This window comes from Bos indicus, chromosome X, assembly GCF_029378745.1.
Source record: "Bos indicus isolate NIAB-ARS_2022 breed Sahiwal x Tharparkar chromosome X, NIAB-ARS_B.indTharparkar_mat_pri_1.0, whole genome shotgun sequence".
NCBI lineage: Eukaryota > Metazoa > Chordata > Mammalia > Artiodactyla > Bovidae > Bos > Bos indicus.
The window spans coordinates 39,359,082-39,420,029 of NC_091789.1; the positions used below are offsets into that span (position 1 = coordinate 39,359,082).

Here is a 60,948-nt window from a genome sequence, read left to right on the forward strand (position 1 = left end):
CTCTCTCCTGGGATGCCCTCCTCAGATCTCCACATGGCCCCCTCCCTCCTTTGAGACTTTGCTCACATGTCCCTTTCCCAAGAGAGTCCCACCATGATGCCCTATGAAAATGGACATCCATTCTCTCCCCACTCTCTACATTCCATTTGTTCTCTTTTTTATTTTAATTTTAATTTTTTTCCATTTGTTCTCTTGTTCCCGTCCTCCATCCTGCTTGACACAGCTTATTTCTTGCATCTAATGTTCATGTTGTATTGTTCCTGCCCTCAACGAGCAGGGCAGCTGCAAGAGGACTCTGTTTGTTCACCCAGAGCTGAGAACAGGGCCTGGCCACAAAACGCGCTTGCTGGGTAGCTGTGGAATGAACGGCTAGAACTTTTCAAGAGGATGACCTCATTCAGGCGTTACACCAAGTAAATGTTCTCCCTATGTTTCCAACGAGGACATGCACTCTAGAGATGGTGGCTGACTTGCTCAAGGTCCTGGAGGGTAGCCACAGAAAACAGATGCATTAGGAATGTGGGCCCGAGGTAAGCGTTTGCAGACTAGACTGATGAGGAACTTTTAGCTGGTTTGGGGTGAGGAAAATCTGATGGTTATCAGTTCTGAGATCTGCTGGAGAAGGGATAGGCTACCCACTGCAGTGTTCTTGGGCTTCCCTGGTGGCTCAAATGGTAAAGAATCTGCCTGCAATGCGGGAGACCTGGGTTCGATCCCTGGGTTGGGAAGATCCCCTGGAGAAGGGAAAGGCTACCCACTCCAGTATTCTGGCCTGGAAAATTCCATGGACTGTATAGTCCATGGGGTCGCAAAGAATCAGACACGACTGAGTGACTTTGACTTCACTCCACTATCAGGTCTGAGTGGAGCCATCGGGACTTGGTGGAATGGTCACAGAAATGGGGAAACAGCCCGCCCTTGTCTTTAGACTTCATATCCAAGGTCCCTGTTTACAGATATCTAAAGAGCTTAAGTTGGAAGAACTTTTCAACAGAAACAAAAATGGAAATGGAGTTATATTTCATCACATAAAAATCAAAATTCAATGTATATAAATCTTTGCCAAACACAAAGGCAATGGATGATCCTTGAAAATACTGTGCTAAGTGAGAGAAGGCAGACACAAGGACAGACCCCATATGACTCCACTTGTATGAGGTGCCTAGAGTTGTCAGACCCTAGACAGAGAGAGGGGGACGGGGGAGGGGGTGTTGGTGTCTAATGGGGACAGAGTTTCCACTGGGGAACATGGACAGTTCTGGGAATGGCCGTGGGGATGGCCACACAGCCACATGAACGTACTTAATGCCATCAAACTGGACACTTAGAAATGGTCAAGATGCTAAATTTGATGTCATGTATATTTTATCACAGTTTTTTTAAAAAAAAAAAAAAAGGCCAAAGGCAAACGGCCAAAGGATTCCTTGCCATGTTGTGGTGGTGGCCACGGACTCTTCATGACTAAGCCCCTGGTCTACTGGCCAGAGCCAAGAGCGGAATCAAGGTGACAGCTCCCGAGGCTGCTAATCAGCACCCTGCATCGAGTCACTTCTCCATAGTCGGATTAGAGACAAGTCTGGCATCTCCTCTTCTAGCCTGGCCAGAGGGGCCCCAAGTGGGGCAAGGGCGGGAGGCCCAGGGCCCCGTGGAGGGCCTCGCCTTGGCCCAGGAGCCCCAATTTCCCCAAGCACTCAAGCCTCCTGCCTTGGCCCCTTCTCCTTCCTCCCAGGCCTCCTTCTCCAGCTGCTGCTCATTCACATTTTGGCCCCACCCTCCTGGTCTCCAGCTCTCTCCCAAGAACCCCGCCCCTTCTTTCCAGCTTGGGTCTCATGCAGGACCCCAGTGAGCTTTCGCCAGGCCTCGGGGAGCACACGTGTGCACCCAAGTGCTAGAGGACTTTCCAGGGCAGTAATCTGCTTTTGGCTAAAACGGGACTTGATCTTCTGTTAGCCCTAATCATCAATTAGCACCCCCACTCTGCAGACGGTCGGTGAGGGGTTGTACAGGACTCACTGCTATCACCTCTGCTCCCTCTCCCCCTTCCCCAGGGTCTGGGGGCAGCAGGTGGGATGGATCAGCTCTGAGGCTCTGGCTGGAGGCTCCCCAGGCATGTCTGGATGTCCGGCTGAGATGGCACTTCACATTCACAAAGGGCTTCCCAATGGCATAGCAGCCCTGGGAGCACCCTCTCCCCCATCCAACTGGCAGCCCCCTGAGAGGGTGGGATGGGTGGGGGCAGGCAGGATGGGTCTTCTTCCTTTAGACAGAAGGTGAACCTGGCCTGAGATGGTGGGATCATCCCACCCAAGACCACCCAGCCTGTCCATGGCCTTGCTAGCAACAGGCAGTACTGCAGCCAGCACTCAGAGGGAGCACAGCTCTCACATTCTCTGATGTGCTGATTCTTTGACACGGGTGGGGACAGGCAGATTGAGCCCCCTGCAATCTAGGCCCGAGAGAAAAGCATGGCCTTGGAAGTTGGAAGAACCTGGGGTGGCGTTCTTGGGATCTGAGCTCGTTACATCAAGTGCCGTCGAACACACTCTGTTCATGCCGTGAACAAAAGCCCTGTCAGTTCTTTTGGGCATGTACTCAGGACAATTGCTGAGTCACATGGTAATTCTATTTTTCAATCTTTGGAATTGCCCAACTGTTTTCCACAGTCACTGTACCATCACCATCTAATTTTAGAATTATTTCATCACTGCCCAAGGCATCTCTTTCTCTAAGGAATCCCTCTCCATGCCCCTCCTCCCAGCCCCTGGCACCCACCAATCTGCTGTTTCTGTGGGCTTGTCTATTCTGGGCCTTCCACCATCTGAGATCGTTTGTGTCTGCTCCTTTCAGTTCACATCATCTTTTCGAGGTTCCTTCATGTTGTAACATGTGTCACGATTTCATCCCTTGTTATGACTTTATAATATTCCAGTACGTGGATATACCACATTTGGTTGGGTGTCTATTCACCTGTTGATTTGACTTTGGGTCAGTTTGACCTCTTGTGAATGATGCTGCCCTGAGCGTGTGTATATGCCTTCTTGTGTGGAGACAGGCAAGGCTGGAGAATTGAGCGATTTCTAGGTAACTGGTGCCCCTGCCAAGTGCTCAGCCAGTGGCAGCCATACAGCAGTGGGTGCAATGGGACAGCGGAGGCAGCCTGTCTGGAACATTCTGCAGAGAGGTTCGCTTTTGAAGGCACGTCTAGAGGAAGTCCTAGTCAAGGGTAGTCCAAGGAAAGTTGTGAGTTCAGGGAAGGAGAGTTGGACAGGTGGGGCCTGTGGGCACCTTTGGGGGCTTCAGGATGGCTTCTAGGGGTCCTGGATGAGCTCCCTGGTGACCAGGGGAGCTGCAGCTCTTGGGGAGCAAGGTAGGAGGGGCAGGGAGAGCCGGATGGATGGTGGGATGTCCATCCCTTCCTGGGGAAGGAGTCCCAGTGGTCCAACTCGTATCCATCTGGGCCCCCAATGTGGCCTGACCCTCCAGAAGGCTCCAGGTCCTGGCCCAAGGCCCCCAAAGTTGCTTGGAGAGGAGCCGCTGTGAAAAGCAGGGCTGGGCTCTGGACTGAAAAGCCTGCTGCTTGGGCCTGCCTGGCCTAGAGCAGGTGCTGGACGGTAGAAAGGAAGAGAGGACAGGGAAACAGAAGCGAGGGCCTGCAGCAGCCCCCGCAGCACCCTGGCTTGGAGTTTGGCTCCCAGCAAATCCCTCTGAGCCACCCCCGTGGGCTCACCCAGGAGCCAGCAGGCCCAGCACTGGGGGAGGAGGAAGTCTAAGTCCCAGGCCCAATTAAGAGATCAGATGGTGAAGGGTTTGGGGGCTTTTAAGGTGAGGAGGCCTGGGCTGATCCCACAGGCTGGTATAAAGTGCTGTGGCCCCCCGGGCAGTGCCAGGGCTGGCGGGCATCAGGGACAGGGCTTTGCAGAGCCATGGCCCACGCGTGGGGCCCCCAAAGGCTTGCAGGTGGGCAGCCGCAGGCCAACTTTGAGGAGAGCACCCAGGGGAGCATCTTTACCTACACCAACAGCAACTCCACCAGAGGTGAGCAAGCAGGCTGGGTTGGACTGGCTGGAACAGCCCTCAGGGGACACAGGCCCAAGTGGCTGCGAACGAGGTGCTGGCTGGCCACCCATCCACCCCAGAGAGCCTCTGTACCCCTTTGCTCCCCTTAGCTTTTATGATGCCATGAATGGGGGGGGGTACTTTCTGAATACAGAAAGAAAGAAAGTGAAGTCACTCAGTCATGTCCAACTCTTTGTGACCCCATGGACTGTAGCCCACACCAGGCTCCTCTGTCCATGGGATTCTCCAGGCAAGACTTACAGGAGTGGGTTGCCATTTCCTCCTTCAGGGGATCTTCCTGACCCAGGGATCGAACCCAGGTCTCCTGCATTGCAGGCAGACACTTTATCATCTGAGCCACCAGGGAAGCCCCTAAGGACACCATCATATCGAATGTGCATTTTTAAACCACATTGGCTTCACAGAGCCTCTGAGAATCCCCGTCCTAGACTGCTAGTGCGCGCTCATTGCCCTCAACCCCATTGCGTCTATGCAGGGGCTCTCTTCCTGGGGAGGGAACCCGGGCCTAACTCATCTTTGCGTCTCCCAAAGCCAAACGGAAATGGCCAGCAGGAGCAGGAGGCTCGGGTGGCCCAGAGCGGGGTGAGTGCCTTCGAGAGCCTAAGGATAGAAGAGACCACGGCGGTCGTCTTGTCCAAGCTCACCCTGGAGCCCTTGGCCCCTGGCGGCATGTGCTAGGGAAGAAGTTAGCTCGGCTCCTGAGGAAAGGTGCTTCAGCCGCACCAGACAGTAGAAAACTCTGTTGAGGCAGCTGGCATTCAGCCCTGGGCATGGCCCAGTCACAAGGTTTTGTCTGTCAGCCCGTCAGAGAGCTGAAGATGCCAATGACCCCCGGCCCCTAACTCCGCAGGTCCCTCCTTCCAACTGAAGACCTTCAGTTCCTTCAAATATGTCTCAGTTCAGTGCAGTTCAGTTGCTCAGTCCTGTCCGACTCTTTGCGACCCCATGGACTGCAGCACACCAGGCCTCCCTGTCCATCACCAACTCCCGGAGTTCACTCAGACTCATGTCCATTGAGTTGGTGATGCCATCCAGCCATCTCACCCTCTGTCATCCCCTTCTCCTCCCACCTTCAATCTTTCCCAGAATCAGGGTCTTTTCCAATGAGTCCATTCTTCCCATCAGGTGGCCAAAGGATTGGAGCTTCAGCTTCAGCATCAGTCCTACCAATGAATATTCAGGACTGATTTCCTTTAGGATGGACTGGTTGGATCTCCTTGCAGTCCAAGGGAAAAATGTCTCACTTGCCACAATTTCCAGAAGTCACACTGGCTCCTTGACACCCAGAGCAGGACCAGCAATAGGGTTCCCAAGCCAAACTGGTGGAGAACCGTGAAGTTCACATTGACCTGATGGTTTCCACCCCAGAATGTCCCTGATGGAGATCCAACAACGCTCTTCCTGGAGGCACCTGGGGCTTTGTCAATGCCCCAGATTTCCTTATTGTAAATTTTTTTTTTTTTTTTACAAAAATTCATGTGTCTAGCAAAATAGAAGGAGAGGATAATGGCACTGGGTACCCATCACTTGTCCCCTCCACTAGGGTGTCCGTCACTTCTCTTATTTCCTCTCTATCCTGCCCACTAACCACTCCTGCCAATTTCTGGAAGCAGATCCAAAACATCACATCGTTTCCTCTGTAAGTCTTCAGAAGGTAGCTCTAAGAAGAAAGGACTCTTTAAAAACATAAATGCAAAGTCATACTTTTAGAAGTTTTCCCTCAATGTCCTTGAAATTTATTTGTTGAAGAAAATGAGTTGATTGTTCCTGGACTGACCCATGCCCTTCTGCCCAACCCCCCTCCCCATCATCCTGTTTCCATCACTTAGTGGTTGAGTAATCTGCTAAAATGGTGGTGGCAGAAAGGTCCTTCCAACAAAGAAAGGTGTAGACCCACTGTCATAATAAAGGGGAGTTACTCCTCATTCTGTGTGTGTTGCTCCAGCTGCCATGACAAAGCACCACAGACTGGGTGGCTTAAGCAAAAGAAATTGATCATCTCCCAGTTCAGGAGGCCAGTGATCACGGGCTCGACAGGGTTGGCTCCTCCCGGTGGCTCTGAGGGACACTCTGTTCCAGGTCCCTCCCCTGGGTTATGGTGAGTGAGTGAAGTCGCTCAGTCATGTTTGACTCTTTGCAACTCCATGGACGGTGGCTACCAGGCTTCTCCATCCATGGGATTTTCCAGGCAAGAGTACCACAGTGGACTGCCATTTCCTTCTCCAGGGGATCTTCCCAACCCAGGGATCGAACCCAGGTCTCCTGCATTGCAGGCATGTTCTTTACCAGCTGAGCCACCAGGGAAGCCCAAGAACACTGGCGTGGGTAGCCTATCCCTTCTACAGCAGAGGTCAGAGCTGATAACCATCAGATTTTCCTCACCCATCCAGGTGGCTAATCCCCCAAACCAGCCACCAGGGAACACCACCAGGGTTATGGTAGTCTCTGGTAATCCGTAGTATCCCTCCCCCAGTTTATGGTAGTCTCCAGCGATCCGTGGTATCCCTTCCCTGGGTTATAGTAGTCTCTGGTAATCCACGGTATCCCTCCCCCAGGTTATAATAATCTCTGGTAATCCATGGTATCCCTTGGCTATTGAAACACCACCCCGATCCTTACTTTCATTTTCACACGGCCATCTTCTCCTGAATGCATCTGTGTCCAAATTTTGCTTTTTTGTAAGGACACAAGTCCTATTGGACTAGGCCCAGCCTAGGGACGTCATCAAAACTTGATCATCTCTGTACAAACCCTTTCTCTAAATAAGGTCACATTCTGAGGGAGTGGGGGTTATGATTCCCACATGCCTTTTTTGGAAGGGACACAATCCAATCCATAGCAAAGGCCTTCAATCATTCATTCTTGGGGTACTAACTGTACATGCATGAGACACAGTCCAGTGAGGAAGACAGGACACGCACGTGCACAGCTCCGATATGGAGTTAAATCTCAGCTGGGGAATCTGGAAAGGGTCCTGGAAGGTAAGGGCACAGAGCCAGACTGGATGGTATGAACCAGCTGAGGACCCGGGTATGAGGGAGACCATGAGCAAAGATCTGATGACAGAATGATGTGCAGGGCACACAGGCAACAGCACCAGGGTGCCAAGGGGCTTTCAGCGGAGCAGGAGCCAGCCAACCACACTCCAGGAGTGGGTGGGCAACTCAGACCAGGGAGCAATACCTGGCATGGATGATGCTTTGTTAAGTTCAAGGATGCCCATGCAGGTGTTTCCAGCAGGTCGTGGCCTTGGGTCTGAGAGACAGAATTGAGGGAAGGTTGCCTGCAGATGAACAAAGCTAAGGGGAAAGACCAGTTGCAAAGGCGAGGGCAGGTGTGGCCGTACAGGTGATGAAGCAGCTGCCCGAGTCCTCTGCTCACTCTGTACCTCCTGCCTCAAGATCCCTTTGAAGGCCCCAATTACCACATCGCTCCCAGATGGGTGTACCACCTCACCAGCGCCTGGATGGTCTTCGTGGTCATCGCGTCTGTCTTCACTAATGGGCTCGTGCTGGCAGCCACCATGAGGTTCAAGAAGCTCCGCCACCCTCTCAACTGGATCCTGGTCAACTTGGCCATTGCTGACCTGGCAGAGACCATCATCGCCAGCACCATCAGCGTTGTGAACCAGATGTATGGCTACTTTGTGCTGGGCCACCCCTTGTGTGTTGTGGAGGGCTACACTGTCTCCTTGTGTGGTAAGTCACCTGGGGGCCTGGGTTTGGGGGAGACCCAGCCTGCTGCACGTAAAGGAGACCGTCATGTGGGCAAAATCACCAGAGGCAGCTGTGGGACGCAGGCTCAGCACATCTTTGAAGGGGGATGGACCTGCTGGGGAAGTTGGGCTGGGACCATTAGAGGTGTCTGCTCTGAAATAGACCTGACCTGGTGACATTCAGTTTGAGACCATATAGCTGGCATGGGCGGAGACAGACAGATCCACATAATCCCAGAACAGGGTGGCACAGGAGGCCTCTGGGCACCCCAAACGAGACTCCCACTCAAATCTGGGACACGTGCCCTTTCAGCTCACCTGTGTCAGTTTTTCCCTGGCAAGGAAGCAATTCCCAGGAGAGCTCCTGAGATATTGAAACTAGATCCTATGTCCCTTTCCCCAGCCCAATCGCTCACTTCTACATGGCTCGTGGCTCTGCTGAGATCTCCATTGGCTGCCAAGCCCCTGTGTTCGTTGCTCTGTGCTGTCGGGCATCTGGATAGTGAGAATATGGTGCCGTCAGTCCTTAGAGGACCGGGACCTGGAGGAGGCCGTGAGGGAGCTGGATGTTGGGTCAGAAGGACGCGAGGGCACTCACGCCAAGTGGGCGAGGAGGGTGGGGTGCCAACAGCTAGGCTGGTTGGGTGGCCGGAGGCTGGGTGGGCAGACAAGGGACGGAGGAGGCCCAGGATGGCAGGCTGAGATGGGGATGAGGGGATCGGAGGGGGAGACCGAGAGGAGGCTCGCCAATAGCTGGGAGGATGTGAGGAAACCAGGGCTGGCTGGCATCCACCACACGCTGAGCACTAGGCAAGGCTGGGGCATGCTGGGAGGCCAGGTCTGCTTGCCAGGGGCCTATGAAGAAGAGGACATGGACCCCTCGGGGGCACACACCCCCAGGAGAGAAGCAAGGGCTGCAGGGTTGCAGCTTGGCATCCACCGAAGATGACAAGGAGTCCAAGGGCCCCAGTGCTCAGCACGTGCACCCTGTCTCCAGGCCTCCAGCCATCAAAGCAGCAAAGGCTCGCAGCTGCCTCCTCCCAGTTTTAAGTCCCATGGCCACCTGCTCACATGCCTGGGTCCTTGGCACCCACATCTATGTTGGGTTTGTCTCACTGCCCTACAGTGATCTCCAATTTGGATTCTCAAGAGATGAGCCATAGAAAGACAATAGGATTAGCGGGGCAGGTGAGAGGGGACCTGGTCAGTGACCTGAGCCACTGGCGGTGTCACCTCTGCTCACTGACCTAACCAAGTTCAAACCCTTTGGACACCGTGGGTAGCTCGTGCCAGGGCCCCCGAGTGGCTCCTCCATCCCGTCCATCCCACCTCTGTAACTGCTCAAGGTCTGCTCTCAGGTCACCAGTTTGGGGGGCCATAGAGTCCCAAGGAAGCCAATGATACTGAAATACGGTTATTGAAGTATGAAACATGACTTAATGACACAGTCCCTCATTCAAAGTGTTCATATTAAAAGTAGTTTGTAGAAGTATTCAGGACACCACTCCATGAAAGTATCAACTGTATCTGGCTGGAGAGCCCCTGAAAGGTCAACGTGGTAATGAATATAGTTGTCTTGGCAAATGCCTAGCACCTCTGTAAAGTGACAAGCCACAGGTGCTGCTAACGCTACTGCACTCGTGTTGGGAGTAAGGGAGGCCAAGTGTCCAGCAGACGTTGGTGGAAATGAACACATTGTTGCCCCATCCCAGCTCATGGAGCCCTGAATTCCACACACAGATTGCTGCCAGGTAGGCCGTGCTGAGAGGCCTGGGCTGAGGGCAGGCATGCCCACGGCTGGAGTGTGCCAGTCACCAGACACATCCTGTTTCCTGGCCTTGGCTGGGACAGTGGCACCTCAGTGTGGCCTCAGGGGTGTACGTGGCCATCAGGACTTGCATTGACAGTATCACGAGAAAGGCTGGTGGCCAGATAAAAGAGAGATGAGAAGCGAGGTGGGCCATGAGGCTGAACCAGAGCGGGCAAAGGGAGGCGGCTGCATGCACATCAGGGAAGGAACAGGGGACACAGGTGTTAGAGAAAGAAACTGACCAAGAGACCTGCTCCATGCACCCGAAAACACTTTTTGGAGAATCAGGTTTTGCAGGTATTTGGGGGGGGGGGGGCGTGGGGGCGTTCTCCCTCTTGATCTTGCGAAGTGTTGACTCAAAGCCCTCCTATGTCTGCTCTGCCCCAAAGGGATCACCGGTCTCTGGTCCTTGGCCATCATCTCCTGGGAGAGGTGGATGGTGGTCTGCAAGCCCTTTGGCAACGTCAGATTTGATGCCAAGTTGGCCATCACAGGCATCGCCTTCTCCTGGATCTGGGCTGCTGTGTGGACGGCTCCGCCCATCTTTGGTTGGAGTAGGTGAGGAGGCGGGGGTGCCAGGAAGACAATGTGTGTAGAACAGGGCAAGGAGGGTCAAACTCGTCGTTCACTTTGAGACCTTGGGGCAAATCACTATCTGTCTCTGGGCCTCTGTGGCCCCAGGAGTGAAGTGGAAGTAGACCTGACTCCTCCTGAGGGCCCTTCAAGCAGGCCAGGTCTGCAGCTGTATGACTCTGCCTGGCTGCCATGTGGGCACAGGCCCTCCAAGCCTCAGCAAAGGTCTGTTTCTCCCAGACAGGAGCAGCTCATGAGAGCTCAGAGAGGAACACTGCAGGCTCGGGCCATGGGCACACTGGATCACTGGGCACACAGAGTCTTACCCATTCTGTCCCAGGCCTCTTTCTTGCACCTGCTAAGGGGCCCCCTTTGCAGAGGCTCCTTGGGTCGCAGCTCACCAGTGTCCTCATCAGGTGGATTCTTTGGGAAAAGACCCGAATTTCCAAGGAAGCGGCTCTGATATTTGAGTGGGCAGGATGGGACAAGGCTGCTGCATTTCTGTCTTCTGGTGCAAGCTGGTGAACAAGTTCTTTCTTCGGGAAGCTTCCATCGTCATGGAGGCGAGGCTCTGTCTGTCACCCTCCTCATACCCGCAATAGCTGGGATTGTTGAACACATGTTCATGTAATCCTCAGGGGCTCACAGCTGTTCTTAAGGCAAGAGGGTGCCCCACCTCCCCTTTGTAAAAAGAGAATGTGATGGGAATGATGAAAATGTTGTAGAACCAGATTGGTGATGGATGCACAACATCGTGAATGCACCAAACCTCCTAATTATGTGTAAAGAACAAAAGAAAGTAAAGTCACTCAGTCGTGTCCGACTCTTTGTGACCCCATGGACTGTAGCACACCAGGCGCCTCCATCCATGGAATTTTCTAGGCAAGAGTACTGGAGTGGGTTGCCATTTCCTTCTACAGGGGATCTTCCTGACCCAGGGTCTTCCTGACCCTTCCTGAACCTGGGTCTCCCGCATTGAGGGCAAATGCTTTACCGTCTGAGCCACCTATGTGTGTTTTACCACCAAAAAAAAAAAAAAAAAAAAAGAGGGGAAAATGAGATCAGAGATGGAGAAGGATTTACAGAAATCCTACCAAAGGCCCTCCTTTGAGGGGTGGTGATGAAAATGTCCTGGAAGCAGACAGGCGGCAGTTGCCCCATACCGTGTATGTCCTAGATGGCCCTGAACTGTTCACTGCAAAAAAAGTCAATTTGGGTAATGTGAATTTCACCACAATAATAAAAAAAAAAAGCCCAATAACCCTCAATCAAGTCATTCGGGTGCCAGGGTGGAGATCCTGGTCCCTGCCCATTTCAGCACGGGCTTCTGGCCCTTTTCTGCAGGTACTGGCCCCACGGCCTGAAGACTTCATGTGGCCCCGATGTGTTCAGCGGCAGCTCCTACCCAGGGGTGCAGTCGTACATGATCGTTCTCATGATCACGTGTTGCTTCATCCCACTCAGCGTCATCATCCTCTGCTACCTGCAAGTGTGGCTGGCCATCCGAGCGGTGAGCGCCTCACCCTCCTGGCTTCCCTCCTGCCTGCTGGATCATGCAGGCAGAGGGGAGCCACAGAGGACCGCACAGTCTGCTCTCCTGCCTCCAAACCAGACGTGAGGCTCCCTTGGCCCTGCCTGTACAGGGTGGGCAGGGATGACCCCCCTCTCTTCGTGGAGGGACCCAGAGCTGACCCCGGGGAGGGGGGTGGGGAGGAAAGCTAGCCACAGACAGCCAGATCCCAAAGTAAAACCTGCAAAGCAAGGGGTGTTTTCAAAAGGCTGCCACCCAAGGGCTCCCTTCAGGGGGCTGTCCAAGGGGTGCATTCACACCCTCCTCCCTGAGAAGCTGGTCCCCTCCCCTGCCACAGGGGAGCAGGAAATCAGAGCAAGGCAGGAGAAGGGCTTCTGAGAACTCTGCACTCCCCCGAGTTGCCCGAAACACCACACAGAAGTCGCGTCTTTGTCAATCAGCTTGGCCTGAAGGTGCCTCCGGGGCCTGGCACACAGAGTCCGAGGCCTCTGGGGTGGTGACTTTCCTCTACAAAGCAGCTTGTGCCCACAATCGGCTCAGCACAGGCTGTCGCGGCTCTTTGTGGAGGGGAGGCCATCACGGCTGAGATAAGCTCCCCTCCCCCTGCCTTCAGCCTGTGATTTGCTCCCCCTTTTCGCTGCCCACCTCCACCCCCCATTGGCAGTCAGGGATCAGAAGCAACCTAGCTGACTTCCACGGGTAGCCACACACAACTTGGGCCGGGCGAGTCATGAGCTGTGGAATCCGGGCTACAGGACACACACCCCAGCCATCAATCACCCTTGAGACCTGACCATGGGGCAGGGCAGTGGGGGCGGGGGGACACAATCTGATAGGGGACTAGGGGAGGCTGGAAACAGCCTCATTAGCTCCTTCCCCGCCTCCTGATGGGAACCAAGCGAAGCCAAGTGCATGGCAGGTGTTAGCCAAGTTCCGCTCAAAGCCTCTAAGAGCTCCCACAAGACCAGCCCTGGCCAGGCCAAGCACTCCCTTAGGTGGGAGTACTGGAGTGGGTGGCCATTTCCTTCTCCAGGGGATCTTCCCAACCCAGGGATCGAACCTGGGTCTCCCGCATTGTAGGTAGACACTTTACCATCTGAGCCACCAGGGAAGTCAGCAGCAGGGAATCTCCTGAGATACCCCTCACGGTCCCCAGGATGATTCTCCATCTCCCCCAGGTGGCAAAGCAGCAGAAAGAATCTGAGTCCACCCAGAAGGCGGAGAAGGAGGTAACCCGCATGGTGATGGTGATGATCTTCGCCTACTGTCTCTGCTGGGGGCCCTACACCTTCTTTGCCTGCTTTGCTGCTGCACACCCCGGCTACGCCTTCCACCCTCTGGTGGCTGCCCTGCCAGCCTACTTTGCCAAAAGTGCCACTATCTACAACCCCATTATCTATGTCTTCATGAACCGCCAGGTAAGGCACACAGTTGGCAGAGCAAACTGCAGATGGACCCTGGAAGAGCCCAGTGATGGCTCCCACCAGGAAGTGTGTCTGCAGGAAGCCTGAAAATGACCTCCGGGAAAATAACCCTGGGAGGCTTGGCACCAGTGACCCAGCCCCAGACAGTCGTCCCTCTGGATCCTTTTATGTTCTGGGCCTGACAGTGGGCACTTCCTGCAGGGCACTATGTGTGCATGCCCATCTCAATGGCTGGCCTTAGCTGAGCCTGGAGCTCAGACACCCTAGGATTACCAGAATGCATCTAGCATACAAAGTACCCTGGGCATGTGCGTCTTGATTTCATAGACACAACTCTTCTTGCGAACTTAATCTTTCCATATTCAAACCCCAATTCTGACAAGGACACAGAGGCCCTTCTTGCCTGTGCTGACTTTTGGCCTTCTTAACTTTGTGGGTCAGTCCAGGCAGGACATGCTGTGGTCTTGCCAGATGGCAGCCATCAGAAGCTGGCATATTGAGCCTCAGCACTAAACTGCCCATGACTCCCAGACTTCCTGCAAAATTACAGGTGACCATCATCTCTGAAGGGCCATTTGCCTTATTCTTCCTTGAATCCATCATGTCCACTCCACTAAGGTGTTGAGTAGATGTGATGTGGCTTGATAATCAGAAAGGTCTGCAGGTCAGAATACAACTCTCCCAGGGGCCTCGCATCTCACCATGGTAATGTTTAGGTTATCGAGTATAACCAACACCACTATGGAGTCCCAAGGACTTCACACCAAGAGCAGAGCTCACCCCTCGGCCCCCATTTCCTGTCTTTCCCATGGGTCTCTTCTGAGGTTTAGCTTTAACTTGCAGAATCCTAGGCCATCTTTGTCTTTTCTTGAGCTTTTCCACTCTCCCCTCTGGAACTCTCCCTCCTCTACCGCTGTCTGCATTCCCAGATTCTCCAGGCTTTCAAACTTTGCTTTCACCCTTTCCACACTGTTATCCCTTCCTGTTGCATTCAGAGAGAATTTTCTGGAATGGAGCTCCACAAGGACATGAAATGTTGCTCTTTTGATTCAATGCAGATACCCCAAAGACACATGGGTTCAGCGTGGGTGCTCAGTATGTAGATGCTGAATGCGTGGCCAATGGATCCCTCAGCCTCGTCTGCTGGGTCTTCAGCTGAGTCTGTTCTGCTGCTCAGCCCAATTCTGGTGTTACTGACTTCAACAATTATGTTTTTGCTAGAGTTTTGATATTGGAGGTAGTCAAGAACAGGCCCCAAATATATAGGAAACGCCTCTGCTTTGTATTCTCAAAGCATTGTTGTTAACTCAGTCATGAGATATAATCTGGGAAATGCATACATCCCATTAGGGGTTCAGTAGCAAAGAGCAGAGGGCTTCCCTGGTAGCTCAGCTGGTAAAGAATCTGCCTGCAATGTGGGAGACCCCAGTTCAATTCCTGGGTCAGGAAGATCCCCTGGAGAAGGGACAGGCTACCCACTCCAGTATTCTTGGGCTTCCCTGATGGCTCAGACAGTAAAGAATCCGCCTGCAGTGCAGGAGAACTGGGTTCGATTTCTGGATTGGGAAGATCCCCTGAAGGGGCTCATGGCAACCCATTCTAGTATTCTGGCCTGGAGAATCCCCATGGACAGAGGAGCCTGGCGGGCTACAGTCAACGGGGTCGCCAAGAGTCGGACACAAATGAGCGACTAAGCACAGCACAGCACAGATCAGAGTCTTCCTGATGCCAGAAGACTCTTGGTTGAAGAGATGAGGTGGGCTCTTGCCTACCTAATCCTTACCTGGCCCCTTGTTGACAGACCAGAAACAAGACAACAGTCACTTTCCTTTTCACTAGAATGCCTCTGAGACTCTCCCAGACATTGGCCCCTTAGCTGGGATCATCTTTCGTCACTGTATATGTTTCGTGGGGCTGTCATAACAAAGTACCACAAGCTAGGAGTGTTCAAACAACAGAAATCTATTCTCTCTTGGTTTGAGATCGGGGTGTGGGCAGGGTTGGTTCTTTCTCCTAGGTCCTGACAGGTACCCATAACCTCTGGTGTTCCTCGAGTTGGAGATGAGTCCCTGTGATCTCTGCCCTTTACCTTCACATGGTGTTCTTCTGTGTCTGAATCCAAATTGCCTTCTTTTCCTGAGGACATCTGTTATTGGATGAGGCCCCACCCTACTCCAATATGACCTCATGATAATATGCACCTTAATCACATCTCTAAAGACTTATTTCCAAATAAGATCACAGTTACAGGCTCCAAGGATTAGGACTTGAACATATCTTTGGAGGAACACAATTTGGCCCACAGTAGTCACCATCAACTGGTCAATTAGATAACTCAGATAACCGAATAGTCAGGGATAGACTATCCACCTGTGCAAGGAGTAACTGGAGCCTTCCTCCATTCTCCTTGTAGATTCTGAATGTTTAAGCCGTCAGTTCAGTTCAGTTGCTCAGTCCTGTCCGACTCTTTGTGACCCCATGGACTGCAACACACCAGGCCTCCCTGTCCATCACCAACTGCCAGACTTCACTCAAACTCATGTCCATTGAGTTGGTGATGCCATCCAACCATCTCATCACCTGTCGTCCCCTTCTCCTGCCTTCGATCTTTCCCACCATCAGGGTCTTTTCCAATGAGTCAGTTCTTCTCATCAGGTAGCCAAAATATTGGAGTTTCAGCTTCAGGCCTCCTAAGCCATCAAGGTGACACATAAGGACTGCTATCCTCACAGGGCCCCTCCGTTGCATTTAGCCTAGCACACTGGCCCTACCTGCTCTGCTATTCAATAACCCTTTCTGTCCTGCCAGTTTCGAAACTGCATCTTGCAACTTTTTGGGAAGAAGGTGGACGACAGCTCTGAACTCTCCAGTGTTTCCAAAACAGAGGCGTCATCTGTTTCTTCGGTGTCACCTGCATGAGTCTCTGCCAGCCCCGAAAACGAAAATGCCTGCCTCTCACCTGAAAATGGAAAATGGAACCTGTCCCCACCTCCAGGGCTTTGGCCCCCATCCACCCCACCTCCCCACCCTTGCTTCTCCATCCCTGTGAAATAATCGTAGTTTCTCTTTGCCAAAAACAACCATGTCACAGGGGCTGCCACGGCCATTTGGGGGCAACCGAGCCTCTGGGCATTGGGTCACTGGGTCACGGGAGGGCACGCAGGGTAGAGAAGGGTGCAGTACTCCAGAGATGTTCATCTTTTATAAGCCTCCTGTCTGCAGGTGGGAAAGAGAAGTGTGAAGCAGGTGGGCATCACCGGGCTGCCAGGGATGAACCAGGAAAGGCAGAGCTGAGCAGTGGCCATCTGGAGAGGTGGGAGGAGCTAGCAAAGCCAGGCCCTTTAAGGCCCCTTGGGTGGAGGCCGAGAGGCCCTGGCAAACCATCTCCACCTGGAGGGGACCCAGGCCTGCCACTCTGGGGCAGAGATGGTGTGCCACTTCTGCCAGGCCAGGGTGCTGAGCCCAAGGAGCAGGAGCATGGTGCATGTGTGCAGGCGCAAGTGCAGCAGCAGGGGGCAGGCACAAGTGCCGGACAGCAGGACCAGGAGCACCGTGGCCAGCGTCAGCAGCAGGCTCGTCAAGTGGCACAGGATGTCCTGGGGCCAGCTCTGTGGGCGTTCTGTCAGCCCCAGCTGAGTCACCTGCTGCAGAGCCTTGAGCTTGCCCATGCGATTCTTGAAGGTATCCATGACCTCCTACAGGAGGAAGACCATGAAGCTGGGACCCTGTGTCCCTGCTGCCCAGGAGCCAGAGAGTCGCAGATTGTGCCCAAGTTCCCAGATTGGCTAAGCCGGCCCCGGCCCCAGGAGAGGGCAGCGTGATCATAAAGACCAGGCGCTGCAGGGCACAGTGCCAGGCACGATCCCTTCCCTGGGCTCCGGGGGTGTCAGAGCAGACTCCCTCATCTTCTGCTGGCCTGGTCCCTATCACCACCTCCTTATCAGCCATTTCTCACAAAGGTCCCCCAGGGCTGCTCACCCAGATCTCCTTGGCTCTCTCACAGGACAGGTAGACGATTCTCTCCTTGGTGCAGGCCAGGTTCTGTTTGAGGTGGTAAATCTCGTCCAGGTGCCCCTGTAGGTGCCCATTCACCTGTCCTTCCAGCAGCACTTGTCTTGGGAGCAAAAGACAGTGACAGGCCCTGAGCAACCCTGCTCAAAGCCACACTAGATGTGGCTTCAGAACACGCCTTCCTCCTCTCTCCTCAAGCTGCAGTCGAACCCTGACTCCTCCTCCAGGTCGGTCTCAGAACACCCCAGATGCACATCAGCCAGCCACACACACATACACACACACCAATATTCATGAATCTTTTATATATATAGTCACTCTTTTGTAATGGCTTTACAAAAATAGCAATATATGAGAAGTAGAAATAGAGATCTAAACTGCCTGTGTATGCCATTAAATTCCATATATATATATATATATATACACACACCCCCACCCCAGTGTTTCGTGTGCAGTAGCTCTTCCCTAAAAATCATCTGTTGATTATCAGGATGGAACAGTCTCAAAACTCCACATAACTGTATGACTCCATGGGTAGGAAATGTCCAGCATAAGCCAATCCGTAAAGACAGAGGAGGCTGGGGGAGGGAGGAGATGGGGAGTGACTGCTAGCGGGGATGGAGCTTCTGCTGGGAGGGGTGACAGGGCCCCGGACTGAGACAGTGGCGACTATGGCGCGGCTTTGTGAATGTGAGAAAAACAGTTTAAATGGGTGAATTGTATGGGATGTCAATTATATCTCAATAAAGCTGTTATTAAAACAGAAACCAAAATTGGATTGTGGTAACGGTTACACTGCTGCTGCTGCTAAGTCGCTTCAGTTGTGTCCGACTCTGTGCGACCCCATAGACGGCAGCTCACCAGGCTGCCCCGTCCCTGGGATTCTCCAGGCAAGAACACTGGAGTGGGTTGCCATTTCAACTAAGTAAATTTACTAAAGCTCACTGAAACATACGGTTAAAATGGTACATTTTATGGCATGTAAGTAATATCTCAGTAGACCTATCAAAAAAAAAAAAACACACAACATCACTACCTGTTGTTTACAGCCACATATTTAAGTAGCAAAAGTCTAAAAATATGTCTGGAAAAGCTAAGCGCCTAACAAGGATAGCAAGTGGGCAGAAGGGGGGAAGGTGAAGGGGAGAGTTTCAAGCAACTCATCTTTTAAGCTTTTATTTCTTAAATAAAATTTGAATATGTTAAGATTTGAGAAAGCTGGGGGTGGACAGATAACCTTGACCAAGTTATTCTCTGCTTTCCCTGGGTTTAGAATATTTCATGATGTCAAAAAACACTTTGAGGTCCCTCATTTGGGCACCAGCAAGGATGGGCCGGAAAGACACAGGCCAGGCAGCTTCCAGCTCTTTAAGGAAAACTGAGGAAGGCCTGACCAGAGCCAGGGTGACAATGCTGGATACCAGCGGGGGCCTGGAGTCCTGCAGAGAAGCAGAGGCAGGGATAGGAACTGGGAAGTGAGAAGTTCAGTTAGGTCCTGTTCAGGGACTTGACTGGCACGCCGTGGAGATGGTCCCCAGGCAGCTGAGAAGCTGAGACACTCATTTGTGGAAGCCAGTTCATCAAGAGTCAGTTCATGATGGTATTTCAAGGAATAGTCCATCAATCTCTGCCCTGTTCCCTGTTGACAAGAGATTGGTCTGACAACCTGACTAAGACTACCACCACAGAGAAGGGGAGAGAGTGGGGTGTCCACCCTGAAAGCAGATTCCCCCATGTCTGTCCTTCCATTCACATATGGGATGGAGCTGCAAGGACATTCAAGATATCTACCAGGTTCAAGTATATATTCATGAACATGTTCTTCATGAAGACAAAATTAGCAAGCAGATTCTTCATTAATGTATTTCTAAGAACAAATGACTATACTCTTACACACATTCTTGCAGAGACTGTTGAATAAGACAATATTAACATGTAAGGCTGTTCCCTCCATCTCCCCTTATCAGTGGGGCCACAGCAAGATCCTAGCTTGTGACACATCCCTCCCTTGGTCAAGGACTCCTCTCTGTCTGGCTCCTACAGCCACGGAGGTAGAAGCACCACCGTGCAAAATGCTCTTATGAGGGCAAAATGATGGTCAATCAAAACGCCCCTTAAATTCTTCCAAAGCTGTTAAGGCCACCCTGTCTGATAAAAATGGCCTCATACATCATTGCTGCTGCAGAAAAGTATATTCTTGTTCATAGCTGAGGATGGGCTTTGACAAACTGAGCTAGAACCTAACAGCCTGAAACATAGAGAAGTCTGAGATGGAGAGACTGAGGTGGGAAGGATGAAGCGGGCCAGATGGGGTAACCTGGTAGAGACAGAGCAACTCCTCCAAGCTCACGTGGTATATCACACACATCCTTAGAAGTGGAGGCAGCAGCAATGGTCACACACAGAGGAAAAGGGCATGTGAAGACAGAGCACAGGGAAGGGGAAGGTGCTGGCCTGGAAGACTGCAGTGACAAGGCCACAAGCTAAGGAAGCCAGCAGCCCCCGGAAGCTGGGAGAGGCTAGGAACAGATTTGCCCTTCCAGAAGGGATGCAGCCCTATCCACACGCTGACTTTGACTTCACTGTGCTGACCTCCAGAACTGAGAGAATCCATCTCTGTTGTTTGAAGCCACTAAGTTTGAGATACTTTGTTAGGACGGCCAGACGAAAGCCCTCCAACTGCATCTGGTGGGGAGAGAACAGGGACGCGGCTAAACAGCCCACCACACATGGCATGGCCTCCTACAACAGAGAATCACCTGGTCAAAAATGCCAGTAGTTTTGAGGTTGAAAAAAAAAACTGCACTTTGGTGACACCATCTAGAGTTCCCTTCCACTAGGTGACACCTGAGTTTAGGAGCCTGAAACTTCTAAGACTGACCATACCACCAAATATTGGCAAGAGCGTGCAGCAACTCAAAGTCTCACAGACTCCTAATGGGAATGTAAAATGGTACAATCATGCAGGAGACCTGGGTTGGGAAGGTTGATTCCTGGTTGGGAAGATCTTCTGGAGGAGGGCATGGCAACCCACTCTAGTATCCTTGCCTAGAGAATCCCATGGACAGAGGAGCCTGGAGGGCTACAGTCCATGGGGTTGCCAAGAGTTGGACATGACTGAGCGACTAAGCACAGCACATGCTGGAAAAGTTTCTTTAGATGTTGATTTGGCAATTTCACATACAAAAGCATATGTTCACAAAAAGACACGCATAGTGTTCACAGTAGCTCTACTCCTCACAGCCCCAACTGGTAGCAAATGAATGGGTCAATGCACTGCATTCACATCACAGAGCACTGCTGAACAAGAAGGAATGAGCCACTCCTGTGTGCAATGTGGATAAATCTCAAAACCATTACATTACGTGAAAGAAGACACAAAGTCTGATATAACATATGCTTCCATTTACATGAAATGTACCAGAACAGACAAATCCAGAGAGATGGAAAACAGATTGGTGGTTACCAGGGGCTGAGGGAAGGCAAATGGGGAGTGGCAGTGTCTCTTTCGAGAGTGATGAAAACGTTGCTGCTGCTGCTGCTGCTAAGTCGCTTCAGTCATGTTCAACTCTGTGCGACCCCATAGACGGCAGCCCACCAGGCTCCCCCGTCCCTGGGATTTTCCAGGCAAGAGTACTGGAGTGGGGTGCCATTGCCTTCTCCGATGAAAACATTGGGGAACTATTATTGATAGATGTACTTTTCATTGCACAATACCGTGAATGCACTGAATGCCATTGTACACTTTAAAATCAGCAATTTAAGCCTTTCCAGCAGTAACAACCTCCCTATGAGAACATGCCTCTTAAAAGGATCTCCCTCATCTCTCTCCAGAAGACAATAGGAAACACAAGAAGAAGCATCTGGTGCAGAGCCTCAATTCCTATTTCATGGATGTGAAATGCCCAGGGTGTTATAAAATCATCACTGTCTTTAGCCATGCACAAACGGTAGTTTTGTGTGTTGGCTGCTCTACTGTCTTCCGCCAGCTTACAGGAGGAAAAGCCAGGCTTACAGAAGGCTACTCCTGCAGACGGAAGTAGCACTAAAAGTAACCTGTATCAAGAAGAATGGGAAACCATCCCCATAAACATGTTTTGGATAAAAAAATAAAATAAAATTAATAACTTTATGTTTTGTCAATTTTGTCTCAATTGAAAAATAAAATAGCCCTCTTGAAAGCAAATACATATAACCTGTGAGAAGTGTCACAGAACTCTCCAGTTTGAAACCTCAGTCCGTGACATACCAGAGAAGACGTGACAATTGCAGGGGCCTGGGTAGTGCCCAGCTGTGGACACCGGGTGACACTTCATTGAGCTGAACATATGCCCTTGTGCCTGAGACTCTGTTTCCCCATCTGTAAAGTGGGCGCTGAATGGTACAGGTGATCAATGCTACACGCTCCCTGTTGTCACTATGACTGCGTTGTCTTCTTCAGCCCATTCACCATTTCTCTCAAGAAATCTGAGTCCTATGGACCTGCTTTTTTGTTTTTAATGTATACTAATCAAGGTAGGCTAACTGCTATAGCCAATGACCAGAACATCTTGGTGGCTGAAGACGATGCCAGTTTATTTCACAGTTCACTCGTGGTGGTGTTGGTATGAGGAAGGTGCTGACTTAGAAGCGCAACCTTGCACAATTCCCACAGAGTTTTGTGAGGAGGTAGTTTGCTCTGCTCCCCAGTACAGCTGGCAGACACTAATATGCTGTGGGTTAAGAACTTTCTAGAGCACCACAGTCCCATTGGCCTAGGCAGTATGGAAACATACAAGGAAATGCACAACTGTCCTGAGTTCTGGTCTTGCTTTACATAAATCCAACCTTGAAAAGAGGACTATAAAGAAGGCTGAGCACCGAAGAATTGATGCTTTTGAACTGTGGTGCTGGAGAAGACTCTTGAGAGTCCCTTGGACTGCAAGGAGATCCAACCAGTCCATCCTAAAAGAGATCAGTCCTAAATATTCACTGGAAGGACTGATGATGAACCTGAAGCTCCAATACTTTGGCCACCTGATGCCAAGAACTGACTCATTGGAAAAGACCCTGATGCTGGGAAAGATTGAAGGCAGGAGGAGAAGGGGACGACAGAGGATGAGATGGTTGGATGACGTCACCAACTAGATGGACTTGAGTTTGAGCAAGCTCCAGGAGATGCTGAAGGGCAGGGAAGCCTGGTGTGCTGCAGTTCATGGAGTTGCAAAGAGTTGGATGCAACAGCGATGGAACAACTACAATAACCTTGAAAAAGTCACCCCCCCAAAAAACCTGAATTGTGACTGGCTGCCTTACTTGACAGCAGGTTGCCCCTTCATACTCCTTTAACTGCCCTTCAGGGATTGGTCCAGCAGTGTCAGTGCAGGTAGGATTTCCCTATGCAAACAGAGGATGACTGCAGGGCTCAGAGGAGGGAGCTTGGCACCTATGAGGGTGGCTAGCACCCCAAGAAGGGCTCAGTAGAAATGGGGATGTCCTTGAGAGATTGAGTTTGCCTTTTTTTTCCTATTAGTGGACCCTAGTCTGGTCTTGAAAGTAAAAGTGAAAGTGTCAAGTTGCTCAGTCCTATTGGACTCTGTGACCCCATGGACTGTAGCCCATCAGGTCGTCTGTCCATGGGATTTCCCAGGCAAGAATACTGGAGTGGTTTGCCGTGCCCTTCTCCAGGGGATCTTCCCAAACCCAGGGATCAAACCCAGGTCACCCATATTGCAGGCCGTTTCTTTACTGTCTGAGCCACCAGGGAAGCCTCTTGGATGAATAAAATCAACCCACCGCACCAGGGGCTGAGGAGGAGAGAAAGCATTCCCTGGAAGGCAGTAATTTTTAGAACATATCACCCACGTGGGAGCTTATGCCTCAACTTAGCCATGAGCCCAGTTGATGGGGTCAGGGCAGACAAGGCAATTCCACTCATGTATCATCTGCCACTCCAAGAGGAACACTGATACCACCCCCGCCCTCCCCAGAGCCCAGGTGGCCAGGAGCTCCACCTCACCTGGACTTTTCCTTCTGAAGGGACTCCAGCAATGCTTGCAGGTCAGTCAGATACTGCTCCCTGAGGCTCTGGTAGGACCCCTGCAGGCTCAAGTGGACCATCTTCACCTCTCTCAGCTCCTCCTTCATCTTCTGCCCCAGCAGGGCTCGTGGCTGGGCCCCACACTTGCTCTCCAAGGACCTCTGCTGCTGGCAGGCTGGGAAATGAGCCTGGAGAGGGACGTGTCTGATAACAGTGGACAGGTCGCTGGATGAGCAGTCTTCTCCACCTGGCCAGGGGGGCTCTGTACACAGAACCTTTTCACGGGGCTGCTTGCAGTTGTTGTCCAGGCTGCTTTTGGTCCCCAGCACTAAGTCCTTGGGCCTGCAGCCCTCCTCTAGCTCCTGCAGCTGCTGATGACACTGGCGGAGCCTTCGCTCAATCTGGGCGATGGTGGCAGAGGTTCGCTGGTTCACCTTCTCAAAGGCTTGCCGGATGTGGGGGGCCTGGTGCCGGTCGGCCTTGGATACCAGTTTGAGGTAGCCCACTGTGTTCTCATCGCGGCTGGCCTTCTCCACCCTCAGCTGCTCTGAGAGGTAGAGGATACAGTGCTTGATGCTGTCCTGTATGTTCCGGGTCAGCTCCCCATCTGAAAGGCTGGAGTGGCCACTGGGGCCATCCTCGCTGGATGACAGGGATCTGCAGGAGGGGACACTGGAGGAGAGGATGGTAGTTGGGCCCTTGGTGTATTCTGTCTGCATTGGGAGATAAGAATCACAAAACGGGTACTTCCATAAGAGGCAAACAATTGGAGAATCAGACTCATTGCTCCACCCTAAACAATACTTCCAGGTGTGAGCAGGTATTTACATGCCCTACATGCACTTCCATGTACATGCCTTCCATGTACTTACATGTGCAAAAACATGTGTGAGTACATGCGACACAGACTGGACATGCTTTATGGGCATGGCATACCTCACTGTGATCTCCAGGTGGCTAGCACACCCTCCACATCTGCCCTGTCTGTTCCTGAACTTCTCTTCAAAGATTTACCAGCTGTGAATCTCATTTTATAGAGAACTGTTATTGTGAAGCATGGAATAAACTCATTTCCCTCAACTCATACAGCTTGCTATATTGCTACTGCCAGGTGGACAGAAGGGAGAGGCATGGAGATTTGCAGCCTAACAGGTTGATTCCTTCACCTAATCATTCTTTGAACACATATTCCTGAGTCTGCCATGTGGAACAGAAGGCAGACACATTCTGTACTCTCATAGAGCTGACCATGCAGGGTGGATGGTTCTACTGTAACACAAAGGAGTCTCTTACATGGAAAGGGATAATAGTAAGCACACTGCCTTGGAGACAGAGCCCAGTTCAAATCCTGACACCACCACTCTGAGACCTTGAGCACTCAGAGGGTCAGATTTCTCACTTCTAAAATAAAATTGGCCATAAGAGCATAACTGGAACACAGGAGACCAGGGCAGAGTAGACAGTGATGAACTAGGAGAGATAGGTATGATCAGGACAGGTGGAGCCTCTGTTCTGTCCCTACTTTTTAACTAAAAACACCTTCATGAATGTGTTTGATCTGAAAATGCTCTCCCAGTGGAGAGCCAGGAATGATTATATTGTAATAGATATTTTGGTTCCGTGTATTTTATTCTATGCAAATTATACCTTAATCTTAAAAAAGAAATGTGATACCACTATGCACCGAGCAGAGTGGCAAAATTTAGACTAACAGTAATAAATCTCAGACAGGATATGAAACAACAGGAACCCTCCATCACTCCTGGTGGGAGAGTAAATGGTGTAAAACTTTGGGGAAAGCATTTGGTAATATCATGAAGTTGAAGACATGCATGCTGAATGGCCCAGGTACGCTCATGGCTTAGATGGTAAAGAATCTGCCTGCAATGCAGGAGACCCAGGTTTGATCCTTGGGTGGGGAAGATCCCCTGGAGAAAGGAATGGCAACCCACTCCAGCATTTCTGCCTGGAAAATTCCATGGATAGAGGAGCCTGGCAAGCTACAGGCCATGGGACCACCGCAAAGAGTCAGACACGACTGAGCGACTAACACACTAATGCTGAATGGCCTGGCAATTACATACTTAGATATACCCTTGAGAGGCAGGTACAATAATACTCCCAATAATCAACTGCTAGAAACAACCCACCTGGTCTATAGATCAAAGAATATGTAAGTGAACTGTAATATATTCAGTAATATACTACAGCAATGGCACTTCCCAGGTGGCACTAGTGGTAAAGAACCCACCTACCAATGTAGGAGACATAAGAGACATGAGTTCGATCCCTGGGTCGGGAAGATTCTCTGGAGGAGGGAATGGCAACCCACTACAGTATTCTTGCCTGGAGAATCCTATGGACAGAGGAGCCTGGCAGGCCGCAGTCCATGGGGTTACAAACAGTTGGACACGACTGAAGCAACTTGGCACGCACCCACGCATACAGCAATAAAAATAAACTACAGTCTTGAAAACATGAATGAACAAGTATAATGTTAAACAAAAGGAGTCAAACGCAGAAGAATCCATACAATATATGGCTCTATTCATATAAAGTTCAGTTCAGTTCAGTCACTCAGTCATGTCCGATTCTTTGCAACCCCATGTACTGTAGCATGCCAGGCTTCCCTGTCTATCACTAACTCCCAGATTTACTCAAACTCATGTCCACTGAGTCAGTGATGCCATCCAACCATCTCATCCTCTGTTTTCCCCGTCTCCTCCCACTTCATATCAAGTTCAAAAGCAGATAAAATGAAATGATGTTGTTCAGGGATGCATACAGAGGAAGTAAAGTTATAAAGAAACACATGGGCTTTAGTAGCATAATCATCAGGATAGTGGTTCCTGAAATTTCCACTAGAGCGAGAGAAGGAGATTGTGATTGGGAGAAACATGTGGAAGCTAGGGTGCTTGATCTGGGTGGTAGCTAAATGTGTGTTTACATTATCACTACTTCCTAAACTAAATGTTGAGGTTTTTGCACCTTTATATGCATATGCCAAATTTCACAATTTTTAAAAGTTTTTAAATGTTCAACACATGGCTTTAATAGTGGATTAGAAATGGCTTGAGAAACAATTAATAAATTGTAAAACAGAGCTAAAGAAAGCATCCAGAATGTAGCACAGAGGCACAAAGAAATAGAAAACCTGAAAATACCGAAAAATAGGACACACTGAAGACAGAATGAGAAAGTCTAACAAAAAAGTAACTGCCATGCCACAGGGAGAGGACAGCCTCAGGTAACAGCAAGACTTTAAGAGATAGTCACTAAGAACTTTCCAAAATTGATGAAAAACATAAATCCAAAAATTCAAGAAGCCCAAGATAAACCAAACAGGATAAAACACAAATATATACAAATCTAGACACAGATCTTAGAAGCAGCCAGATTTAAAAAGCTGATTACCTTTAAAACCATGACTTTTAGACTGAAAGCTGCCTTCTCAGTAGCATCAATGAAATCCAGAAGAGAGTTGAATAATATCTTCAATACACTGACAGAGTAACTGTCAAAGAGAAAAAAAATAGGTCACATTCAAAGAATCAGAAGCGAGAATGTTTTCCGACTTTTCAGTGAAGCACTAAGAATTAGAAAACATTGAAGCAATGCCTTCAAAATGTGGAGGGGAAACAATTTTCTCACCTAGAAGTCTACAACCAAACTGTCAATTTTCAGGTTAGACTAAAGATTTTTCCAGCATGAAAGAACTCAAATAGTTTACTTTCTCTGCATTCTTTTTTTTTTTTTTCTGGAAGCTACTAGAGAAGATGTGCCACTAAAACCAGAGAAAAACCTAAGAAAGAAGTAGAGATGGGATCCATGAAACCGGGGTCTCAAGCCCAAAAAAAGTCAAGTGCAATCTCCAGGATGATGGAAGGGGAGACCAAGCTGGATGTGTGCCTGGAGGGCAAGTCAAAAGGCTCCAGGAAAGAGTGCTCCAAGTGAATGAAATCAATGGCATACTGTAGGACATCTTTCAGCAGCTTGCAAGGAGAGAGAGCCAGTTTGGGAAAGTACTGCCCTATGGTAAGTAGTAGAGAACAAGCAACACGGGGGTGGGGAGAAACAGTGTTAACTCTAAAGACAACAAACTATCAAGACAGGGGACTTCCCTAGTGGTCCAGTGGCCAAGACTCCACACTCCCAATGCAGGGGGCCTCGGTTTGAGCCCTGGTCAGGGAACTAGACGCCCCCCCATACTGCAACTATTGACCCTGCAGAGTCAAATAAATAAATATTTTTTAAAATATATCAAGAGAGAAAGGAAAAATAATCAGGGTTGTCATAGACTTGATAATGTGAACACCAAGGAATGACCTAATGCAGATCATTGTATACTGTCTTGGGAGGATGGGGGTGGTGGAAGAGCTACATCATCATCTTTTATTCTAAGAATAGTCAGTAATTCCTAAAATCTAAAGAAATAGCACTATAAACAATTTATTTAGAGAGTTGGAAGTAAATGCCAAAAGAAACAGCTAAAAGGGATGAATATAGTTGATTCTGGGGAATAGATGGATGAATGTGGGTCAAGCAACAGATTGCTATTTTTGTAATAAACCTTATAGGGGAACCCTTTTCCTCTTTGAACCAGGGGTTGGCAAACTCTGGGCTGGTTTTGTACATGGATGAGCTAAGTATGGTTTTTACATTTAAATGGTTGAAAAAAATCAAAAGAAGGACATTTTCTGGCATGTGAAAATGATGTGAGGTTCAAATTTCAGTGTCCGAAGTGTTATTAGCACACAGCCACACTGGTTCACTTATATATAGTCTCTGACCAACTTTGTGTCATAACAAAGGTCCAGTTGAGCAGCTAAAACAAAGAACATGTGGCCTCAAATATTTACTATCTGGCCCTTTATAGAAACAGTTTGCTGATCCCTGCTTTAAACTATGTTCATACATACCACTAAATAAATGAAAGAACTAAGTATTTTTAAAGGAAGTAGGTAATACAGAAAATTAAAATTTGCTAATGACTTGTTCTATTGGGGAATTTTATAGATATCATATAAAACTCAAAATTGAGGTGACCTAAATTGGAAGGAAATCAAAAAAAAAGAGAGAATATAGGTATATATGTAGCTGGTTCACTTCACCGTACAGCATAACCTAACACCACACTGTAAAGCAACTATACCCCAATAAAAATTATTTAATTAACTCATTGACTACACTAAAGCCTTTGACTGTGTGGATCACAACAAACTGTGGGAAATTCTTAAAGAGATGGGAATACCAGACCACCTTACCTACCTCCTGAGAAACCTATATGCAGGTCAGAAAGTAACAGAACAGGACATGGATCAACAGACTGGTTCAAAATTAGGAAAGGAGTATTTCAAGGCTTTATATTGTCACCCTGCTTATTTAACTTTTATACAGAGTACCTCATGTAAAATGCCACACTGGATGAATCACAAGCTGGAATCAAGATTGCCAGGAGAAATACCAATAACCTGAGATATGCAGACGACACCACCCTAATGGCAGAAAGTTAAGAGGAACTAAAGAGCCTCTTGATGAAACTGAAAGAGGAGAGTGAAAAAGCTGGCTTAAAACTCAACATTCCAAAAACTAAGATCATGGCATCCGGTCCCATCACTACATGGCAAATAGATGGGGAAACAATGGAAACAGTAACAGACTTTATTTTGGGGGGCTCCAAAATCACTGCAGATGGTGACTGTAGCCATGAAATTAAAAGATGCTTGCTCCTTGTAAGAAAAGGTATGACCAATCTAGACAGCATATTAAAAAGCAGAGACATCACTTTTCTGACAAAGGTCCATACAGTCAAAGCTATGGTTTTTCCAGTAGTCATGTATGGATGTGAGAGTTGGACCATAAAGAAAGCTGAGCACCAAGGAATTGATGCTTTTGAACTGTGGTGTTGGAGAAGATTCTTGAGCGAGATCAAACAAGCCACTCCTAAAGGAAATCAATCCCGAATATTCATTGGAAGGACTGAAGCTGAAGCTCCAATACTTCGGCCACCTGATGTGAACAACTGACTCACTGGAAAAAGACCCTGATGCTGGGAAAGATTGAAGGCAGGAGGAGAAGGGGACGACAGAGGATGAGATGGTTGGATGGCATCACCGACTCAATGGGCATGAGTTTGAGCAAGCTCCGGTAGCTGGTGATGGACAGGGAGGCCTAGCATGCTGTAGTCCATGGGATTGCAAAGAGTCAGATATGACTGAGCAGCTGAAATGAACTGAACTGAACTGAGGGAGGCCTGGAATGCTACAGTCCATAGGATATAAAGAGTCGGACACAACTGAGTGACTGAACAACAAAATGTAATTAGGAAAACTCAAAATTGAGAGAAGAATAGGTTGGTGAAAAAAAAATGCAAGGCCACTAGTGGAAAAAAGAGACAGGTACATACCATCCAAATAACCAAGGGAAGAAAGAAAGGAACTTGATTAATTCAAAAAGCAGAAGGAAAGGAGGAACAAAAATAAATGGGATACCAGAGTAAATATAAAATAGGATGGCAATAAGATGTGATTATCAGTGACTGTATATCATGTTCTCAAGACTAACACTCCATACTGTAAATATGTCAGTCCTCTACTTATTAATATATGAAAAATAAGTGAAAGTTACAGTCAGCCATGTCTGACTCTTTGTGACTCCATGGACTATACAGTCCACGGAATTCTCCAGGCCAGAATACTGGAGTGGGTAGCCTTTCCCTTCTCCAGCATTAATGTATAAATTTAATAAAATCCCAATTTAAAACCCAATGGGACTGTCTTATGAATCTTAGATTAGCTAATACCAAAATTTACTTGGAAGAGAAAATGAAAAACAGTAGCTAAGAAATTTTAAGAAAAATAAATAGTCTTGGGATATTATATGTGGCTATATATAAAATAAATTAAGTTAGAGTGCTACTTTACATTACAGAGACATCAGTGTCCCAACAAAGATCCATATAGTCAAAGCTATGATTTTTCTAGTAGTCATATACGGATGTGAGAGTTGGACCATAAAGAAGGCTGAGCACCAAAGAATTGATGCTTTCAAACTGTGGTGCCGGAACAGACTCTTAAGAGTCCCTTGGACAGCAAGGAGATCAAACCACTCAACCATAAAGGAAATCAACACTGAATAGTCATTGGAAGGACTGATGCTGAAGCTGAAGCCCCAATACTTCGCCCACCTGATGTGAAGAGCCAACTCATTAGAAAAAGACCCTGATGCTGGGGAAGACTGAGGGCAGAGGGAGAAGGGGGCGACAGAGGATGAGATGGTTGGATGGCATCACCAAGTCAATGGACACGAGTTTGAGCAAACTCCAGGAGATAGTGAAGAACAGGGAAGCCTGGCATATTGTGACTCATGGGGTCAAAAACAGCTGGACACGACTTAGTGACTAAACAACAACAGTAAGAAAGCCGAGACAGCATAGAGTACTAAACATAAAAATGAAACTAAAAAGGTATCAGAAGGACACAATAGGAAATGTTTTTGTAATCTTTGTGTGGAGAACATCTTTCTGAACAAGTCTCAAGCCAAAATGCCATAAAGGAAAAGATTTACATATTGTAAATGTACTACATTAATTTTTTTTTAAATCTATAAACCTTCTTATAGTGAAAGAAGTATAAAATTAAAAAGAAGCAACATTTCAGCTTGGTTCAAAACTTGCTCCTTAAAAATGAAGTATCTCCTGATAAACTTATTCAGCTCAGTTCAGTCGCTCAGTCGTGTCCGCCTCTTTCCAACCCCGTGGACTGCAGCAGCATGCCAGGCTTCCCTGTCCGTCACCAACTCCCTGAGCCTGCTCACATAAACTCATTAGGTGTTGCCAAAAAAAAAGTATCTCCATTAATATTTTTAAAAAGCAACAGATTAAAAGATCTGCAATACCTGTAAGAGACAAAGGACTAATCAACATAATAGTTTTTAAATTCCTACAAATTAGGAAGCTAAAGATAATTTACCAAACATAAGAACAGTAAAGGGTTGTAACAGTCAATTCAGAAAGGATGAACTACGAATGCCAGTAAACGTACAAAAAAATGTACAACTGCAAGTAAATCAGGCAGACATGAAACGAATGATTAAAAACGGTTTTCTTATCCATCAGAAGGCCGGACATTAAAAATATAAACAATATTCATTGTTGACGGGGACCTGGGGAAAGGTGCACTCACATAACTGCGAATAGAATGACACAGAGGTTCTGGGTTTCACTGCGCCATTATCACTGCACGAAGCCTTTAACCCAGCAAGGACGTGGGTCCCTGGCCGCCTTTAGGGCCATTGTGGGAGCTCTCGGGAGAGCGGCAGGTTTGAACTAAGTGGCTGAAATAAGGGTGTGTTGGTGCAGAGAAGGTGCCAGGGGGACCACGAAAGAGCACCTCAGAGTCACAGGGACGAGCTCCGTGGCCTTGCTGATTGGGGCTTTCAGAAAGATGTAAAGTTAACGGGAGTCCCTTTAAGTCGTTGGACGCACAGCAGCTCAACGGTTTGGTGGGGTTTGAAGTACAGAAGTTTCTAGAAAAAGAAACGAGGTCCGTGCAGAAACGCCTTGCTGCCTTAAGACGCTCAGACCGCTTCACCTTTTGTGAACCGCGTTCCCCACCCCCGCTCCCCCTCGCCACCGCCGGACATTGGGCTTCTGTGGGGCTGGAGAGGGGGCAGCTGCCAACTGGAAAATTCCAGCGTGGCTTTTATCATAGTGTGAGAAAATGCACAAAACAAACGTAACCACTGTAACTCTTTTAAAGCTTGTGAAAGCACAGGTACTCCGTTATTCCAGTCAGCACGTATCGCAACCATCGCATCATCTAGTTCCAAAAATTGATTATCACCCCCCCACCCCCCGCAAAGTAGACTCTGGTGCTGGTGCGGAGGAAGCTCTCTTTGAGTTGACAGGACAAGCGCAGATACAAAGGACTAATCTCAAGGTATCTCGAATAATGTGCAATATATGAAAGACAAATATTCAAAATCCGCGGGATTGGAGGGCGCGCGGAGGGAGCGGCGCGCGGAGGGAGCGGCGCGCGGAGGGAGCGGCGCGCGGAGGGAGCGGCGCGCGGAGGGAGCGGCACGTTTGTACACCGCGCAGCACACTCCGCTGTATTTGCTCCTCAGACGCGGGCGTGTTCGCAGCTATGGCCGACGCTGAGGCGAGCGCCACGATGGCGGACGAAGCCAAACCTGACTCGAAGACTTTGCAGATTCTGCGGGACATGGCCAATCGCCTGCGCATCCATTCCATCAGGGCCACCTGCGCCTCGAGTTCTGGGTAAGGCGCCCTCGTCGAAGCTCGGGTCGTTGAGCGGCTCGCCCTGCGGGACGCCTGTGGAGAGAGTTGAGGGAGCTGTCGGGGGGCGGGGAGGGCTTGGTTGTGGAGGCCCCGTTTCATGCTCTCCGGGTTTGGCTGCCATATGCTCCGGCAGCCACCCCTCTCGGGCCCGTGGCCGGCCGACAGTGGCGGCCCGGGGCCTCCGGTCTCTCAGGTTAACGGAGAAGAGCCCGGACGCGACGGGCGGAGCGCGTGGCCCGGGCGGCTAGCATGGGAGCGGGAGCGGCCTGGCGCTGTTTGTGTGAGGAGTTGTCCTCGTCGCCAAGGCCTCGAACCCAGTAGATGGAGTTCGGAGAAATAAAGCTTAAAAGAAAGTGATGGGGGAGTAAGAATCCGAGCAAAGGGGAAACTGTTGCTTCTGCTGGTATTTTGTCGAAGATGTTTACGTCAATATTCATAAGAGATATTGCAGTTAGTTTTCTTGGAAGATATTTGTCTGCCTTTAGCATCGGTATAAGGGCTGTTCTGGCCCAGAGTGAGTTTTAACGTGTTCTCTTCAGGGTTTTTTGGGTGTTTTTTTTTTTTTTTTTTTTTTTCCCCCTGGAAGAGTTGGAAGAGGATTGAGGATTCGGCAGTGAGGCCATCAGGTTCAAAGTTTTTCTTTGTCATGGAGCTTTTCCACTACTGATACAACTTCCGTATTGTAGATTTATTCAGATTTTCTCTTTGTGATTCAGTCTTCTTCGATTTTGTTTCTAGAAATTTCTAGGTTAAACGATTTATTGCCATACAATTGTTCGCAGTACTTGATAGTGCTTTTTATGTCTGTTGAATTGGTGGTTATAGCCTTACTTTCATTCCTGACATGAAATTAGTAATTTCGAATCTGATTTAGTACATTTAGTAATTTTCTTTTTCATTTATTCTAGTTAAAGGTTTGTTAATTTTGTTAATCTATTCAAAGAACCAACTTCTGTTTTGGTTCATTTTCTACATTGTTTTCCTAGTCTATTTGTTTCTGCTCTAGTATTTTATTACTTTTTCCATTTTAGTAGCTTTGATTTAGTTCTGCGTTTTTCAGTAAGTTGTGAACTTAAGGGCTTCCCCTGGTGACTGCGACCGTAAAGAGCCTGCCTGCAATGCGCGAGACCCAGGTTAGATCCCTGGATCCGGAGGATCCTGTGGAGAAGGAAATGGCCTCCCACTCCAATATTCTTGCCTGGAAAATCCCATGGATGGAGGAGCCTGGCGGGCTACAGTCCATGGGGTCGCAAAAAGTCGGACAGGACTGAGCGAGCTCACTTTCTTTCACTGTGCACTTAGGTTTGTTTGTTTGTTTAGTTGTTTGTTTGTTTTTTTTCCCTTGAGAGACTTTTTATTTATCTATTTATCGGCCTCACCGTGCAGCTTGCAAGATCTTACTTGCCGGACTGGGGATCGAACCAGGGCCCAGAGTAATGAAAGCGCCGAGTTCCAACGACTGCACCGCCAGGGGATTCCCAGAGATAGTTCTTTTTTAATGCAATCATTTATAGCTATAAACTTCTCTCATCACTGCTTTTGCCACATCCCACAAATTTTGGTATAATGTGTATTTCATTTGTCTCTAAAAGTTCATCAGCTTTTCTTGCAATTTCTTCTTTGACCTATTCATTTAAGTACACTGTGGAGAATTTTTGTTTTCTTTTAAAATTGAATTATAGTTGACTTGCAATATTAATGTCAGGTGTACAATTCAGTGATTCAATATTTTTACAGATTATACTGCATATAAAGTTATTTTAAGAGTGTGTTGCCTAATTCCCACAAATGTGTAAGCTTTACCATTTTCCTTCTATTATTGACTTCTAACTTCACCCTGTCATGGAGATGTGTGTGGTTCTGTTTTTTTTTTTTACACTTACATTTTGCTCCCTTCACCTTCTAAATTAATAATGGTTTACATTTTCTCAAGAGATCTCTAACAGGAGTATCCACTTAAGGGATACTTGAAAGCCAAGAGGTTTAACTCTCCATTTTCTGTATTGTGAAATTTGAAAGGGGAGATTAGTAATACCCATGAGCTGCACTTAAAATCTTACTCTTCTGACTTTTGGGGCATGGCAGGGCTCTATAGTGCCTGCCTGGACGCCCATGAAAGCTGCTTTTTAAGAGCAAGGGTTGTTTCATTCTGTAAGGGCCTCAAGTTACTCCACCATGAGAAACTTCTCAGTCTGACCATTTACTTCCTAAAAGAAATTCACTTTAGGTAGTAGAATGCATTTTATTCATTGGGGTTTTTTAAAATTTTCTTTCCCAGTGTTATTGAGATGTAATTGAGCACACGGGGCTTCCCTGGTGGCTCAGCAATAAAGAATATGCCTGCCAATGCAGGAGATGAGGGTTTGATCCATGGAGAAGGAAATAGCAACCCACTCAAGTATTCTTGCCTAGGAAATCCCATGGACAGAGGAGCCTGGCAGACTATAGTCCATGGGGTCACTCAGAGTGGGACACGACCTAGCAACTAAACAATTGAGCACACAGCATTAATATATTAGCATAATAATTTGATTTAAATATATTGTAAAATGATGACCACAGGTTTATTTACCATCCACCATCTCATAGATATAACGGAAAAGAAAAATGTTTTTTCCTTGTAATGAAAACTCTTAGGATCTACTCTTTTAACAACTAAAGTATATATCATACAGCAGTGTTAACTACAGTCATTTAGTTGTGTTTTACTTCCCATATCTGGAAGTTTGTAGCTTTTGACAACTTTATCCAATTCCAGCTCCCCCCAACCCCCACCTCTGGTAACCACAAATCCTATGATCTTCTATGAGTTTGGACGTTTGGTGTGGGTTTTTTGTTTGTTTTTAGAGTCTACATATAAGTGAGATAATACAATATTTGTTTTTCTCTGAGTTATTTCAGTTAGCATAATGTTCTCAGGGTCCATCTATGTTGTCACAAATGACAGAATTTCCTTTTTATGAGTGAATTATATTACATCATATATATATGTACCACATCTCCTTTATCCGCTCATCTTTTTTTAAAGAAATACTATATTTTATGTATTTATTTAGTTTTGGTGGCTCAGCATGTGGGATCATAGTTTCCTAACCAGGGAAATCCGCATTCATCTATCGGTGGACACTTAGGTTGTTTCCATGGCTTGGCTACTATAAATAATGCTGCTGTGAATGTAGGGGTGTAGATATCTGTTCCACATAGTGTTTTCATTTCCTTCAGATACATTCCCAGTAGTTGAATTGCTGGGTCATAAGGTAGGTTGTTTTTTTTGTTTGTTTTTTAAGATCCTCTTATTGTTTTCTATAGTGGCTGTTCTGGTTTACATTCCCACTGACAGTGCACAGGATTCCCTTTTATCCACATCCTTGCTAGCATTTGTTAGTTCACCTTTTTGATGATAGCCATTCTTATGAGTGTGAGGGGATATCTCATTGTGATTTTGACTTGCAATTTCCCTGATGATCAGTGATATTCAGTACCTTTTCATATGCATATTGGCTGTCTATTTTCTCTGGGAAAATGCCTATTCAGATCCATTGCCCATTTTTAATAGAATTTTTTGTTGTTTTGTTATGAAATTGTGTGAGCTTTTTATATATTTTGTATGTAAACACCTTATCGGATATGTGATTTGCAAATACTTTTGTCCCATTCAGGAGGTTGCCTCTGCATTTTGTTGATGGTTTCCTTTGCCGTCAAGAATTTGACTCAGTCCCACTTGGTTTATGTTTGTTGTTGTTTTATTGTTTTTGTTGCTTTTTTTGCTTTTGCTTTTAGTGTCAGATTCAAAAAATCCTCACCAAGACTCAGGTCGGTGCTTAGTGCCTATGTTTTCTTCTAGGATTTTTATGGTTTCCAGTGTTACATTTAAGTCTTAATCTATTTCAAGTTAATTTTTGTGAGTGGTATAAGATAGAGGTCCAGTTTCATGTTTTCACATGTGAATATCCAGTTTTTCCCTTACCGTTTGTTGAAGAGACTTGTTCTTTCTGCATTGAGTATTCTTGGCTCCCTTGTCAAAAGTTAGTTGACCACATAGGTGTGGGTTTATTTCTGCTTTGTGGAATTTCTGATTAATGATATCACAAATGAATTCAAGTGAAGTAACACTCAAATGTTTACAGAGTCATCAAGTGAACCTCCTCAAGTATGTCGGTGCTCCACTGATAGAAGGAGTCTAGTCTATGAGGCCTTGCTCTCTTCTGGGAGAGGAGTTGTGAGATTACTGGGCCTTAAAGCATTCTTAAAAGCTGTGAGCTTGGAGCGGGGGCCACTGAGTGCCTTAGAATCCCTTTCCCTTGACTGGATTCTTCTGGGGCTGGAAGAAATGACTGCTGCTTTTGGTTTGAGGAGACCATGTGTTGAAAGGCCTCCTTGTGCACTGTGTGTGTCCCTGGTGAGTCACTTGCCTGTGAGAAATGACCTGTGCCGTGTCTTCCAGCCACCCCATATCATGCAGCAGTGCTGCTGAGATCATGTCTGTGCTGTTCTTCCACGTCATGAGGTATAAACAAGCGGACCCGAAGAACCCAGACAATGACCGTTTCATCCTTTCCAAGGTAAGCTGGCACAGGAACCTAGGGCCAGTTCAGATACTTGGTTCTTAAACTCATTTTAAAAGCCACCGTGTGTCAACAAGGCCTGAGATGGCCTCTGTTTATTGTTTTGGTTCTTCCCTCTTTGCTTCATGTCTTCATCTGTTTAGGTTGGGGTAACAAAACACCAGAGACTAGGTGGCTTATAAACAATAGAAATTTATTTCTCACAGTTCTGGGGGCCAGAAGTCTAAAATCAAGGCACTAACATGGTTGTGTTCTTGTGAGGGCCATCTTCCCAGTTACAGACTTCTCATTGTATCGTGCAGTGGAAGGAGAAACGGTTTCCCTTTTTATAAGGGCACTGACCCCACTCCTGAGTATTCTGCCCTCATGACCTAATCACTCCCCAAAGACCCCCCACCTCCTTATACCATCACCTTCAGCTTCAGATTTTCAATATAAGAGATTTGGAAGGAGGGGCACAAACATTGAGACCATGGCAACTCATAAAGATCTAAAAGGTGTTCTAGCAGAAACTGCATAGTGGGAAGGATGACTTGCAGCAACTGGCAGCCCCTGTTTTCCTTTGGTACTTCACCTTAATTGATCTGGCACTAAGGCCCCCCTACCCAGAGTCATGCTCCTCCCATCCTGTGCCACCTGGGTAGAGGAGGGCAACATTGAGCTTGATTTGAAGGTACATCCTGCTCTGATCAGTCAGCTTTCTCTTCCATTTTTCTGCAGATCACCAGTAGGGAGTTTCTCATGAGTCTAGATATGGTAACCAGGTACCTCATGACATTGGAGGACAGGAAAGAAAAGGAATGTTAAAAACAAGATCGACCTAGGAGAACAAGCAGCTCTTTGATGCTATCTGAAGGTTTGCTGTGTTCTGAGCAAAGCATTCAGAACTTAACTGGTAGAACATCGTGTGCAAATAGAAACCCCAGATCTAGGCAGTGGAAAGTAAAGAGAAGGCAGAGTACGGGCAGAGAACCTGGAGCTGTAGTTAATGACCCTTGTCTTGGTGTCTAAAATGTAATCTCAAGTGAGGTTTGCCCAAGGATGAATTAAAGATGTGTAGAGGAAGAGAGATAAAGCAGACGAGTGCAATTAGTAATAGCTAATAAAATCTAGGTAAAGAATATGGGGAACTTCATTGTGTTCTTTTTACAACATTTCTGTAAGTTTAGATTTCCTTTATCATAAAAAGTGAATAGCTATAGATATATAAAGTATGACTGTTTAGAGCTCTAGTTTGGTTTTGGGGTTTTTTGTTTATTGGTTTTGGGTGGGGGGAGAGTGGCTGCAGCATTCAGAATCTTACTTCCCTGACCAGGGATTGAACCCACACCCTGAGCAGTGGAAGCGTAGAGTCTCAACTACTCGACCACCAGGGAAGTCCCTAGAGCTCTAGTTTTTAAAAAAAGGAAAGAGGGACTTCCCTGGTGGTCCAGTGGGTAAGACTCTGTGCTTCCACTGCAGGGGACTCAAGTTTGATCTCTGGTTGGGGAAATAGGATACCCCGTGCCATGGGACACAGCCAAATAGAAAGAGAGAGATGTGGGAATTCCCTGCAGTCCAGTGGTTAAGATTTGGTGTTTCCACTGCCAGGGGTGCAGGTTCGATCCCTAGTCCAGGAGATGGCTGCAAGCAGGACAGCATGGGCCCCCCAAAAATGCCTAGATTCTCTCATAACCGCTGCTGTCATATAATCAGAGTCATTAGCCTTAGAGGTATAGAGTGACTTTCTGGCATGCAGTCACAGGCTGGACACTGGTTAGCTACCAATATTTGTGTGTGTGTCAGATTTATGCAGCAGATAAAGTTAGAAGAAAAGAGAAAACACTCAGGAGCATAGTCCATCTTGGCTCTGGTCGGGAATAGAGTAAATGGACTTGCTAGAGGCCAAGAAGCCAGGATCTTCATAATCCATGCTCCCAGGGCACAAGTGTCTACGCAGACAACTACAGATGGAGGCCACCTGCTAAGGCCTGGCCATGGCGCTGACTGAAGCGCTCAGATTCCCTTGGAGCCCTCATGGTGCTCATGATCCCTCCATCCACCACCCCGGCCTTAGTTTTTGTTTCACAAACTCTTTTGCTTTCTTCAGCGAAGCAGGCATGGGAAGTAACCAAAAAGCCTGTTTGTAAACTTGTTCTTGAAGTGTGCTTTGTGTCAGAACAAAGATGAGAAATGCTACCTGGAAGAGAAGACTTTCTTTTCTGGGTGCCCTTGGCACACTGAGTGCATCTTTATTTTTGGCCTTGGGCCGCCTCAGTTGTGTGTCCCCACGTGGTTTAGGAATTCTTGGAAAAGAAAAGGGAACCCATGGGAAGGGTGCTTCCACCACAGCAGACGTTGTGCTGATGCCCCGCCAGTCTCCTCAATCAATCCTACAGCCTCTTGCTGCCTGAGGGGGATTTCATCACCATCATACCCAGAAAGCAAAGCCTTGCGGGGGTGGTCTTACTCAATTCCCACATTAAACCTGGGGGAAGTGGAGTTGGTCTGAGCATAGAGCCCAGGCTTGGTCCAAGGGCATGCAAGGCACCTGGGAACCAGAGTTTGTTACAGGAGTAAACTAGGAGCTGTGGGGAAGAAGACAGACAGGTTGTCCGGAGGGATTTCAGTGGGACAGTTGTCAGAGCTAGAGGTGCAAAACAGAAAAAGAGTGAGGGCACGAAGCACATGGAGGAAGGTCAGGAGCCCCAGGAGGAGCAGAACCATAGGGTGGATCAAGACAGGAGAGGGATTAGAGAACTCACAAGTACCATTCAGCCATCCTGTAGTGACAACACTAACCAGTCTATGCTTGAATGAAGCTGACATCTGAATGGAGGGAGGGGACAGAGAAGAAACTAACCCAGAAATAGCTAGCATGCCAGAGGGGCCAAGAATCCTAAATCCAAAGGAAGTGGAGGGGCAGGAAGTACTAGGTGAAAGAGATGGTCCAGGAAGGTCTTGGTTTTGACATTTGAGCTGAGAGTTGAAAGGAGTGAGCTGTGCCCCTACCTAGGCATAAGCACTGGGCACTCTGAGGGTAGAGGAAGGCACAAATGCTGAAGCCCTGAGTCAGGTGTGTGCCTGGTGCATTCAGAAGACAGCCAGGACACCAGGCACCTGGGGCAGCGGGGGAGAGAGTGGGAGGTGATGGGGGTCACTGCAAGAACCTGAGCTTTGTTTGACATTAGATGGCAAGACCTTGGACAGTTCTCCACGGCAATTGAGAAGCGGGCTTAGGTTTTAACATGCTCCGCCTGGTGGCTGTGTTGAGAATTGACTGTGGAACAGGGAAGTGGGGAGGCCACTGCAGCGACAGAGGAGAGAGAGGTTTGTGGACAGGAAGAGATGGTAGCAGTGGAAGCATTGACTAAGTTTGGTGTCTCTTTAGAAGCTTGGGAGTGGGGCCTCAGTGCAGCAAACCTTTGACACCACCTTCTCTCCATGGGACAGTGACAGCCTGTGTGTACAAGCAGTGTGGGGGGAAACAGTGGAGTGGTGCTGGAAAGGGATTTATTTCTAGCATGACCTTTTACATAACCCCTTCCCAAATCTCAGTTGACTTGAGTTTTACAAACCAGGGAAATAGAAGTCCTTAGTGTTTCTGATTCCTGTTTAAGAGCCTGTGTTCTTCAAAAACATTGAACATCTGGTTTGTATATGGCTAGATGAAAGGCCTTGCGAAAATGGCAAGGCTCATGCTTAGATGTTTTTTTTCTGGTTTGCTCTTGGGCTCTGCTTAGGCTGCCATGTGGAGAAGATGCCCTCTTCTATGTTGTCAGAGCTGCAGTCAACCTCACCAGCTGCATAGATTCCCTGTGATTTCCTTGTCTTTGTAATATTGATCTGAGACTTGGGGTGCGTGTGGGTGTGGGGAAGAGTAATTCCCTTGCATTGTGGGAGGGGCCGCTGTGATGAGTAAGCTTTGTTTGGAAGTTGGTCTGATACTCATGCCCTGCAGGTGCACCTAACCTAGGTTCATTTGGTCCCTTCTCCTACAGAGACTCTCATTTGTTGATGTGGCAACTGGATGGCTGGGACAAGGACTGGGGGCTGCGTGTGGGATGGCGTATACTGGCAAGTACTTTGACAAGGCCAGGTAAGACACTTACTCAGAAACCATTTAACTCTCCAACTATCCCACCCCTGGCACTTTGGCTTTGTTTATCATTTATTAGTTTAGAAATACAGTGATTTAAAAGTTCAGGTCACCAAGTATTCAAGCAATAAAAAGAAATTGTATTTCAGGAAACTGTTCTGGCATCTCTGGTTGGGTTCTAAGTGCTGCCTGCAGTATAGAAACTAGTCTGTTAGGATTGAAGTCTTTACCAAGATAGATATCTTCCTGTTTCCCATCGCTCAGTGAGCTTCACTATACAGTGAACAGATGTTGTGTTCGCCTTTCCATTTGGGACCCCTGTATGTTAATAATCAAAGGTCTCTTTTTGGAATGGTTCCACCTTCCGAAAGACTGATTCATGCCTTTATTATAAGGGTGTGTGTCTGGGTGCTGCTGATATAGAGCAGCAAAATGGGATGTCCCTGTTGTGTGGTAAGTCGCTCTTTAACAATTTCACTTACAGCATTTTTCTGTGCCAGCAGTGGAGAAAGCACAATAAAGTGCTTCCAGAGGAGCCACCTGGGCTGGAACCTGGGACTGAGGGGCCACAGACTCAGGTGCCCTGGGGGAACCATAGGACTAGAACATACACTCCATGGCGTGCTTTCTCTACTGCTGGGGCAGTTGCCCTGCTCCATTTCCCATAAGACTGTTGACCTTTTTCATCTCTCCTTTTTGCCTCTATTAGTCCCTGTTGTGTGGTTAATCACTTTTTTAAAAGTTCACTTACACCCTGGGGTCTGCATTATATTTTATTGGTATAAACATTTCATGTTTCTGCTGCAGAAGAGTTTAATATTTACAACAACATATGCTCCTGAAGTAGAATGTTTTGATTGTTATGATTATTATAAGTAAATTTGTAAGATCAGAAATAGAAGGTGGATGTGCTTTAAAAAGAAGCTTACCAAGAAACTGTATATGTGAATGTTTGGGTGTTTAAGGGCCTTCTCTCCATTCCCTCTTGTTTATTGGACCTGGAGAAGTTGAAGAAGAACCTGGAAATAGTGTTTGCAGCTAGAATGAGAGAACTAGCCAAAGGTGCAGCCCATCTCATGAAGCCCAAGCTTTTAAAGCTGAGATTCCTCAGTTGTTGAGTTTGGGCAGCTTTGATAAGGGAAATTGTCTCATAGGAACCTGCTGATCTGAAGCACCTGCTTCATTCTCTTCCTCCGTTTCTCTTTGTGAAATGTACTTGTTCGAATGGCTCAGAGGAGCCCCAGGCAGGGTCCTAACCTCTCTTGACTTGCCCCAGCTACCGGGTGTTCTGCCTCCTGGGAGATGTCGAGTCTTGGGAAGGCTCCGTCTGGGAGGCCCTGGCCTTTGCATCCCACTACAGTCTGGACAATCTTGTGGCCATCTTTGATGTGAATCGCCTGACCCACAGCACCACTTTGCCTCTCGAGCACTCCATAGATGTCTATCAGAAGCGCTGCGAAGCCTTCGGGTAATTTTCCTATTTGGTGTCACCTTCTTTCTGGTCCTTCCCCCTTCGCCTTATAACCTGGCTGCTGCTTCTGTTGACAGGTGGAATACTTTGGTAGTGGATGGCCGTGACGTGGAGGCACTGTGCCAGGTGTTCTGGCAGGCAGCTCAAATGAAGAACAAGCCCACAGCTGTGGTTGCCAAGACCTTCAAGGGCCGGGGCATTCCAAGTAAGGAAGTGTTGATTTTATGCTTAGAGTTGTCAGCCCCTGCACAGCACATGAGGCAGAAGGAGGCTGAGGCTCGCTGAGCAGACAGACAGCTGACTTCACGCACAGTGATTACACTTCTGACATGTGCCAGATGCTCTCGCTCTCTTTGATGCTTGTAGATAGCAGATCTGGTCAGGGCTGGGGAGGGGAAACCCAGACGCCCAGCAAGTGAGCACAAGGGAGCGGCTGGGAGGATAGTCCATCAGTTATCGGACCAGCAGGGAACCATCTCCACGGGGCATACTGAGTCAGAGAGGGTGTGTGAGCAGATACATAAATAGGAATGTATGCACATGCATGCGATGGCCTGTGCCCACGCTACCTGGGAGGACACACAGGCCGCTAGTAAAGTGGCCCCTCTGGGAAAGGCAGCTGCGGAACTGACGGGAGGAGGGGGGTTGAAAGTTGTAACTTCTTGCAGATTTCAAAGCGGACAACTAAAGTTGTTCATCTCCAGTATAAATAGTTGCAGTGGGAGTGATTTCTGGTGTGTTCTTAATACTAACTTTTTAGAAGAAAACTATTCTCTGATTTCTCCTCAAAATAGTCTTCTGGTATACTCAGTTCAATAAATGACTACTTGCCCAATTTGCTCCTGTAATAAACCTGGGTATTTCTTTGCCTCCACCTCTCCTTTATGTGCCCCCCACACACACCCCCACTCTGTCATCCATTCTAATTGATTCTGCTCCTAACATATGTCTCAAGTCCGTTCACTCCTCTCCACCTCTCTTGCCCAAGCCTGGTCTTCTCTCCCTCACTTCAGACTCCTCAAGCCAATCCTCATATGGCTGCCTTGGTGATCTTTCTACAACATGGATCTTATCAGTTACCTCTCCCATTTCCAAACCCTTCAGGAGTTTCCCATCTTGCTTTGGGCAAAACTCAACCCACAGGATCCTCCCTGCCTGTCTCCAGCCTCGTCTCCCTCACCATTCCCTCCATTCACCAGCACATTGGCCAGTGGCCCCCTTAAGAGCCTCTCGGCCTTTGTCCAGGCTGTCTCCTGCCACCGCAGTACCATGTCAGGCCCCCTGTGCCAGGTTTTTACTCTGTGGCTGACATCTTTCCCTTTCAAATGTTTTTCAGATGACTAAACAGGGGCTCGTGAGTTACAGAATAAATGTCTTTTATCCATTGGGTTACAGGTGTTGAAGATGCAGAAAATTGGCACGGAAAGCCAATGCCAAAAGAAAGAGCAGATGCAATTATCAAATTAATTGAGAGCCAGATAGAGACCAACAAGAGTCTCGAACCAAAAGCCCCTATTGAAGACTCGCCTCAAATCAACATCTCAGTTATAGAAATGACCTCTCCACCTGATTATGAAATCAGTGATGTGGTAGGCAAACTGTTTTTTCTCTGCTTTTGCTAAATACAGAGGACTCTTGTTTACTCTGATTTCCCCAAATGAACCAATTCTTAGGTGGTGTGGCATTTAGCTAAAGGTTATAAACAACAAAGATGGATTTACCTTGTCTTTTAACTATTTTGATATTTATTCTTTGATTTCAAACCTAACTCGGGTCTGAACTTTCTTACCAGTCAGTCACTACTTACTTGCGTCCAGTGCTGTGCAGCTTTTGCTTGCTTCCTAAATTCAGTCTGTAGTCTGGCAGACCATTGTGCATGAAACTCCATGATTCTATGTAAACTTGAAGGACAGGGGCCTAGCTGGATTGATGTTTTGGGCTTAATCCCTGGATTACACAAGGAAGAGCACCAGTTCACTGAAGGCCAGTTCTTCAAAAAGGAAACAAATTAGGCATGAAACCCTGATTAACCCTTTCTGTTTTTATCATGATTTTTGTGTCCTGCCTTCTGGTGTATTACAGCAGATCCAAAATAGTTAGGCTCTTCACAACCTAAGGAAACAAGGTGGTGAGCCTGGGAGAAAGGAAATTTTTCTGACCCTTGTTTGTTTTCCTTATTTATTTGGGGACATTTTGAGTGTTACTTACGTTTTCTTAGCCTGGTAATATGGATTAATAATAAATGAGTTGACTGAGAAATTAGAAAGCAAATTTAAAAGCAGAAGAAAGCTATTAATAAAAAGCACATATTAACAGAAGGTACTTTGGTAATATGTGTTAACACCAACTGTTGACACCCTTCAAAGTAGAAGTGCAACTCACAGGTATTTATCCTACAGAAATACCTGTGCAAGTGTGCAGAATAGAATAAATGTTGATTCCAGCATTGATTATGGTGAAGTGTTTATGTCTAGAAAATATGTTAGATTATTGGAACTTTTTGTTTCAAGTGTATATATTAATAGGAGAAATTAAGGACACAGGCCAGTTGATTAAAAAGTTAGTAAATTAAAGAACAAAAAGTCACATTAATAACCAAATCTAGGAGTTGGCTCTCTGAATTACTAAACAGTAGACAAGCCATTATCTAGTCTACTTAAAGAGATAAAAACTATAAGTGAATAAAATTAGTCACTAGAGGAGATAAACACAAATTGAGAGAACATTCAGAGAATTTTGAGAAAACTACGCTAATTGGTTTGAAAACCTATTTTAAAAATGGACCTTCTTAAGGAATACATAAAATACCAAAGTTAAGTAAAAATACACAAAATGCTTAAGTAGGTCAGGGACTTCCCTGGCGATCCAGTGGTTAAGACCACACTCCCAAAGCAGGGAGCGTGGATTTGATTCCTAGTCAGGGAACTAAGGTGCTGCATGCTGCACAGTATGGCCACAAATAAAAATTTTTAAAAACACTTGAGATCAACAGCCATTAGGAAAATTTGAGAAAACTGTCTAGGAATTATACCTCCAAAGTACCAGGCTCAGTTAGTTACAAGAGTGATTTAATTTTAACCTTCAAGGGATAGATTAATTCCTCTGCTATTTCAAACCTTCTTGAATATGGAGAAGGTCATTTATGAAGCCAAAATGTTATAAAGCTAGCCCAAAGGAAGAAACTACAGGCCAGCCTCACTTAGGAATATTGATTTAAAAATTCTAAATAAGACATTGCAAAGAGTTGGACACGACTGAGTAACTGAACTGAACTAATGGAACTGAAATAAGACATTCACCAGCCTCAATTTCTTTAGTGCCTTAAAAGAAGTATCAGAATCAGTGAAATTCAAATTAGTAATGCAAATCATTCACCACTATTAAGAGAGGAGAAATTGTGGTCATTCACAATAAAAGACTCCATCCTGACAATGAGAAGGCAAGCCTGTTTGCAGGTGGTAGAGTTGTATGTCTGGAAAACTCAAAAGAGAATAGAAATCAGAATGAGTAAGAAAGGAAATAAGAAAATATGTTAGAAATAAGAGTCCAGAAAGAGAGCTTGTAGCTAAACTAATATATAATAAGGATTGATTGTTTTCTCGTATTAATACAATTGAGAGATTATTCCTTTTTACAATAGCAATAAAAAGTAAAATAACTATGAATAAATGTATACGGTCTATATTATATTAAGGTACTTACAAAACTATACCTTTAAAAGCTCATGTGCTCTGTGAGTAGACCATTCTCAAAAGGATACTTCACAACCCTATCATTTCCCTACCTCTGGAGAGAGGAACTGGGAGAGCAGGAGGAAGATGGCCTCTTCATTCAATATCCTTTCATAACTTGACTTTTGTACTCATCTATGTGAAGTGCCTGTTTTAAAAAAATATTTTTTAAGAGTGTTTAAATGAATGAACAAAGATAAATAAATGAAGAGGCAAACCTTATTTTTTTAATAACAGCTTTATTGAGGTAAAATTTTCTCTACAATATACCCATTTGAAGTGTATAATCCAGTGGTTTTTAGCATATGACAGAGTTGTGCAACTATTACCACACTGAATCTTACAGCATTTCAGTCATCCCATAGAGAAACACTATATTCACAAACATTACTCTCCATTCCCACCCAGCCCCTAGTAACTGCTAATTTACTTTCTGTGTCTGTGGATTTGCCTATTCCAGACATTGCATATAAATGAGATCATCTAATAGGTAAACTTTATGAGTCTGCTATTTATCCATTCATCTGTTGCTGCATATTTGGGTTATTTCTACCTTTTGGCTATTGTGAATAATGCTGCAATGAACATTAGTGTACAGCTTTTTGTGTATTTGTATTTTTCTCTTGGGTAATTACCTAGGAGTAGAGTTGCTGGATCATAATTGTAATTCTGTGTTTAACTCTTTGAGGGAATATCAGATCTGGGGGGTTTTTAATAGAAAAAATACAGTGAATATGTCAGTTCTCCCCCAGATTAATCCATGGGTTCAGTCCAGTCTCAAACAGTATGCTAATGGAATTATTTATTATTTGTATAATGATTCTGAAGTTCTCCGTTTTAACATTTACAGTGAGTATTATCATTTTTAAAAAATACTTATTTTTGTCTGTGCTGTATCTTCATTACACATGGCCTTTCTCTAGTTGTGGAGAGCAGGGACTACTCTCTAGTTGTGTTGTGCGGCTTCTCACACTGTGACTTCTCTAGTTGTAGAGCATGGGCTCTGGGCACATGGGCTTCAGTAGTTGTGGTGCATGGGCTCAGTTGTTGCACAGCTGTGGAATCTCCCGGGAGCAGGGATTGAGCCAGTGTCCCCTGCATTGCAGGGCAGATTCTTAACCACTGGACCACCAGGGAAGCCCCTGTTACCAGCTTTATAATTAAAATAAGTCACAGAGGCATTTGCATGTTGGGAAATTTAAGTTTTTAATCAACTGTAAGAATGAGACAAGAATAAATTTATCTTTGGGAAATTGATACTCAAGTGAGCCAAGTATGGATGTAAGATTGGCTAGCAATCCTGTTGTTTTGGATTTTTTTCCCTTTTGGTCGCATGTGTGGCATGTGGGATCTTAGTTCCCTGATCAGGGCTTAAACCTGTGCCCCTGCATTGGGAGCGCAGAGTTTTAACCACTTGACCACCAGGGAAGTCTCAGCAGTCCTTTTTTATTACCCCAAAGGAGATTATTGGTGAATTACAAATTTGCTTTGTTCATTAAGGAGGATGACAATTCATAATTCTACCAAATTTCACCTTCCTTCTAAATGCATTCTAAGAAACTCTCCTGTTGACTTTCAGATAGCTACTCGGAAAGCATGTGGTTTGGCTCTGGCCAAGCTAGGCCATGCAAACGACAGAGTTATTGTGCTGGATGGTGATACCAAGAACTCCACCTTCTCTGACATATTCAAGAGAGAACACCCTGAGCGCTTCATCGAGTGTTTTATTGCTGAGCAAAACATGGTACGTGTGCTAGGAACATCACTTTGAGTCATCTCATTGACAAATGGTGACCCACTCAAGGAGGCCTGCCCCCCTTACAGTTTTTCTTTCCACTTATAAAGGTAAAGGAAGTGGAGGGAAAAAGTCTCCGGGGAAACAAGTAGAGAGCAGTCAGGAAGAGTGTGAGGGGTGGCTTCCAGGATTGCTGGGCCAGGCACGGTTAGATGGCTCCATACTCTCTCCAAAGAGTCTGTAAGCTGCAGCCATCTGACTTCAGGGCTCCTAATCTGAAGAATGCCTAGCTCCCTAGTAGCTCTAGGTGGCCCCTGGGATGTTGTAGGATTGCCTGGCTGTGGCCAGTAGGTGCAGAACCTCAAGGAATTGTGGTCTGTCTCTCCACCTTGTATTATGGGGCCTAATATATCCTAGGTATTTCAGTGTTCGTGCAAGTAAATGCCTTGACTTCTAAAGCTCTGCACCAGTGCAGAGGATAGCACACATTTACCCTCACATCACAGAGGTCAGAAACAGCACTGGCCAGAAATCTATGGGCCAGCAGGCCTCACGTGACCAGAGATATTTTGTTTGGAACAAATAGTATTTACAAATATTTTAAGTTAGTTGCCAGCTTTTTAAGGTCAGGAAATTTTTATATGGAATCCAGATTTCTGGATTTTTCTTAAAGAATGGGAAGATCTGGCAACATTGGAACAACATTCCCTCCTTCCTGCCACCAGTTGGCTGGAGTCAAGCAGGGGCCCTGTTTAAATGGGCATCCACAGCCATCTCGCCATGTCCCTGCCTCCTGCTGGCCTGCTCCTTTGTTCATGGTGCTTCCCTGGCCCTATCAGTGTTGGAATCTAAGCCCCTCTGTTCAGTAAAGCAGGTCACTGCAATTGTAAGGATATGAGCATTTTTCAGTGGGTCTCATTAACCTATTTCCATTTTGAATGGAAAAAAAAATACAACTCATATTTTTCTGAATTGAGCTTCAAAAAGTTTGCTTCCCTAGGCATTGATTCTTTCAACCAGCAACTGAAAAAAAAAAAAAAAAACTAGTAAAGAAGCAGCCACCAAGTGAGTAGTGTCCTGTGCTGCCAGATAAAACTGGTGGCTACAGGGAGAGCATGACTAGGGCCAATCAGGAGCAAGCTCTCAGAAGAGGTGACATTTAAACTGAGACTTAAGTGACAAGGAGTCTGTCACACGCAGATCCAGGGACAGCATTCCGAGCAGAGCGCCCAGCTAGCTCTCCTGCATGCCCAGATTGGAGCTGTTCAGGGAGCAGGAGGAAGGGCCCGAGACTCTGGTATGGAGAAGAGCTTGTTGAGGGAAGTGGGGGAGTGGCAGGAGATGACAGCTTGGACCAGGACAGTAGCTGTGGGGTTGGGGAGATGCAGACTCATGCAGGGTAGATGACCGGGTGGAACCAAGGCTGGCAATAGGGCATAGGCCAGAGCACCTGGGAGACAGACAAGACTGGGGCAGGAATGGGTTTTGGGGGCACAGGAGCTCTCGGTGAGCCCTGAGGGGTTAGACTACCTCTTAGACTGGGGGTAGGGGTGCCAGGTAGGTCAGGATAGATCATTTATCTCCAAATGTGTTTGCTTTCCAAACCACTGAATGTCTTTTTCTAAGTAGATCTAAAAGCTTTAAGTTAACATCTAAATTTTTCGTTAAATTTTTTAAGTTCGCATCTAAATATATCCTTGGTATCTAGATTTAACTGATGCCGAGGATGTAACTTCCCATATATTGTAATTTGTGACAGTTGAATACTTAAATCATCCAGTTACACAAAGGCTTTCTTTGTCAGAAATTAAATGTTTTTCTGCTTGAACTCTTAATTCCATTCTACTTCTTACTCATGAAAGCCTTTTACTGATAATTCTGCAATAAACTATGCATATACATTGATGGTTTTTAAAATTTGTTTCCTACATCCACAGGCCTTAGAGCATTACCATTTTTTTCTTCTGGATTGAGCTATGGCTATAATTTTTAGCTTGTGTAGCAGTAGTTAAGTACATTTAGAGCTAGAATGAGGTAAGATTCAGAACAAAATCTATTTGTATTTAAATGATGTAAGTGCCAGAAAACCTTATTCAAGTAAATATGGTGCTGGAAAGAGTAAGAATTTTGTTGCATCAACGTCATTCAGTTCATTTGAATCCCGTCCCAGCTGTAAGCCAAAAATCATACACAGTGATCTTTCATGTCCAGTTGTTTGTGGAAAATTATTTGTAAAGGATTGGCACTTCAGTTAGATTCTTTTTCAGTTTTGTTAGAAGAATTGGAAAACCCCTGACTTACGGAAGGATTTGTTGTCCAGTCTTTTGAGCTTTTTAGTTTTTCAAGGCTGCTGTGATTATTTCAAATTATTCTTTCTGTTTCTGGAGCTCTTACATTCCAGGATGTTGCCCCACTGAAGGAGCAACCCAAGGTGGGTGAGAGTATACCTTTTGGCAGTTAGTTGCTGGGAGGTGATTATCAGGGAGACAGTGGGAAGGAGGCCCTGGGCCCTTTCCCTAGCAGGCAGATGTGGGAGTCAAGGATCTTGATGTTGAGACCAGCCATAGCCATGCACCCTTTGAAAGGTCTTTGTTTACCTCCAAGATACTCATCTTCTAGTTTGAAGGCCACCAGGGTGTGTGAGCCTGGCTTTGCAGGAGAGGTGAGCAATAGAGAGACAGAGGAGACCTTAGCATCATGCAGATCAGAGTGACACCGTGGGACCCCATGCTGGTTCCCTGTGAAGGGGGCAGATGAGGAGGAGTGTGGCACTTAGTCCAGGCGCACCTCCTGGCAGATCCAGCTGGGGAGGGAGCAGCAACATCCAGTGAGGCAGGTGGTCCCTAGTGCTGGATGCACCTCAGAGGTCAGATGTGATGCAGAGGAACTCAGGTGACCTTTTACATTTGGCCCCTTCCAGGTCCCTCAAGGGGATGGTGGCCTAGATGAAGGAGAACGTGCAGAAAGTGGGAAATGAGAGAGTGTGCAAGGTTTTCCTGGGAAGGAGAACATGGACGAAGGGCAGGATCTGGAGCAGGAGTGCAAGGGGAAAGTGAGGGAGAAACTGAGGTGATGTGGGAAGGGAGGGGACAACTGCACGGTCAGAGAGCCCCTTGAGAAAACAGGAGAAAGATGAGATTCAGCAGGGTGGGGAGAGGGGACAGAGGCAGGGGACGAGGAGAGTGGGAAGGAGACCCACAAGGACTGCAGGGCAGCCTTGAGTGTCCCGAAGTTCCCCAGCTTGGATTTGAAGGAATGGGGCCAGCACTTCAGTTCCTCTCATTTCTGGCAGTGTTCAGGGGACATGGTGAATTTGCCAGGTTTGGGATTTTCCCAGGTAGGTGATTGGAGGGAGGGTGTGGCGAGGTGAGGGGGTACAAAGGATAGGTGATCCTGAGAAGCATACACTCTACACTGGGAAACAGGAGGGGAAGTGGGCTCCAAGAGTATTCTGATTCACCTTCTTTGTGATGCAGGTGAGCGTGGCACTGGGATGTGTCACCCGTGGTCGCACCGTGGCTTTTGCTTGCACCTTCGCTGCCTTTTTAACCCGAGCATTTGATCAGATCCGGATGGGAGCCATCTCGCAAACCAACATCAATCTTATTGGGTCCCACTGTGGGGTGTCCATAGGTATGAGTTCTCAATGCCTTCGTCTTAATTGCCCCCCTCCTTTACAGAGAAAGATCAGTGTGTGAGCAGTTGAACTGCCCAACATAGAGTTCCGTGATACTAGTTTGATTATTTGTAACCTGTTTTTTTAAAAAGGCCATATTGTGTTTTAGAAGTTCCAGAAACTGGGTAACTTTTTAGCTGATCTTCTGGTATTACTATAAAGTGCCTATTGTTTCAGTCATTGAGAAATACTTACCCTGAGTGCCTCTTCTGTGTCAAGCCACATACTGGGTAGTGATTTGGCCACTCTGGCATCACAGAATTCTTTCCTGCTGTTTGGTCGCCTCAGTCTGAGTTGGGACAAACAGCCTGCCAGGGCTCTGCTGGGATAAGCAGCCTGGTCAGGTAGAATGGGAAGCCTCAAGGAGCTCAACATCAGGGCATTAACTGTGGATGGGAAATGGGGGAGCCAGGAGGAGGATGGAGGTGTCCATTAGCACTGGATGGAAAATGGAACAAACCTGTAAGAGCCTGAGCAAAGACGTCAACATCACTGACAGAAGGAGGAGTCCCAAACTGCATGAAAAGCAAAACGCCAGTGCCCAGTGGTTTCTTGCCTAGGAAACATCTGGGAGTTGTGTTTGTGGAGGATAGCAATGGGGACTATAGAAAGATGGGGCACCTGACACGCCTGTGGCAGGGCAGGTCATCAAGGTAGATGTGACTGACAGCTGACCCTTGCTGCCAGAAGGCTGGAGGGGAGGGCTGGAACTGCACGTCTGGGTGTTGTCCCAGGGACTTCAGGGAGAGCTCAACTGGCAAAGGAGACTATGGGTGAGCCAGATTTAACGGAAGAGAGGAGGGCATGCACAGGGGCCTCTCCTGGGGCTGGGTGCAAAGTCAGTTTTAAAGTCAGCCAAGTGGAAAAGTGGTTCTAAGTCCAACCCAGAAGAACTGGAGTTCTTTGGAGAGACAACAGTCCCAGGCCAGGCAGTGTCCATGGTGACAGTCTCCTTTCTAGCTGGAAGAGCTCGGACATCCTGGTGTACATTGGGTTACATGAAGTCCCTGAGTTCCAACAGTACCCCCAGGGCACCCCGAAGGTATGTTCTATAACGCTCAGCTACTTTAAAGGCCATGAGAAATGAGAGACCACTCAAGTCTGAAAACTTTCATCTCTTGATGGAAAAGAGCAGAGAAGAAACAACAGAGTCTGGAGGGACCCTCCTCAGAGAAGAGGACAGGGGCAGAGACCTGGTACTTGGAAGAGAGCACGGGTAACCTAGGGCAGCAGTACCAGTCACACTGAGTGCCAGATGCTGGCGAGGCTCGAGGCCAAGAAGTGGCTTCTGCTGTGTTGCTTGCAATGTCCGTAGTGACTGCTGGGATTGTGGCCCCCATGGCAGGCAGCACAGTTGCTCATCCAGTGGAGGGCAGGCTCCTACTGGGGTCTCTTTGTTGGGCTATGGTTTTGCTTTCTCAGGTGAAGATGGCCCCTCCCAGATGGCCCTGGAAGACCTAGCCATGTTCCGAGCCATTCCAAACTGCACGATTTTCTATCCAAGTGATGCCATCTCGACAGAGCATGCTGTTTTCCTGGCGGCCAATATCAAGGTATTTCTTAGAAAGCACTGGTGCAGACAAAAAATGTGTCTGGGCTCTGCTGCTAGTTTGGTTCTGATGGTTTGATATTACTTTTCTCATCACAAAGGTAATAGATATTTGTTACAGGTAATTTGGTGGCTCAGAGGTTAAATGGCACCCCACTCCAGTACTCTTGCCTGGAAAATCCCATGGACGGAGGAGCCTGGAAGGCTGCAGTCCATGGGGTCGCTGAGGGTCGGACACGACTGAGTGACTAACACACACACACACACACACACACACGTAATTTGATCGCAGGCTTTTTTTGGCTGCACTGGGTCTTTGTTGCTGCACAGGTTTACTCTGGTTGTGGCAAATGGGGCCTACTTTCTAGTTGTGGTGTGCAGGATTTTCATTGTGATGGCTTCTCTTGTTGCAGAGCATGGGCTCTAGGGTGCACACGGGCTTCAGTAGTTGTGGCACATGGGCTTAGTCTCTCTGTGGCATGTGGGATCCTCCTGGTCCAGGGATCTAACCTTTGTCACCTGCACTGGCAGGCAAATTCTTAACCACTGGACCACCAGGGAAGTCCTGTAGGATTCCCTTTAAATATAGAGCCATTACCCCAAAAAGGGTAATGGAAGCACGTAGAACATGAACACATTTGCATTGTAAAAAAGCAGTGCAGAACAAGGTCAAATTCCCAGCGACCTGTATGGGGTGGGACTTAGGTCAAGAAGAGGGGGAAACGGGGGTGCTCTGGGACTCAGAGTCCTTGGCAGAGCCATGGGAGTGGGCTCCAGTGACAAGCCACCAGGTGCGGGTGTTAGACACAGCCTGTGTGACTGCCACCTCGTGATAGCCAGAAAGCTGGAGTTGTCAGCTGCAACTGCACATGAACCCTAGAATCCCCAGCCCTGGGGCCCACCCTCCTCAAAAACTGCTTAGAAGGGTAAGAGTCTGACTTCTGCCCTGCCTGCCCCTCCTGAAGTCTCACCCAGGGGCATCAGTTGGACACAACCTGGCTCCTGGCCAGAACCCAGCTGCAGGGGCTTCCCTGATGGCTCAGCGGGTAAAGAATCTGCCTGCAGTACAGGAGACACAGAACCCTGAAGCTGCAGGAAAATTTAGGGAACAGAATCTTTACCTTTCCAAACTCTCCAGCTAGCAGTCACTGGACTCACCTCACCACTACCACCCCCCAGCTCTGCACACAACCCTGTGCACAATTGAGATGGGTCATGCAACACACAGGTTCCCTTCCTGGCATTTCCAACGTGTGTGACACATGAGTTTCTTTGACTTTTTTTTCTTTATTTTTTAACCTAAGTGAGCTCACACATGGTTCTGTACTTTTCTACTTGGTGTATCCTGGACATTGTCTGCACATACAGCACAAGCTCATGTGTGTTGCAGTATCTTATTTGTGGAAAGTTCAAAAGAAACATCAGAATAGAGGTTGCTTCTTGGGTGGGAGAGAGGCATGAGGGAACTTTCTGGGCAAGTACAAATGATCTCCAAACTGAGGAGACAGATACATGGTGTATAACTTGTCAGAATTCAGGGTGTGCTCCACTTAAGTAAATTTTACCTCCTAAAAATGTACTGAACAGAAGTAGTTCATAGTGTGTAAATGAACAAAAGGAAGCAGTGTTTCTAAATTAATGTATTAGTTTATCGTGTGTGATTTCAACAATTGGGTTCTCTGGTGGCACAGAGAATTCGCCATTTCCCCCTATCGGGATCTTCCCAATCCAGGAATTAAACCTGGGTCTCTTAGGTCTCCTGCACTGGGAGGCGGGTTCTTTACCACTAATGCCACATGGGAAGCCCCGTAGACAGAGGAGCCTGGTGGGCTACACAGTCCATGGGGTCACAGAGTTCAACATGACTTAGCATGCATGCACACAAATTAACAAATACTCTATAGATATTTGAGTATTTGTTTATAGTTCTATTTATATGTTCAAGGTGATGATGATGAAAAGAATTGACATCTTCTCATTGGAAGATGAGTAATTTTATGTTCTGGTATCTAAGGTATTTCTTTTTTTTAATTTTTTTTAAATTTTATTTTATTTTTAAACTTTACATAATTGTATTAGTTTTGCCAAACATCAAAATGAATCCGCCACAGGTATACATGTGTTCCCCATCCTGAACCCTCCTCCCTCCTCCCTCCCTGTACCATCCCTCTGGGTCGTCCCAGTGCTCTAGCCCCAAGCATCCAGTATCGTGCATCGAACCTGGACTGGCATCTCGTTTTAGGGTATTTCTAAGAATGAAGTATTATACACTGTTGCGACAAAAATTGTTTACCGTTATGTTTTAGGGTTTCTATTCAAGGTAAGTAAGAGCTCGTGCCCCGAGTTTACATTCTATTGAGACAGATCGGTGTGTATCTGAGGAAGCTTTCCCAAAGGGGTGAGCATGATAGCATGGAGAGCTTGTCACTGGGCATCCAGCAGCTTCCCTCACAGGCTTTTGCCTCCTGATCAGTAACACCTGACCTGTTGCCAGTGGTTAGAGACAGTTATCCCTCGCTCCAGAATGCACATTTTGTTTTTCGTACTAAGAATTGTTCAGTACTTCCCAGCTTCTTTTTAAGGTTTATTAGTTGGAAATTTAGTTTTATTTTCTAAACTGTGGCTCTGGTATTCATTTACACCCTAGGGGATGTGCTACATTCGAACCAGTCGGCCAGAAACTGCAATTATTTACACCCCACAAGAAAGCTTTGAGATTGGACAGGCCAAGGTAAGGCCTTAAGTTCTCCTGTATCTTCCAGTATTAGTTTGTGTTGGGAGCACTGTTCTTTACAGCCAGAGTCAGGGGCCCCAACAGTTGAGGCTTCATTCTTCATTTGTTCTAGTTTTTTAAAAAAATCATATTTGCCTGCTTTTCTTCAGAAAGTAATATTCTGCCAGTGTCAGCCTAAACTTAACTTTTCTCCTTTCTGAAAGGAGTCTCTGTTGAACCCTTAAAGATAAATAACTTGAAGACTCTTGAGTTGCTTGGCTGTACGTTACCACAGACAACGTCAAGCTAAAAAAATGATAGAACCCATTTCAAATGAGTAGTAGATCTGTTAGGTTCTTGTTTTGCCCATTGGAGGCCAGGAATATAACAAACATGAACCGTCTTGCCTCTGGCCATCGTGTGGCCCTGAGGTTGGTTTTGTGGGATGTGGCCGCAACCTTCAGGCCTGCTGGGTGCTTCCTATCTCCTGTGTCCTTGAGAAAGCCTTGGAAGCACAGATAGTTAGCAGCCATATTTTTTTTTTTTTTTTTGCTAATGAATTAAATTTTTATTTTTTATTTATTTATTTTTTTGTACCCCAATGTTCATCGCAGCCATGTTTTGAAGATAAGGGCCAAAGAAGGGTAAGCAGCAAGCCCAGTCAGCAGCCTGCTGTCTGTGGGCCTGCCTTTCAGAGTTGTACGTGCAGAAAGCCAGTAGCATCTATGGAGAAAATACATGATTGTCCACCACCTAGAGGGCAGGCCTTAAGACGTTTGGGCATGTTTTCTTCCTGACTTTTTCTAGGTGTATATCTTAGTTGAGATCATGCTGTGTAGGACTGTTTTATGTCCTGCCTTTTATCTTATAAGCCTTTTAGAATACTCTTCTTAAGTATGTAAAAGAATGATAGTCACTCTTAAAGGAGCAATACATGACTTCCAACTTGATTGATAAGGACTAGGCTGCACCAGAATTCACAGTGGTAGTGTGCTCAGAATGAATAAATGAGCCCTGAATAGCTTTAGTGCCACAGGAGAGCAGGTATATTCAGAACAGTTCCAGCCCCCCATAGTTTCATTCCACTGAATGGAAAAGCTGAACTATTCACTTCAGTGTGAAGTACAGGTGCTATTGTTACATGGACTCCCACTCAAGGCCATCTGTTTGCCTCTGGGGGTGGCAGGGAGGGTGTCTCGCTGACAGTCATGTGGTTTTCAGAGTTTTCACATCTCTCTTGTCTTTTTTTCCCCATGATGTTTGTCCTATCCTGACAAAATGAAGTAAATTTCCTGATGTGAGTTAAATTATGTGTGACGATATGCATGGCATGAGTAATTCAAGGCTGGGTTTGCAAAGGGGCATATAGGGGTGTGTGTGTATATTTACATATACACACATAAAAAGGCTAGGACATTCTTAAAGGATGGGGCAAGTGGTTTAAAGCCCTAAATATCTAGTCAGCAGTGGTGCTTATGCTACAGGGAAACCTATAGAGAGGAATGCAATGCAGACTAATTCCAGATGCCTTTGGTTGGGTGACTTTGAAAGAAACAAACCAATGGAAAACAGAGCAGAGAACCCTGTCTGCTTACAGACTAGCAAATGGTTGGGAACATGGGCTTTGAATTCATACGGGTCTGGCTGTTGGTCTCAACCCTGCCCTGGGCGAGTTCCTCCTGTTCTCAGGTTTGCTTTCCTCAGTCACAGAATGGGCCCACTAATGCATGGGCATCACAGGGCACTTGGGCATGCAGGGTGCTTGGCACAGAGCACCCCAAGATGCTCTCAAATAGCCCTCATTAGCACATTCATCATCAGAGTCCAATCTGCATGGATACCTCCAGAAAGAGGTCTAAGCAGTCCAGAGGTGGTGCCTTTTCAGATCCCTTGGTGGGGGTGAGTCCACACTGGAGCAAATGGGCTGTGGAATTTGCTTCTGGCCTTCTGCCTTTCACATTCCAGTTGGAAATCCACTTGCTTTGGTAAAGGGTCATTTTGCATACATACTGTAAAAGAACTTAGTGATTTGGCATTGTGAATCATGAGGAAAGGTAGACAAATTTGTTAAATAAACATGAAGTGGGGCTTATTAAAGAGAGCAGTCCTTATTGGTCAGTGTGCTGACTCAGCCTTTCGTATAGTGAACTATGAAGCACTGAAATTGGTAGGCTCGGGAGAGCAGACTGTCCTCCACTTTGAGATTGATTCTGTGTAGTAAGCGCAGCATTTTTGTTTTGTGGGTGCAACACCAGGTCATCCGTCAAAGTGTGAACGACAAGATTACGGTTGTCGGAGCTGGAATTACTTTGCACGAAGCCTTAGCTGCCGCTGATGATCTTTCCAAGCAAGGTCAGTTGGGGGTTGCTGAACACTGAAGTTTGGGCTGGAAGAGGTTGGGCTGCCTGTCTGCCCCAATGCATCTTTTTAGTCTAAGTCTGCTTGATACACTAAGCTGGTTATTGCTATTTTCCAGGTATTTCTCTCCGTGTCATTGACCTGTTTACTGTTAAACCTCTGGATGCTGCCACCATCATCTCCAATGCAAAAGCCACAGGTGGCCAGATTATCACAGTGGAGGATCACTACCCAGAAGGTGTGTGCAAGCCTTAGGGGGGACCATTTTGAAAGTCTGCTTTGGTGGAACATGTTTTGTTTTCCTTGACCAGAAGTATGCCATGACCACGGGCAGTCCCTCCAGCTGACCACTCACCCTGTATTACTTTCTCTTTGTAAGGGTGTGGGTGTAGGGTCTCTTGCCCATCTACACTAGCCAAGGGAGGTCCCATGTCCATCCTTGTCGATGTGTTTCAGCACAGTGTGCCCTGCCTGGTCCTTGGCTGGCTCAGTGGCAGTACAGAGGAATGTCTAACTTGGCATTGTGGCGGGATGGATCATAAGAAGCTTCACAGTTGCTCTTGTGTATTGACTGATTCATAGTTTGCCCCCTGCAAAAAATGCAGACAGTACCTTGCAAGCAGAGAACACAGCAAATGCAGGAAGTGTGACCAGCGAGAGGGGGCTGAGCAGTGTTCGGCCTGGGAAAGTCAGGTAGGGCAGAGGAGCGAGTGGGGAGCTTCATGTGTTCATGTGTCAGGGGCTCCAGAGCAAGCCCATGGTCTGCAGGGAAGCACTCTCCAAGGAAGGGGCACACACTGGGACCCCCAGGGGCAGAAGACACGGGTCAGGGGTGAAGACCCCCATGCCTTTGGTTCCCTCCCTCCTTTGGGGGGCCCCCAGCATGCTCCCTTAACTGGCAGCAACAGATGCCCCCCTGGAGACCTAGGGAACCCACTCGAGACTCATTGCCGTGAGTAGTATTAAGGGCTGATGGCTGCCAGGCACATGCCAAACTTCCCGACTCCCAGAGGAAAGCAGGTGAGCCCCATAAGTCACCCTGTGGTGCCAACAGCTGAGGCACAGAGACCACTCTTAGCAGTAGGGAAAGTGTCTCATTGATGTCAAGGACTCATACCAGCCTGCCTGGGCACCACCCCCAGGCCAGCCTTGCATGCTGGCCTTTCTGAAGTCAGAAGCTAATTCTTGGGCTCCTGACAGGTTTGAGAATCTGAGCTCCACAGATCCTTGTGTCCATGGAGCCCCAGTGGAGATAACCCCTGCCATAAGTGGGGCTGGGAGCAATTTGAAGACTTGTACTTTTGAATGAGAACTCTTCTGGACAGTTAGGGAACAGTTGTTTATAAATCAGTGCCTAGTGAGAAACTTTTCTCCCTGGGAACCACCACATTCAAAGGTCTCTACATGATGGGGTTTTGAGGCTGACTAGCTGCTTCCAGAACATACCCTAATATCCCTTGCTTCTTCAGGTGGTATCGGGGAGGCCGTCTCTGCAGCTGTCTCCATGGAGCCTGACATCGTGGTCCATCAGCTGGCAGTGTCAGGGATCCCTCGGAGCGGGAAGCCCAGTGACCTGCTGGATATGTTTGGAATCAGTTCCAAACACATCATATGGGCTGTGGAACGAATTTTAATGAAATAGCTTAGCTGTTGGCTTTGACCAACAGACTGGCCTGTTTACCTTACCTTACATTTATGCTTGTTGCCAAATGATTACTTAAATCTATGCTATTGTGCTTTATTCTTTTTAAAAATAATGCAAGTTAACTGCTTTCTTGTTAAGCCATAACTACATATAACACGTATAACTCTTACCTTTGAATCATTAAAGTGGATTATAAGATAAAGTCTGAAGTGACAGAATAGCTAACAAAACAACCACCTGATAGCAAGTTTTCTGATGAGACTAGAGATAACTGGGGTAGAGACCAACATAAGGTAACAGTTTCTTAAATGTGTGCATTTTCCTCATAAGTAAAAGAAAAAAATGTGAATTGTAGACTGCAGTCGCCCAAGTTGGGCAGTATTATACCACCATGCTGCCCACTGATGGCCCATGCATGAGGTCAGGTGCTACTATCCTACCTGCAGCCTTCCAGGTACTGTGTGACTGCAGTTGATGTGGAATTTCCTCTGGTGTTTGCCTTCATCCCTCTCCCATGCAGAGGCTGTGGAGCAGCAGTGAAAGCTCTTAGGATGTGCTGTACTGTTTGAAGTGACTGTTCTGTGAAGAGAGGACACGACTAGGTCTGACCTCCACACTCTGCTCTCTGGTCAGATCTCAGGAATGTCTTATTTACTCAGTGACCAAACCAAACTGTTAGCTCAATTGTACTCATCTACTGAGGATATTAAAGTTGACGTTAATAAAGCAATGAAGAACTGGCTAGCTGTTTTGCTCTGTGCCTTGGATGTGTGATTTTGTTTCTCCTTGATAAAATCCTAAATAAGGAAGAAGCTGTTCTTTAAACCAGGAGAGAGATCCATGTCCCCAACAAGCCCTGGAAAGGGTAGTGGGCAGGAGGTGTACCACTAGAGGACAGTATTCAGCCTGAAAAGCCAGCCCTGAGCCAACTCCTTATTTTAGGTCAGAGCATTTAAACCATGTGGT

The 60,948-nt window shown here is 47.2% G+C and overlaps 4 protein-coding genes across 4 annotated transcripts; 3 read left to right on the top strand and 1 right to left on the bottom strand.

Annotated features, from left to right (window-relative positions):
- Window positions 1-3,923: 3,923 nt before the first annotated feature.
- On the top strand, window positions 3,924-16,307 carry LOC109555561 (opsin 1, long wave sensitive). The gene is made up of 6 exons (XM_019956500.2): window positions 3,924-4,035; window positions 7,479-7,775; window positions 9,992-10,160; window positions 11,520-11,685; window positions 12,885-13,124; window positions 15,939-16,307. Exons 1-6 carry the CDS (start codon window positions 3,924-3,926, stop codon window positions 16,047-16,049), a joined length of 1,095 nt encoding a protein of 364 aa, XP_019812059.1. The 3' UTR covers window positions 16,050-16,307.
- Window positions 16,308-16,471: 164 nt separating this feature from the next.
- TEX28 (testis expressed 28) lies at window positions 16,472-24,015 on the bottom strand. Its single transcript, XM_019956499.2, has 4 exons — window positions 23,998-24,015; window positions 23,140-23,906; window positions 17,109-17,244; window positions 16,472-16,825 (listed from the first exon to the last, which is right to left on the bottom strand). The coding sequence occupies exons 1-4, from the start codon at window positions 24,013-24,015 to the stop codon at window positions 16,472-16,474; spliced, it is 1,275 nt and encodes a 424-aa protein (XP_019812058.2).
- LOC109554744 (small ribosomal subunit protein eS27-like) lies at window positions 21,032-21,184 on the top strand. Its single transcript, XM_019955393.2, has one exon. It carries the CDS (start codon window positions 21,032-21,034, stop codon window positions 21,182-21,184), a length of 153 nt encoding a protein of 50 aa, XP_019810952.2.
- An 8,215-nt stretch (window positions 24,016-32,230) lies between the features above and the next one.
- TKTL1 (transketolase like 1) lies at window positions 32,231-60,747 on the top strand. Its single transcript, XM_019956473.2, has 13 exons — window positions 32,231-32,440; window positions 36,906-37,023; window positions 41,007-41,104; window positions 42,381-42,572; window positions 42,653-42,780; window positions 43,971-44,164; window positions 47,886-48,050; window positions 51,518-51,674; window positions 53,140-53,270; window positions 55,914-55,997; window positions 58,235-58,331; window positions 58,456-58,575; window positions 59,807-60,747. The coding sequence occupies exons 1-13, from the start codon at window positions 32,307-32,309 to the stop codon at window positions 59,977-59,979; spliced, it is 1,791 nt and encodes a 596-aa protein (XP_019812032.2). The 5' UTR covers window positions 32,231-32,306; the 3' UTR covers window positions 59,980-60,747.
- Window positions 60,748-60,948: the final 201 nt, after the last annotated feature.

Bases quoted from the DNA above. Each gene is read 5' to 3' on its own strand.
- LOC109555561 (XM_019956500.2), top strand. From the start codon at position 3,924: ATGGCCCACGCGTGGGGCCCCCAAAGGCTTGCAGGTGGGCAGCCGCAG. The intron at 4,036-7,478 runs GTGAGCAAGCAG...TCCTGCCTCAAG, and splicing joins CAACAGCAACTCCACCAGAG to ATCCCTTTGAAGGCCCCAAT. The intron at 10,161-11,519 runs GTGAGGAGGCGG...CCTTTTCTGCAG, and splicing joins CCCATCTTTGGTTGGAGTAG to GTACTGGCCCCACGGCCTGA.
- LOC109554744 (XM_019955393.2), top strand. From the start codon at position 21,032: ATGGATGTGAAATGCCCAGGGTGTTATAAAATCATCACTGTCTTTAGC.
- TEX28 (XM_019956499.2), bottom strand. The intron at 17,245-23,139 runs GTGAGGTGGAGC...TTTGCTCCCAAG, and splicing joins CTTCAGAAGGAAAAGTCCAG to ACAAGTGCTGCTGGAAGGAC. The intron at 16,826-17,108 runs GTGAGCAGCCCT...TTCCTCCTGTAG, and splicing joins AGAGAGCCAAGGAGATCTGG to GAGGTCATGGATACCTTCAA.
- TKTL1 (XM_019956473.2), top strand. From the start codon at position 32,307: ATGGCCGACGCTGAGGCGAGCGCCACGATGGCGGACGAAGCCAAACCT. The intron at 32,441-36,905 runs GTAAGGCGCCCT...CGTGTCTTCCAG, and splicing joins ACCTGCGCCTCGAGTTCTGG to CCACCCCATATCATGCAGCA. The intron at 37,024-41,006 runs GTAAGCTGGCAC...CTTCTCCTACAG, and splicing joins ACCGTTTCATCCTTTCCAAG to AGACTCTCATTTGTTGATGT.